This window comes from Amaranthus tricolor, chromosome 6 (genome assembly GCF_026212465.1).
Source record: "Amaranthus tricolor cultivar Red isolate AtriRed21 chromosome 6, ASM2621246v1, whole genome shotgun sequence".
Lineage (NCBI taxonomy): Eukaryota > Viridiplantae > Streptophyta > Magnoliopsida > Caryophyllales > Amaranthaceae > Amaranthus > Amaranthus tricolor.
Genome location: NC_080052.1, coordinates 26,951,905 through 27,023,993, shown reverse-complemented (window position 1 = coordinate 27,023,993; position 72,089 = coordinate 26,951,905). Strand labels below are relative to the sequence as shown.

Sequence of the window (72,089 nt, the reverse complement as noted above, 5' to 3'; positions counted from 1 at the left end):
AGACAATAGCGTACTACATGGCTATCGTCGGCTCTACCTTGCTGGCGGATAAGACCAGAATTGGCATGCGACCTCACCCGATACTTGCCATGAACGACGATCAGCAAGAGGTGGCCTGGGGTGCGGTGACCTTGGCGTTCTTGTACAGGCAACTCAGAATGGCATCTAGGGCTGGTTGCAAGACCATTGCGGGATGCCTCACATTGCTGCAGACGTGGATCTATGAGTACTATCCCGCTTTCCGCCCTCATCCTCGCCGAGAAGATGTGCCAAACATGACTAGGGCGGAGATGTGGACAACGAAGAAACCATATCGTGAGGTGGACAGGCTGAGGGACTGCCGCAGGGTTCTTGACTCAATGACGGAGACTCAGGTATTGTATATTACATTTTTTCATGCATGTGTTTTTAAATTTACAGTATTTTTTGTTGTTAACTTGGCCTGCATGTAGGTGGAATGGACTCCCTACAATTCCGCTCCTAGTGCGTTGCTGAATGAGGCCATGCTTCCTCGCCTCCCAGCTCTGTGACGGCAATTGCTCTAAATCCACAGTTACCATCACCTAACATATCAATCCAGTCGAACAAGTAAGGAGGAAGGATGAATGGGATTTTATTAGGCCATTAAAACTGTGAGAAATCACGATCTCCTGGATCATCTGCAATAATTGTAAATAAGGTTAATATGCTTAAACTGTAACAAATTAAAGCAAAAAAATGAAAACTAAAGTCAAGTACCGGATAAGTTGAAACTGAACTTAATTCCTACTGAAGAATGCGTTTCTCGACCACTAGATCTGCCACTAGATCTCCCGCGGGAAGAAGATGTAGACCCTCGACCACGAGAAGATGATATGCTATATTCAAATGAACTTTTTCTCCTTCTCATGGTTTTACTTGTGCTTGGTCTTCCCTTTTCTCAGTGGACTTGCGTAAGGCTCAGGTATTTCGGCTCCATCTGGGTGTAGTTCATATTCAAGTACCTGAGACATTCGGCGTACAACAGCGGGATCAGATTTAAGGACTTCATTGACCAGAGATTGAAAGTACTCTTTGTCATTGGCATTCGCGTATCGTACTCCTTCGTTGGTCTCGTCTCCTAACTCTGTGTACCTCAAAGTACTCTAGAATTGATGAATGTCATCCAAATACAAAGCACCATGTGAACCGATGGACATATGTAAATAACATGCACACGGCAATCCATAGGTTTGTTGAAGTACACAATCGCATTTGTTAAATACAAAATCACCCAGTTCTAAAATGCGGTTATACTCAAGCTGGAGCTGCTCCAAGTCATAGATAGATACGTGGCGATATAAAGGGCTAAAGAAATGCAGTCGCATCGACCTTGCTACAGAAGTCATGGATTCGTGTAGCGCTTGTCGGATCCTGGCTTACTGATTATAATCTGTGCGTGTGCCCTTTTAAACAGGGTATCGAATGAGCTATTACCGCTACCAAGGTAATAATTGAAAGACGAGTGTTGGCTTTCAACTCTGCTGGTAGTCTGGTTACCCAAGTGGAAACAAGCATTCGTCCACGCACGCACAAATTTCTTTCTAAGTGGAATCCATGTTCCAGCCAAATACCGAACGACCTTTTTGTTCCTAACCGACCACGTACTGACGATCGCTTGCCATCTCTGTTCAAATTCCCCGATTGTAGAACTTTCAACCAAGGGGTTCCATCTACTTTCCTGAATACCTGCCCTTGTTGATTTTTCTTCCCGCCGCACAACTTGTCCACCATGTTCTCAACATCGTTGCCAATATGCCAGATGGATAACAAATGCCGCACATCTACATTAAACAAAACATTGAACATAATTAAGACATAATCATTAGATATAACGACAATAATGAATCAACAAAGCCTTTTTACCAGGGAAGACGTCACGAATAGCTGCAGATAAACCTTCGTCTCGATCGGTTACAATGACGCTAGGAGTCTGAGCAGTGCCGAAAATATCTCTCAATCCCTGCAACACCCACGAATACGACACAACCGCCTCATCTCGCATCAAACAAAACGCAACCAAGAAGTTATGATTGGTTGGCGTCATTCCGATCACTTCACATAGTGGCCACTTTTGTTTGTTCGTTTTGTACGTTGTATCTATCAACACAACATACGGCCACGTACGTATCATTTGGATAAAGGTAGGATTTGCAATTAAAAGTCTGCTCAATTGCCCTTCGATATCCAAGTCTGTCCAGACCACGTAATTAAGTTCTGTGGCCATATAAAGACAGTATTGAAGGGGAGTCCTACCTTCCATCTCTTCCCTCCTTATTGATTTCCTAATATTATATATCTGATTCATACTAGCATAAAAACCAGAAAAATTATCTCTAATAGAATTCATAATAAAGGCCGGTTGCACTAAGCTGTCGTATGTGCTCCCGAATATCTACATTGATCCTATTCGCCCTTACATGACCATCTCTGTAGACTAAGAACGAGTGGTTATGTTTTCCTTTTTCACCAGGACACACCCTTACCGTCCAAGGTCTTTCTGGTGGTTTACGACTACTTCCTATAATCAAAAATTTATACCCACAACTTCTACTTTTAGAACCAGGTCGGGCATTATTATCTAGATTATGTACATCACCCCTAATATTACCATAGCGGTGACATCTTAAATAGACACTAACTCTAGAATGTCCTTCTTTCTTTTTATAAGAAGCATGTGTAAATTGAAAACCGATTGTTATTGCTATCGCATCGGCGCAACTATGTAACTCATCTACGGAAATAAATTCCTTATCCGTAACAAAGCTACCGGAGTAGTCTACGTTGTATCCAAAGTTTTCAAACTCCTGCAAATTTGAAATATAAATAATATAAATTAATTACATTAATGACTACAATAATAATAATAATAATGACAACAACAACAACAACAACAACAACAACAACAACAACAACAACAACAATAATAATAATAATAATAATAAATAAATAACGAAAAGTAAAATTAATAATGACAACAATAATAATAATAATAATAATGACAACAACAACAACAACAACAATAATAATAATAATAATAATAATAATAATAATAATAATAATAATAATAATAAATAATAAAAATAATAACGATAACTAAAACAACAACAATAATAATAATAATTAAAAAAATACGTAAATTAAAATAAAAAAAAAAAAAATTACAAATCGCACAAAAATGGGCGACTGAACCATGGTTTAGTCGCACACAACTGGGCGACTGGACCATGGTTTAGTCGCTCAGTTTTGTGCGATTGAACCATGGTCCAGTCACCCAGTTTTGTGCAACTGAACCATGGTTCAATCACCCAGTTTTGTGCGATTTATTTATTTATTTATTTTTTTACTTTCCAACGATTCAAATCAAAACATTTACGTACCGCATCCAATTTATAGTCGCTTTCGTTAGCCATATTTAACCAATTACGGGTGACAACTTCTTTAAGAGTTTTTAGAGAGATAGTACCGTGTTTGAATTCGTACTTCATACGCATCTCAGAATTCGATATATATAGACAAATCTTCCGCATTAAATTGTTAATAGTGTTATTAAGTGTGATTTACATTTATTAATTAAGTTTTAAGTGCAGTGGCAATTTTGTAATTTTTTAAACTCCAGAGACAAATACGTAATTTTAAGAGGGATGGAGATAAAATGAAAAGGGGTAGCGATATTTAGTAACACCCGTTATTTATACACCATGGAATTTTATGGATTTTATACAACTCAGTAGTAAGTGTACATGCATGGGTCAAGAACAATGATTTGGCTAGTCAACTTTGCATTATTTTAACTTTGTTCTCCATCTATATCATTCTTTTTAATTCAATTTATTTTTTTAATTAAATTAATGAGTTTTTAAAATATTTTTTGTGCCCTTAAGAGATTGTTGCATTTTTTATTTTATTTTAAGCAGTGTTCGGACACGTTTTTTTATTTTTATCCGCATATTTTCTCTCATATATAGATACTTTTATTCTTACTCACACAATTTAGTAATATTTGTTAATTTCTAAAATAAATCATTAAAGACAATTATTAGTGTTATAGTATGTTAATACGAAGAAAGTAGTTAGTTTTGATCCTATTTCTTTAAATCAATCTAATCTTGCACTTTACTTCAACTAATCATTTGATTCATTTCACGCTGATTTTTTTTTTTCCTTTGAAGGGAAATAATTTCGACTTTCAAGTATAAATGGGCTTTTACAATATCAAAGAATAAGGTGAAAAGTGTGGTTAAGCTTTACTAAACATTTTAATAACGAGATTTTTGTTTTATGAAAATCATTATCAATATTTAGTAGTCCTATTAATCTATTATTATAAACATCAATTATTGTTCAAAGGGATTATCAATAATACTAGAGGCCGATCTATTGTAGAATAGCTTACTATTCCCCATTGCACCTAAAACAATAGAAGTATGACTCAATATTAGATTGGAGGAAAAGACTAAATATTAAGTGGATAATGGAAATTACTCAAATTAGTGTTTAAGAGGAAGAGGGAGAATAAATTTATAGATAAGATTAAAAAAAAGTATTATTATAGTGCAAAATTAGGAAGACAAATTAAAATAAATAGTAACACATCGAGAAGAATGGAGGGTGTACTATCCAACTTGGTTGCGGACTTAGGGTTGGTAACAAATACTAAGGTATCTTTGAATTGTGGGAATTGGGAGAAAATGAGATGAATTTGAAAAGTAGGGACCTTTAAAAGGATTAAGTTTCTTTTTTTTTTTTATTATTATTTTTTTAAAATTTTGTGTGATAAATTTTTTTAAAGAAAAGATCCAGAAGAAAAATAATATTTTTTTTTTCTTTTTCCGTCCATTCTAACAAATAAGACATCTTTATAAATTCTCATCCTTCCTTTTTCCTCTCTTTCCTTTCTCTTCTATCCACCTATGTCTAAGCGTATTTAATTTTCAGGTCGGATGAGTCAAGCTTTCGTTGAGTTTGAATGACATCGCAAAGAAGCCTAATGACATTGCAACAAGCTAGATTGAGTTAGATAAGTTATGTCTCAAAATTTTAGTTGATGAGTTGATTCTTTAATAATTTTAAGTTTCTTTAAGCGTAAAAAATGAAATCCACTTGACGTTGATTAAGAGATGAGTTTAAGTATAGTTTATCCCTATTTTTAAGAGATTTTATTATTGAATTGTTCTTAGATGTTTGTTGTTGTTAAGGATACCTACAATGACCCTCCATGCTTCTCTATATATGCAGGCTAAGATAATCCTACTGCATGTGTGTGCTTGCATAAAGGCTTACATGGGAGAAGTTGTTATAACAGCTCAGTAAGTTGTTATAACAGCTCAGCAGCTTTCTATTTTGAAGGAAGTTTGTTGAGTTTGTTATTTTAGAGCCTCAATTCTGTTATGACTTATTCTCTATTGTAGCCTATATATACTCTCCTTCCATATTGTAACCAATTCATTATTTTTTCAAGTAATACATATTACAATACATATTTCTTTTTACTCAAGATTCTTCTCTTGTATATTCTGATTTGTTTCTTGCATTCTTGAATTCTCATTATTCATTTTATATTAAACAATCAAGATTGATCTCAATTTTATCATGGTATCGGAGCAGAGAATGATCCATCTCAAGTTCTGAGACTTGAAGGTTCAATTATGTTCTGAAAATCAGCATCAATTCCTCCAGTAATCTTCTTCTTTCTTCAAATCTGTTAATACTTTTGCATTTCTTAAGATTGATTCTGCTTACATCTTCTTCAATACGTTCTTGATTTGTTTCACCTACACATTTCAACAAATAACTTGTTTGATTTTTCTGCATTCTTTTTTTTTTTTTTTTTTGCAACACAATCTGCAACACAATAATGTCAACTGAAACTAACAACACCAACACCTCTGATCCAAGTGTTGATCCTGCTTCTCCATACTTCTTGCATCCTAGTGATGCCAGCTTCATCTTGATTTCCACTCCTTTTTCTGGAAATAACTTCAATGATTGGAAAAGAGCTGTGACAATTGCACTTTCTGCTAAAAACAAACTTGGTTTTATTGATGGCACCATCCCTAAACCAGCCCCTAATACTTCTTCTATAAAGGCTTGCACACAGGTGTTTGATTATTTGCAACAACTAGCAGAAATTGAACAAGGAAATGATTCAATTTCCACCTTCTTCACAAAATTGCAGATTCTTTGGGATGAGCAAGATGCTGCCCAACCTCTCCCAACATGCACCTGTAACAACTGTAAATGCAATCTCACTTCAAAATTGCTCAAGCTGCAAGAAGAGCAAAGGCTGATTTCTTTCTTAATGAAACTGAATGCTTCTTTTAAACATGTCAGGGCTAACATCATTATGCAATACCCTCTGCCTTCTATTACTCATGCATATAGGTTGCTCATTCAAGAAGAAAAACATAAGGAACTATCTGATCAAACTCCAAACACAGAATCTCATGCTCTCTTTTCCAACAAGAAACAGTTCTTCAACAATTCCTCTTCATCTGTTTCCTCATACAAACCACCTCATCTTGCTAATAGAGGTGGATATACTAAAAGAACTCCCATGTTCTGTGATTATTGCAAAAGGCAAGGTCATACCAAGGACAGATGCTTTAAAATGCATGGATATCCACAAAATGTTGCTCCAAAACCCTAATGGAAAGGGGCTAAGGTGGCTGCAGTTGCTCACAATGATGATTCTGACAAAGAAGACTCCCAACCTGCTCCTTCTGGCTCTAATTCCTTTACTCCAGAGCAGTACTCAAGACTTCTCAATCTAATCAATCAGCAGCAAACGAATGATATTCCTGTCCTAGCTGATGATCCTCACAATTCATGCCTCTTAGCTGGTAAGTTTTGCTTAATATCCTGTTCTAATACTACTTGGATCATTGATAGTGGAGCAACAAATCATATGACATATGATTTAAATCTTTTTAAATCCTTATATCCTGTTTCCAACAATATGCAAAACACAATAACCATCCCTGATGGATCTAAGGTTTCTATTGCACACCATGGAACCATTGAACTAAATCCTGAAATAACTCTACATAATGTTCTACATGTTCCAAACTTTCATTTTAATCTTATATCTGTCAATAAACTTTGCAAGGATATCTCATGTACTATCTCATTTACAAATGACATGTGCTATCTTCAGGGCCCTTCTCTGAGAAGGCCACTTCAGCTTGGTAGAATCAAAAATGGCCTATACTACTGCCAGACTGCACCTACCAACATCAAGCCTCAAGCACAAGTTCCAAATACTTTTTCCTGTCTTTCAGCTTTAAATAAAATAGATGCATCCAAGTTATGGCATCTTAGACTTGGCCATGCCCCCTTTTCTGTAATAAAATTAGCTCTACCAAATCTTAATATTTCTAGTTGTTTGAATTCCAGTCTATGCAAAATCTATCCAGCAACAAGACAGTCTAGGTTATCTTTTAATCATAGTTCAATAAAGTCTGTATCACCTTTTGAATTGCTGCACTTAGACACTTGGGGTCCATATAAAAGTGCAACCCATTCTACTTGTCATCTATTTCTTACTATTGTAGATGATTTCACAAGATGTACCTGGATATACCTTATGAAATACAAAAGTGATGCAAGTTCTGTTTTTCAATCTTTCTATTCCTATGTTTTTAATCAGTTTAATGCCTCAATCAAAAGCATTAGATCAGATAATGCCCCTGACTTATGTGAAGGACCTATGAAAATATTTCTCACTTCCAAAGGTATATCTCATTATAAAACTTGTAGAGACACTCCACAACAGAATGGAGTTGTGGAAAGAAAACACAAACACCTACTTGAAACAGCAAGGGCATTATATTTTCAATCAAATCTACCAATACATTTTTGGGGAGATTGTGTTTTAACAGCAGCTTATTTAATAAACAGAATGCCACTTCAAACTTTAAACAATATTTCACCCTATGAAAAATTATTTCATACAAAACCCAATTTGTCTCATTTAAGATCCTTTGGGTGTCTTTGCTATGTTTCCACTACTACTGTTCACAGACACAAATTTGCCCCTAGAGCAAATCCATGTATTTTCATTGGATATCCTAACTTACAAAAGGCATACAAAGTCTATGATTTAGTCCTCAAGAAAACAATTGTGTCTAGGGATGTTATTTTCTTTGAAAAACAATTTCCTTTTCATCTACAATTTGATAAACAATCCACATCTTCTCAATTTTATCCTTTTTTCTTACCCCTCTCCACCAAAAATTTTTCCTCTGTTAGTGATGACTCCTTTCCTGGTATTTTTAATTTAAATAACAATCATCCTGCACAAAACACCCCAGGATCAGAATTTAGCCCTCCAACTTCACCTTATTCCTCAACACCCTCTTCAACATCACAGGCAATTGTCCCCTACACTAAACAACAACATCTACCTCTAAGACATTCAACAAGAGTCAAAAATACTCCCAGCTACTTGGCAGATTATGTTTGTAATCATGCTTCTCTACAAAATTCTGACAGCTTTCTATCTCATTTGATTAACTTCAATGAACTTTCAAATGCACATAAATGTTTCATTGCTCACAATTCTCCACACATTGAGCCTCATACCTATTTAGAAGCATTACAAAGTGCACAATGGGTTTCTGCCATGGACAAGGAATTGTCTGCATTACAAGAAAATAATACATGGGAACTTGTTGATCTTCCTAAAGGAAAGAAGGCTGTTGGCTGCAAATGGGTATATAAAATCAAACAACATGCAGATGGCAGCATAGAGAGGTATAAAGCTAGGCTGGTAGCAAAGGGATACACTCAGAAAGAAGGTATTGACTATGAGGAAACCTTCTCTCCTGTCATAAAGATGACAACAGTGAGGTGTATCATCTCCTTAGCAGCTTCCAACCATTGGGACTTGTTTCAACTAGATGTAAACAATGCCTTTCTTCATGGAAACTTACATGAAGAGGTGTATATGAAGATTCCTGATGGCTTAAAGAATACTCAAGGAAAAGTATGCTTACTCAAAAAATCCATATATGGGTTAAAGCAAGCATCAAGGCAATGGTTTGCCAAGTTAGTCTCTGAACTAATTTCACAAGGTTTCAAACAATCTAAAAATGATTATAGTCTATTCACCAAGGATCAGAATGGCTCATTTACTATAGCTGCTGTCTATGTGGATGACATCATCCTCACAGGAAACAATCTTATAGTCATCACACAACTTAAAGCTCATCTCAACAGGGTATTTAGCATCAAGGATCTAGGCAAGTTACACTACTTTCTTGGTATAGAAGTGGGATATCTACCACGTGGCATTGCTCTTACTCAACATAAATTTACTGCAGAACTTCTTCAATCCTCCAAACTCCAAAATTATAAACCAACAGTCACACCATTACCACAAAATTTAAAATTGCACCAGGATGAAGGTGATCTTTATAATGATGCGCATTACTACAGAACTATAGTAGGGAAGCTGAATTTCTTAACCCACACCAGACCAGATTTAGCATATACAGTCCAACACCTAAGTCAATTCATGCAAAATCCAAGGATACCTCACATTGAAGCCCTCCATCACACATTGAGATACATATCAGGAACCACTGGTCATGGCATCCTTATGACAGGTTCTACCAAAATTAACCTACAAGCTTACAGTGATTCAGATTGGGCTTCTTGTCCCAATACAAGGAGGTCAGTTACAGGGTATGTTATTTTACTAGGGCCCTCTCCTATAAGTTGGAAGTCAAAGAAACAAAGCACAGTTTCAAAGTCATCTAGTGAAGCTGAGTACAGAGCAATTTCATCAGCAGCAAGTGAAGTCACATGGGTAGTTCGTTTATTAAAAGAATTGAAGGTCACAGATTTAGAACCTGTCACATTGTTTTGTGATAATCAGAGTGCCATACATATTGCAAAGAATCCCATCTTCCATGAAAGAACTAAACATATAGAAGTGGACTGCCACTTCACTAGAGACAAAGTATTGGAAGGCCTCTTACAACTAAGTTATCTCCCTACTGCCTCACAAATTGCGGATATTATGACAAAGATTCTACCATCACAGCAGCATAATAATCTCATAAGCAAACTAGGGATGCTGTCCACCCCTAGTTTGAGGGGGGGTGTTAAGGATACCTACAATGACCCTCCATGCTTCTCTATAAATGCAGGCTAAGATAATCCTACTGCATGTGTGTGCTTGCATAAAGGCTTACATGGGAGAAGTTGTTATAACAGCTCAGTAAGTTGTTATAACAGCTCAGCAGCTTTCTATTTTGAAGGAAGTTTGTTGAGTTTGTTATTTTAGAGCCTCAATTCTGTTATGACTTATTCTCTATTGTAGCCTATATATACTCTCCTTCCATATTGTAACCAATTCATTATTTTTTCAAGTAATACATATTACAATACATATTTCTTTTTACTTAAGATTCTTCTCTTATGTATTCTGATTTGTTTCTTGCATTCTTGAATTCTCATTATTCATTTTATATTAAACAATCAAGATTGATCTCAATTTTATCAGTTGTTTTACATAAAAGTTGCCATGAAAATACAAGATATCGACCTCTCCAATCTCCATAGAGTTTGGTATGCTGTTATAAATCATCAATTAAATTAGTTTTGTTTGAACTTCTAAAATTATAATATTTCTTTCTTTATTATTAATTGCGCTATTCCTTTAAAGTACATATTTTCGTAAACAATTGATTGACATGATTTGGCTTATTTTGTGAATTTAATTCATCTTAAAATATTAATATTTTGTAAAAATAAATATCATCATCTTTTTTGTTTGTTACGTACTGACTTTTATACTATTTATTTTAATATATAATTTCATTAATTAACTTTTGTAATATTTTTTCTTATATAATTAAAAATTTTAGCAGTTTAAATCATATAATGACAACATCGTTTTCAAAAATATAACTCAAACAAAACGAAGAATATATATATATATATATATATATATATATATATATATATATATATATATATATATATATATATATTATTTCTTATGCATTTAATTTATGCCATTTAGGTGTTTCAACGAGCTTAAAAAAAAGTCATTGATGTTTTTCGGATAAGAAATTGGTAAAACTCTTATTGCATATATAAAGTATTCGAGAATTGTGTTTAGTTTTACTAAGAGTAAATACTATTTTTTGTGAGTATAATCTTGAGTTCAATTCTAATATAACTTTTCGCTTCCTTCATCTTATTTTATCTTATTTTATATAATTAAGAAACTTAAAAATATATATAATTTCTAAAAGAAATAGAGGAACAACAAAAAAAGGTTCCTATTCATCATCGGAATCAACGATAGATGTCAAATTACTCAAAAAATGACATTATTCATAGGAGTTGGACCAAGTAAAAGTTAATCAGAAAATCCAAGAGTCGTCATCATCATCAATTTTCTCTGATATCTACTTGCTTTTAGGCTGCGCATGAAGCATTATTTTATTTATTAACTCAACTTATATATTATTGTTTCAATTTTAGCTGGTTTTGGCTAATGTTGTTATTTAATTTTGCTCTTAAGCCAACATTGTTACTTAAATTGCTCTTTGTGCAATGCTCTCACTATTTGGAGTAATATTGATTATATTTCTTTAGCTCTTTACCCTAGATGATGTATTAGTATGGACTATTCGTTACTTTTTCATATTTTTCTAGTGGAATATTAGGTTAATGATGATGATGATAAGTAGAACTACGATGTCATTTGATCAAAGGATTGGACTTTTGATTCAATATTTTTTAAAAATTCCTAATTAATGTAATTTGTAAATCACTACAAAAGACAAAAAAATAATAGTAGAATAAACAAAACTTTAAAAAGTAAATAAAATCACAAAACTCTCATCATCATCATCCTCATACCCAGCGTATCCCGCTCATAGAAAACTATGGTCAAGGTCTGGGGAGGGAAGAACGATGACAGCTCATATCCATAGAGAAGAGTGCGGTCAAAGAGTCCCTTGACTCGAGAAAGGTCTTCAAAGAGAGAGAAACTTGCAACTTACAAATAGAATAAATAGAATACGTACAAATGACTAAAAATTAAGATAAAAGTAAAGAAGGAGGTAAAGAGCGATAAAAATCACAAAGCTCTGATCCTATTAAATCCTACCATATAAGCGTAATTTGTTAATTTCACAAATCACCATTATCTACTAAGACCTTTCTCATATTTTTTTGGTAAACTTAGAAATTTTCTATGGGATACTTCCTCTGTTCCATGTTAGTTATGATATTGGCGAAAATGATAATACTTATTTATTTATCACTCTTAATTTATGATTAGTTTTTAATCTATATGTTAAAATATAGTCAGATTTTGTTTGATTCGTCTCATTGCAAAGATTATTAATATCAAATTTTTATAATTTTTTATTATAAATAATTAGAGATATTAAGAATCAAATTAATACATTAAACTGCGTGAAAAACAAATATTACAAGTTAATTGGAAGAAACAAAGTATAATACTATGAACATCGAACTTTTAACCTCGTGAATTGTGATATTACTCATAGAAGTATTAGACATAGCAAGGACGCTGTATTCTATATTTCTATCTTACATGAAAGATCAGCCTATCAGTCATATTGAGAATTTGTTTTGTACTTCTTGTGTCGCTTTTTTACTACACTCAAATTTACTTCGATTTTCCTAATAAAGTAAAATAAAAAAAAAAACCAAAGAGTATTGTCTCCCATTCAAATTGGCTATATTTGCCACAAAAAGCTTTCATATGTTATATATTCTAACACACCGCCTAACACGATAGGTCTTTGGACTATAAGTGTGAATGCAATATAGACCCTAGAGGTGTTCATTCGGATTATTGAGTTGATTTCGAGTTAGATGTTTCTGGCCGGTTTGAAATTTTCTGTCCATATTGTTTTTTCATAAACGTAAATCATTTTTGAAGTCTGATCAAATCGGGTTCATTTATAAGGTCTTGTAAATTTCGGGTCATCGGGTTTGTTTTAAACAACTCTTCACTCACCCTCCTTACGATACTATGTCAAGAAACCAATTCAAGAAAAAACATAAGCAGATGATTGAGACCCTAGATACACAAATTCAAGAATCGGGATATATCCAACATAATAGGCCAGCCTAATCAATGGATTACATATGATGTAGCGGAAATTCTTGAATCTTACGCCAACGCCATTTGGCATGTCTTATCTCCTACTCAAACTCTTAACAATCCTAACAGCAATCAGTTGAACAATTGCTGTCAGAGAACATTAAGACCATGCAGATTCATTAATCAGACTCAATTGTAATTAGAACCACCTTTACAAGCAATATAATAATAAAAGAGATAATTTATAGTCCAAACATGTCATTAGAATGTAGGGTAAGTATTGGAACAGTCTTGCTGGAAATTGAGTTTCTCATCAATAACAACAATTGGGGACCCTTCTTAATGGAAACTTGGCTGTTAGTATAAAAAAAAGGGTGAGTATGTCCTACAATGATATTGGCTTTATTATGTACGTGCCTTTCATTTATTGAAATATATAAAGGTTTTATATATTGGGTTATCCAAAATATGGCAAATTTCATATCAATATTGTTTTATCAATGCAAAAGAATTGTAACTTTCATATGGAGTTTGATTGGTAGCAAGTAGCAAGTGTGCAAAAGTTATGTAAATTTGGACAATTGAATGGCCATAGCTTGTACAAGTTGCCCTCATTTCATTTTCTTGGTAGTTAATTATTGATTTGCTTGTGAGGATAGTGTTGATAATCATCATTATAAGAAAGACTATTTCAAGATGATAACTAATTACTTAATAAGTGATTTTGACCTAACTATAATTTTCTTGAAATTGTTTTGCATGGATAGTGGATGATGATTATCTTTAATTTATTATGCTATGTTTGGATGAAAAAAATGAAAGTAAACAGGTAAAGGATAAAGAAATGAAGTGAAGAGAATTGACAAATATAACTCCTTTACATTTTTGTAGTTAAGACATCCTTCTACCATAGTAATGATTTGGCTATAAAACTCAATAAACTTTTCTTCTCCTCCCTTCCCTCTTATCTTAAAGGAATCCAAACACTCTTAAGGTATCTCAACTAATAAAAGCTAGTTCATTTTAGTAGGTTAAATTCAACAAATATGAATTATAATCAACAAATTTACGCATTCAAAGCAATCATTTCGTAACTCATTAAAAAGCTGCTCTTAAAAGACCGTCTTATACAATAATTTGAGTTCACAAAACAATATTTAGGGAGGTTATTTATGATCTGAGGAAATGGGTTATACAAAAGTTGGTGCTTAATAAGAGAGCCCACATTACAATAATTTAATTTTTTTTTTAATTTCATTGGTTAAGCAAAAAGTCAAAATAGTAGTCTAATATACAAAACCTTACTCAATAGCTTATCTAATCATTAATCATTTATCTTAAAAAAAAATCATTGATCATTTTAGATTTAAAAAAAAAAATCATTGATCATTTTATAGCATAGAAAGTAGAGTGGCAACCATTATTTGGTCGTAGCAACTCCAATCAACCTAGATCAACCCTAAGTATGCTAGCCATAGCAAGTATTCTGGTAGCATATTTAAAAAATCATCTTAATGGTCAATGTCTTGCCAAAAGTAGCAGTGTATGAAGTGACAGTCAAGAGCTCGATTCCATGATCGAGCAGTGATAGATAATAAAGTGGCATCCTTATACAAGAAAGCTCTAACTCTTGTTAATCTGCAATAAAATTAGAAAATACATTAAAAATGATACAATCAGAAACGACAACCTACAAACGTGTTTCAATAAGTTCCTACGATGTTACAAGGGTGCTAAAAGATCTCTAAACAAATAAAAGGCACAGCCATGATCCATCCATATTGATTACAGTAGATATGGAAGCTTCCTAAGGACATTTTCTCTGAATATACGAAGCTCCATGCTCTTCATATCTGCACAAAAATACAAAGTTTAAGTTTAAAATATGATAATGATGCAGCACATAGCATCTAATGAAAATAGAGTTAGTAGTCTTACTCTGACTTGGAGAACCACATCTGTTGGAAAGAACCAAGAGATGCTAGTATACTTCCTCCTATCCAAACACTGTAGAGTTGGCAGATACCCCACAAGTTAAATTCAAATTAATATCACCAAATTTTCCATATGAAATCATGTTAAAGCTTCCACTTCAACTTATCAATACTTCAACTTATCAATACTACATAGTCAGAAGGCTAGGCGGCTAGCCCGTGTTCATTAATTTGACTCCTTAAAATTTCACTAAATGTTGCAGTAATCTAATAATAATAATAATAATAAGCATCAACTTTTAGACTTCCAAGCATGGAACCATAATAGCAGAATATGATAAGGTCATCAGGTGAAACTGTGTAAGAATGATTACAACCAGGCGACAATTGAATGCAAACTTTTCTCCAGTTATACTTAAATATGTTGAGCAATCATTCGAGAGAGGAAAAGGGTAAAAAGACAGCTCCAAGACCATGGATGTATATACCAAAGATAGAACTGGATTTCATTAATGCACTCCACCAGCTTTATAATGTTAAAAGGCTATTAGAACAGTCATATCACATCTTATACATCAAGTAGACACTAGTATAGTAGTAATCCTCCTCTTTATGCCATGAGAACTTCACAAAAGAGACATACTACATGAACATACAAAAGGTGGCTGTGGTAGTGAACGGAGGGAAATAAAAAGAGCAGATAAGCTCAGAATCAACGCACCTAAATCTCCTTTCAGTTGCATTTCCACTAGCCAAGACCTTAACTCTTGCAGCCTGAGGAGATTCCTGCACAAAGATAATTTCACAAGTAAATATATTAAGTTTGATACAGGTTCAAACTTCAAATCCCTTTCCATCATAGTATTAGAAACGGAATTCAAGTGTTCCAGCTAGCTTAGACAAGGTCACTTATAAAACTAGAACAAAATTGCTTCAAAATTTTGGAATTTGGAAGATATTGAACCATTTAGATTTCAAATGATTGTTAAACCAGCCATGTCATTTTCACTGGAAGGAAAGAAGAAACTAAATCCAATGGATGTTTGTATGTTACAAATTTGGGAAGGTGATCATAAGAGCACATCTTTATAGTTTCAAGATCGATACATCAAAAATCTATTGGATTCTAATACTTTCGCTTTTAAGCCACTTTTAGCTTCTTATGGTGGCTTTATTATACAAATTACGAAGTACAAATCCTCTTTCACTACACAAATTATTCAAGGCACTATTGAATATCAAGTTTGAAATTCGAATCCATGCCACATTGGAAATCATTAACGTTCAGTCGCTAGGGTCTCCGCACTAGAGCAGTGGAATAGGTTTACACATGCTAATTTTTTATTTCAGTGTTCATCCTTAATGCTATGAACAATTGGAGAAAGAGAGCAAGCATGAAAACATCATAAGTGGTGCAGAAATCAACTCCCCTAAGCCGATGTTTCCCTTTGTTTCTAAACTCTAAGGATTCTTACATTCGCATATCAGCATTAAATTAATTTGACGGCTAAGATAGGCATGCAGACTACAATTGATCACAAAAGATGTTTTTTATCTTCATTTCATCTTCAAACTTAACACTCACAAATTGAAAAGTCAATCTGTTAGCAGTGTGAATTAGCATCAAAAGGTATATTCCCTTAAAAAAGACCTTTGACCTCGAAAAACTAATTGGTTTCTCTTAGATACCTAAATACCTAGGCAAGGAGGGTATATCATTTCACTATCACACAACTAAACAAATATACATGGATACACATATCTTGCTCAGTGATAACAAATCTATTTCCAATTTTGGGCTGTAATGAGTTTTGGTCAGTACTCAATTACCGCAAGCTAAATTATACACATACAGTCAATACCACAAGAGAGAAGGAAGCCTTATGAATGTGTACCTCTAGAAGGTCTTTCTCAAGACGTTCTTTTAATTGCTGCATTGATGATGTACCTCCAGCAAGCTGCAAATATTAAAATGAGGAAACAATATTGTGAGTGAGTACAATGATTAATTATTTTTGATATGGATGAGTACAATGATTAATTATTAATTCAAGCAAGATAGCATTGAGCATCATATGGTGGTCGTTTTAGTATTTCATTGTTCATAGAGAAACTAAGTGAAGTAATTTTCTAAAAAAAAAAAAAAAAAAAAGAAGCAATCTAGCTCAAATAAACTAAGCACATCATTTGGGCCTGTGGCTATGTACATATAAAAGTGAAAAATCGGCAACTGCAATTAACCCCAGATTCTATACAAGGTTTTTCTTACTTTAAGGGAAGATCTAGCCAGATGCTTTTTATCTAATTTTAGAGAGAAGCCCAACAGATAATTATAGAACTTTTAGGCTAGAGTTGGGCTAAGCATCCCTGCCCCAACAGGTCAAAAAACAATGTGAAGTGACTGCTCAGTCCAAGAATGTGAATATGTGACCCTTCATTATGTTTTGCTACCCATTCTACTCCCTTTTTTCTGTTTAGTGGTACAGAGGCTTTTGTTAAATAATCAAAAAAGATAAGTCAAGCTGGCACAATGCAAAGATCTATCATGTTTTGGGCTTTGTATATATTTCATGACGCCTGGTCACATAATCCCATTTGTTGAAAGTCTGAGTGATCACGGGGTTGATGAGCTAAGGAGCAAGGTAAGCAAGCTTCACAAATAAACATTAAGGACCCCTCAAAAAGTAGCATTTCATGTAAAGTATCTCAAAATGATATGACACAACAATTACAAGATGGTAATTGTTACCAACACTCCCCACCTAATTCAAGCAAACAAAAGCAACAAAATATGAGATCCTACTATCAACAAGAAAATCCGACTAAAATAAGCTTCAATAGTGAAAAATAAATAGACCTACTATATCACTTCATAAATCATTAGGGATTTGAAGTGTGATAAATGTATGCCATATCCAATGCAAAGCTGAATCTTGAACTATTGAATTAGTTTCATGGTTCAATATGCTTCCTCTCATTCTTGCAATGTAAACTGAACAATAATAGACTATGGTAAAATGACTTATTAAATCATATGCACTTCTTATTTATGGTGAAGTTGCTAATAATGTTTACTACAAGGGTCAATCGAAAACAACCTCTTTATCATCATTAATAAGTGTATAATATGAGTAAGGTTGCGTATATCCAACCCCGTACTCCACTCTAAGTGGGAGCCACTTAATGGTATTGGGGCAACGAAATGTTGTATTATTGCAATGTAAACCAACAATATTGAAATGTCGAAATAAATCTGAAAACAAAGGAGACAGCGCATAACAGAGTCGCCTATTCAGAACTGCAAAGAATAAGATCAACATTCAAACAAGTCAACATTCTTTTGATAGTCCATTTCTGATTTCACTGCAAGTATAGCATTTAATAATTACCAGTATGCTACTGAAAAGCTCTCTTCGGATGTCAACGTCACACTTGTTGATGCTCTCAATGACCTGCATTTGTCAAGACCGTGATTAGATTTACAATAAAGAACAATGCTAAATTTCACTATTCGTCAAGTGTTGCAACTTAGTATCACCTTGCTACAAAAAAAAAATGAATAAAATTAAATAACTATTAACTTGGCATAAAATCTGAAACCCATCAACCGTCCATAGACAGCAGAGCAGAAGACTTCAAATTTAGCAACATATTGCCCAGCCATTTACAATTAAGCGCAAACATATGAATCTGTCATTACCCATGAAAACAGCCTCACATGTCAAAACACAAAAGTTACATTTCTTGTCCATTACTTAAACTGATTTTCAAATAACATAACCAAGCATAAATAAAGACGTCCTAAATACAGATTAAATTTTCACTAAATGTGTACAATAATTAAAATAAGTATAAAATTCCCCAAAATACCCTTGTTTTTTTTCTTCTTACATCTCCGAGAAGAGAGACTAAGATTTCCTTCCTACAACAAAAGTACACCGACTTCTCACCCTTGTAATCAAAATTAGGAAATTCCACCACAAACCCAACAAAGCTAACAAAATTATATCCCACCAGAAATACCTATTGTTTGTTCTTAAGAAAAGAGAAGCGTAACAGTAAAATGCAAAATTACAAAGATCCACCATGGACTCAACAAAGCAAACGAACTAAGACAGCTGTGTGAAACTGGAGAGAAATAAGAACCCAACAAAGCTAACAAAGGATAAGCATTCAAATTCTCATGAACCAAAAAAAGAAAAGTGGGCAATATTGGAACACAGCTGTGTGAGACTGGATAGAAATAGAGAAACTGACAATAGACTTTAAGGTGAAATGAAGATATTTTGTCCATTAGTTAAAATATTTCATTAAAATCATATATACAGGAAAGTGTAGTTGCTTTAAGGTTTCAATTAAATAAAAACAATATATGGACTATTTAACTTGAAAGCAGAAAGAAACAACTAAGATATGAAGACAAGAAAAACAATTGAAAAAGAAAGTAAAAGAACTTCACCATCTGAGGTAAGGCACGAGCAGAAGCAGCAGTGTCAACATAACTCTCCATGCCAGGAATAGTCTGTTGAACATACATTATTTAGCCATGTTGAACATGACACAAAATCACAAATACATATTTAGCCATGTTGAACACACATTATATACATATATAAGGAAATAATAAAAGCTAGTTCTTAGCCATGTTGAACAAAATCACAAAAAAAATTTATTTAGCCTTGTTGAAAAAATTAATTTAGCCATGACAGACTAATAAAAGCTACTTCTTTGTCTAATAAAAAGAAAATAGGCTACTCAAAACATATTTTGCAAGACCTCAAACTAACATGAACATGCATAGACATAGAACAAGGGATACACTAAACAAAACATTATTTTTCTAACATCAAGAGGAAATAATTACTATGCTACTCAAAAACCACAGAAATCTGTCAAAAGCATATAACCAGTTCTAATTAGGCTCAGAATAAAAGCAAAATGAAGGTAAATTCAGAGAACAATCTTTCTCAAATGACTATGTCCATAAGGCTCAGTGTTGGATCAAGGAAAGGGAATGCACATCAATATTAAATGATTCACACATCATAAAAGTAGCAAAGATCATGAATAACAAAACTAAAAAGTATTATTACAAGGACAAACACCCGAAATAGATCACTAAACAAGAAACACATATGTCATGATATATGAGGTGGATGATCACTTGAAAAAACATAATCATATACAGAGTTAAAGTCCAAAAAAAGCAACAAGACTGCTAAAAAATTTACCTTAACCAATGACGGGTTGAATAAAACATCAGGAATCTTGAACCTATCTGCTCCAATTTCAATCATCCTGCAATATTTTCATCAACTTATAAGCGTAACTGATTGTCATTGATATATTACTAAACCGATCCCAAGAATGGCAAAATGAACTACTTCACATGAATGCTAATACTATTACTGCCTCCTCCAAATATCAATCACACTTCACTTCTTCATTGTTAGTGTTTTTTACATTGATAGCTTTTACAATACTCCGGTCTTCCAAAATTACCAATTATATGATGGCTGTATTGGGAATTCTATCATAATCTATCCATCACACTACTAAAAAAACATATTACCATTCAGTTCCAAGAGAATATCCACTCCCTTTGTCCGGATAAAAGAATTATCGTACTCCTACTACAGCTATATTTAATGTGGAACATTTGGTTAGAGAGGAATGCTTGAATGTCATAATCGCTTTCATCACAAATTTCATGAGTTTATTCAAGGAGGGTGGCCTGGACAGATTGAGAAAGTCGGTACATTCCAATTACAAAAATATCCTCCCCACAATATTATGCATTTTCCTGAACAAAACCAAACTTGTGAAAGACTCCAAAGCCAAAAATAAGTTGTAAGTAATTTTTTAGTTGGCAAAATTTTTTCATCAAAAAGTTGCGTTGGAAACAGACTCCAACAGCCAATGAGGTTATACATAACAATAAATCATCATGTCATATCAGTGGAGGACCAACTACAAAGCCCTGCTTCAGTTACCCAACCACGCTGAAAGGTTATTTGTATTCCAAATAGAATCAACATTATGCCATTTCAGAAAACCCACAACACTGCCCTATTTCTATGACCAAAACATGCCACAACTTAATAGGTACTTACGGTCATCACTCATCGATCACCTATACTAACCCATTACTTACTCAAAAGTGAGACCTAATAAGAAAAACAGCAATTCAAAGCTTTAGAAGTGGCCAGTTTGAGTGGCTAGTAAGTCTTTTAAACACATAATACGAAACATTATGGGTCTAAAATTCAGTAATTTTATACTAGCAATCTTTTTAAAGTTGTAGTTATAGCCCATCACAAAAAACATTGTCGATTCTTAGATGTTTTGATTAAAAAACTCATAGCATAGTGAGCGGATGAAAACACTCACTAGTCAAAATATATTTTGATAATTATACAATTATATGATGAATAGAAAAATAGAGTTCATATCGAAGGTAATATTCAAGATGAGAGAAATGACATACTAAACACTTTTGTAAGAGTTTGTTAACAACTTACTGTCCATCAGGAAGCTCATATGGCGTCATGGGAATATTTGAGTATGCACTTTCTGTAAAGAGATAAGAAAATTCATATTTTCTTGAATTCCAGTATTAATTAAAGTAAATATAAAGATAGCACTATAAGTATTGCAGCACATCGAATCAAACCATTACATCAGAATCTTAAGAAACAAGAGAATTAAACAGAAAAAAAGCAAAAAACAGGACAGGAAGGTGATCATGTTGCTAAGGACGGACACTTAATAAGTACAAAATCACAATTGCGAAATTGTCGAGGAATTATCTTCGTTAATCCTGTATTAAAGGCCATCTCCAGAATGACCTTTCAAAACAAGGAGGTCGACGCAGAATTACTGAAGACATCTACCCAGAGTATTAAATTGAAGAGTTATTTCAATAACTACCGAAAAAATAAGTGACATTTTGGAACATGGCATATAGTAAAAAGCCAACAAGACCACAGATAGCGTCAAACAATACATTAATAAAAGAGACAGACGGAGTGCCATTTAACCCAAGCCGGCAAGCACTGGAAACCCTATATAATAACAGTAGACTACTATGTTACACAATTGAGACATATACTTGTACAAAACCATAGATTGCAATAGAATTCAAGAAAAAAAAATAGTAATTTTACATGAAAATACAATGATACAAGATCATACTGCTTGTGTGCATGTATAGAGTAAGAAACATAGATGTGATAAAAGCAACAAGTTACACAATCGAGACAAATATTTGTACAACAGGTCAAAAAAAGATCAATAAAAGCACTAGCCGAAAAATTAGAGATTTCAGTTCCTACTGAGAACCCAAAAAGATCACCATTTGTAAAACATAATTGCAGATCAAAACTACCTGAAATATCTCAAGCAGATAAGTGTTTGCCTCATGTATAAGACATGAAAATTGCAACTATCACCATATTTAACCTACAATGAACAATTAACTTAAATCCAAAGCCCAAACAGATGGAAACCAACCCTTGTATTATTATATGAAAAAATAAAACAAGGAGAGGAATTGTAGTTTGGATCATTGGGAAAGTTCTCAACATTTTGCAGGTGTAAAGTGCAAGTCATGAGATAAAGAATTAAATCTCCCTTTATTATATGTAGTATATTTCGAGCTAAGGAAAACCTGCTCTTTGGCTTGTTAATGCCCCTAGTTGAAACCCTCTAGAGTTTAAAAGAAGAAAAGAGAGAACTTAAATAATTAGATGACGGGGTGAAAAGGGAAATATGAATTTGCAACTGCACAAGCATATGGTAATCAATAGAAATGAATACAAAGGGGAATATGTGCGATCAGTCACAACTCACAAGAATTTTGAATCTTGGTTGATGTAGGTTGTAGTTGAACCCATCTGTTTGAGGTCTAACATTATTGGTGTTCCCCTGTTGGGCTTCTTCTAGTGTGTGCGATGAGGTGTGGTTGGGGGAAGAATGACATTGTACTTTCTGACATTTCTCCTTAATCTATTCTATCCCACCTTTCATAGCAAAAACAAATAAATAAATGAATAAATAAATAAAAATAAATAAATAAAATCACACACTAATGCCAAAAACATGAATGTTATACTGTTGATTTGAGACAATTGAACAATTAACCGAGTTCAAGTAACAGATATAATGGCAGCAAGTAAGACAGCAAAATCATTAAAAGAAAAAAAAAAGATTTTACAAGAATCTTGATTCCCCATTAAAAGACTCAAATGTCTACATTAGTCAAAAACAACTGACCAAAGAAAGCACAGCCTTTGTAACATGTAAGGGAAGGTAAAGGGATTCCAATTCAAAAGGAAACATAAACCATATAGACTAGAAACCAGGAAGTTCATCCAAGAGCAAAAACCACATTCTTCAACATATTGTGGAGTTAATGGACACAGATCTTCAAGAAAAATACTCGATGAAACACAGATAATGAATTCAAAAAGAAGCACAAACCATCATATGGTGTATCAGGTGCTCGACACACGCATTCTTTGATGTCACTCGCTATAACCCTCTGCAAAACACCAGATTACAAGCATTCAACCCAAATAAAATCAACATTTAAAAAATAGATCAGCTATATCATACCTGACAGTAAAGTCTATAGCTTTCTGTTGTGTTTGGAAAATCAAGATCAACCGTCTGCAAGGTTTCGAACAAAGAAAAATAATTAAATAATACAGAGATGAAAAGAAATAAAAACTAAAGACAAGCCATGAGCATCCGGTCACAGGCACATAAAGTTACATACAAATGAAGTCCAACAAAGTACATCTCCTCGATTAATTGTAAACAAAGTTCAAAAAGAAAAGGAGTAAAAAGATACACCTCCACATTCATCTTCTTTCAGAATGCAAACTCGTTATAAATACAAGGTAACTACCAAAGTTCTCAATTTTTTCTCATTAAAAAAATCTTAACTAGAAATCTTGTAGTTAGAGTAAATTATAGCAAACGCTTAATTTAAAGAATACAAATTCCAACTGCACAAGTGAGAACCAAAACAGTAACAATACAGGTCTAAAAAACTCCGGTAGCTAGAAGAGGGGAGCGTCATCAGTGCTTACTTAAAAACCCAGCAGCGTTCATAAGGAAATTCAAAATCCTCAAGAAATCAATATGCCAATAAGTCATACAATTTCTAACTATCAACCACCTTATGACCTTAGCATTTGAACTTTTGTAACTAACAAAGTTTTTTCTTTCAAAACTACCAAAGAAGCCACACTTTCTTTTGAAGCACTGCCAAATGGTTGGATTCCTCCTTTAGACCAACACTCACTACCATCAAACCACTTTCCATCTCCTCTACTTTCCTTTCCTATCTTACAATCAAATCACTGTCACCTTCAATTACCTTCATCTTCATTTTCAATCCACCTTCATTTAAATTCTTTCACCTACTTTTCAAATAAGCCAATGAATTATGCAAGATATTTGCGAAGACACTCATATCCCTAGAACTACGTCCCTACTTCAATACAGCTTTCAATGCAATATCATCATGACAACATGCAGTGAGCTTTGATACCGCCTTATTATACAAGAGCTCAGGTTGTTTCAACAAAACCCATACTGGAACATCAAGATAGCATCTATAATTGCATCCATAAAGTACAAAAGCCAACTCTAGATAGAGCTCTCGCCTCTGACGGTCCAATTACATGGCAGCCTCACAAAAGAGCCTAAACTCTAAACATTATCAAGCCCAATATTAAGCATAAAAACAACAAAACTTTCCTTCAGCTTATCATCAAAAAATGCATCAGTGATCAGACACACCATGTCAGCATAACATACAAAGGATAAATAATGACAAAGTACATCAAATCAAAATGCAGTGGCCCATACAATCAGGAACTACACAACATAGATCCCACAGTACAGTAGGCTGCGAGGAGGAGATCAAGCAAGTTACAGTTACCTGAAATTCACCAGGTCGTATTTCCTTTCTTTTAAAAGAATATCTAGGTTTGATCTGTAAAATTAGTACAAAGTCAGATGAGACTTGCTTAAGTCAAGAAAGCAACGAAAAATAAACTCAATGAACCTTACAGAAATGCCTTTGCTCTCCAAACTTTTTGTCAAGCAATCAGTGAGAAATTCCCCTCCAATTGATGAAGACAAAACAGCCTACAATGAGATAGAGATCTGATATTATGGCAACAGAAAAAAATACAACGGGCAAGTTCTAAATCACACAAATCAACTCATACTGCAGACGTTTGCGCTGGTAGTAAATGCATCAATGCATCAGAATGTACACAAAAGATATGAAACTCATAAATAGCTGTCAATGCAACACGCATGTATGAAAGTGGATCTCCTTCCAGTGCATGTTTGCGTTGATAGAATGCACAAACACTGGAACCTATATGGTTTATTTGGTAGCCAAAGGTTTAACAGGGAAGCATTGACATGTATTTTTCAAAAAGAAAGTGAGCATGTATATGTCCATTGTAAAATTTCTACCTACAAATATCTGTCTTCAGAAATTTTCATCACAATATATAACTTTATGAAGAGAAACACATGTTTGCAAAAGGGACTTCAATTCCAAAGTTACGCAAGAATTGAAGCTCATTACCATCATATATTACCCACTACCAAATAAGCCCTCAATTGAAATTATAATGAATTCATACAAGTCAGAGGCCAAAACAGCTAAGCTTAATTGGGCAACGAGGTTTACCTTCTGAAGCACATAACCATCATGTACTGGGGCAACAGTGGTTGAACCTCCGCCACTGAAAAAGAAATTCAGTTGTTTAAAGATGTATAATAATTTAAAATGAAGCAAAACGTCACGGAACAACTTCCTAAATAACTACTTGCTATATCTTACCCGTCAACTACAAGAGATGTTGCCCGTCCTGATGCAAATGAGGTAAGAACCTGACAATGCCGATGTCTCAAACTTTAGTACACCAATTTTTAGAACCCACAACATTGGCAATTCTATCAAATTCTTTAGTATTCAGGTGAACAGAAAAAGGAAACATACTGCATTCTTGGCCAAGAATAAAGCTGGAACTTTGTATTTTTCAAACATCAGTTCAGCTGCCCTGTCAAAGGAATGCCTTGACAAAGTTAGGCACAAAAAAGACAACATATTTAAGAAATAATGCACACAATTTGGAAATCCGAAAGGAACCAGTCAAATGCACCAGGTAAAGAAAGATTAAATCCTGCCTGTCGTGACCAAACTCTAGATTCTCAACTCTCAATACAAGCCCTATAGCACCCATGTAAAGAACTCCCTTAATGTAAGTAACTTTTTATAAAACTTCTCCATTAATTCTAATAGACACTATCCACAATTTCCCTATAAACTAACACATTAGATTAAACAGGGAAGATATAACTTTATGAACAATCTTCATGATGCTAATTTGACTTGAAGCCATGATAGTGAAGCACCAAAATTGAGATTGAAATGCTGATCATCCATGAATGAACTTTATAACACGAAAAAAAAGGAAAAAAAAAAAAGGAAATTGAGAGGCAACATTGTGCAGAGCAGTGCACCCATAATATTAACAATCAATTCATGAATCTGGTCCTTCAATGTCTCACTCAACTCTGACCCAAAATCCACATAATAATTTCAAAATAACTCGTAAACTAATTACGCCTACTCTCCAAAGCTTATAAGCCACTTCCATAATGCCTATAACTCCTATTTGAATACTCCAAGACAATGTCAATATTGTAATAAAGATATTATAAATTTTGATGAATTTAAAAGTGAAACTGGCTGATTTGCTCATAAATTTGACATGGAAAATATCATAACTTCATTGAGATTTTCTTCAAAATCATCATCTCCTGAAAGAGATTGAGTATCACTCAGATTATGAATCGGATCACATTAGTTTGATTTTCCCTTCAGATCAACAAGGATACAATTGGTATATTTTGCCCTTCTCATTACATCCACAATGACGCCAACTGTAATTATTATGATTTCTGTGGCCTTTGGTCAGCATATGTAATCTTGCACCACACCTTATTGTTTGCTTCCTAGGCCCCTAATGAAATGGCCTTCTCCCCACACAACAAAGTTTGGCTTCACCAAACTCTATTTAAAGGGACCTTGGACTATCTACTCATAAAATTAGATATTTGCCCATTTGGTGAGCTTAAATATGCCAGATTACATATCAGAATTCAAAACTCAGTCACATATACGCAAGTCCTTAAGATTCTCTACATCATTGAGAGGAAAGTACCCTAATTTTCTCATGTAAGTTTACCGAAAAAAGCAAAACGGATGGAGATAATAAACGGTTAAAGCGGATCATTCACACTATCAACAATGTTTTATAGAAGATAAATGGAAGAGTCTTCCAAAGCAATATCCTAAAGACGCTATTAAGAGGAATACCAAAACAAGATTCCAAGTTTGAAGACATTTTTATAACCAAATAGAATTTTTTTGTGGTCTCAAAATAAAGAATTAATATGCAGCTCAAGATCACCTTTCTCTTTGTTGTTGACTATTTGAGGATGGCTCTGCAAGTAGCATAGGATGCTCCTTTGGATCAATCAATAAGCATTCCCTAAAAGTAAAATATTAATCATTAATGCCTCAAGAAGTGGCATCGGCCAATTCAAAAATTATTAAAAAAAACTAAAGCATTAAACTTACAACATACAATTAATATTGATTATTGAATGATACAAACAACTAAATCATTAAACTTACAACATACAATTAATATTGAATGATACAAAACTAAAGCATGTAAAATATTCCTTCACTTGCAGTAAAAAACTTCAGACACCTTTTCTTAAAATCTAATTCAAGCCTTAGCCTAGTTCAAGCCTACAAACATAATTTTTCTCATAAGAAAAGACATTCTCATAACTAACACTGCTAATTCTCCTTTTCCCCCTATTTCTTATGTCACGCATATGTGAGCTTTATGGGTAGTTTTGGCAGGGGTGAAAAAGAGATTGAATTTACTTTCAAAATTGTTTGGTATACACAAGTAAAATGGAAATATGTAAAGCAAGGCGATACGTATTGTGTATTCTTGCATGGCATATGAGAATAAAATGGGCAGTTATTAACTTCCCCAATTTTAGACACATAAAATACTAGTAACTTTATGTGTTTTTGCTATTTTATACCCCAAAAAAATAACAATGCCATATACCTTAAAACCAAAAATTGTGTCCAATGGCCAATGTAGAAAACAATAACAAACCAATCAAAATCCTCCCCCTGAAAATGCACTTCTCCCCACCCACCCCCCTCCCCAGACTAGCCCCTTCCTTGTCATCATTCTTCAAACTACATTTTATTGAACTGCGTACTTAATCTTTGTCTTTCTTCCCCTATTTTCCTGCAAGTTTTTCTCTCATAAGTTGGCTCTCCTCAACCTTATTTTAGTACCAAACTACTGAATTGTGGAAGTGGATTAAAAATATTGAATTTAAGCTGAAAACTTGCATGCACAACCAAATTTTGTTGCTTTTGAACTTTTTGTGTTCATTTTTCATCACTATCAACACCAGTATAAGTTTCCATCTAATCACGAAAGAAACATATAAAAGATGCAATCACCTGAAAGCATGATCCCATATGCTTTCAACAATATCCCAGTCAGCAACCACTCCATCTTTAAAAGGTGATAAAACCTACTTCAAAGATCGAATTCAGTTAAATATATTACAATGAACAGATTAGCTTACAAGATAACAATTTTATTGGCCACAAAACTAGAAGACCTAACAAGGGAGGAGTAACATTAGTAACTTACCTCCATATTATCACGACGAAATCCTAACGATTGTGATCCAACATATAGCTTGCGCTTGCTCTTGTCTTTTTCTGATTCAAAGGTTTTCACTGTATTATTCGAATCTAGAGCTGTTGTGTTCTTTTCAGGATTATCAGTACCATCAATGTCCATTTGGTCAATTGCTCCAACTACCTTAATATTTTGAAGACAGAAGAAATATAAATAGTTTGGTCACTAAACTGGTACACAAACAGAGAGAGAGATATAAAAGCATGTAAACCGACTGTATTTGATGTGTGAACAAAAATATTCAAAGTTCTAACAAATTCCTCATTAAAGTTAAGGGCTCTACATTGGAAAATAATAGCTACAAAAATTCACACGAATGCATATGGGGAAATCATACTCATAATTTATCATGAGGGTTAGGAAAAAGTGAAGGAAAAAAAAAAGAATTCTTATAAAAACAATATTTTTATCCAAATGTGGGAGAAAACCAATAAAAAAGAGAGTTCCAAGGACATGATAAACCATGTATAATGAACTAGAGTTCTATAGGATGTACAGGATGTGCTAGACCATGTATAATATAAGGTCATGATAGATAATTCACTTGTTGCTAAACATAGTAACGAGGTTTTATCCGTAAAAATTAAGCTGAAAATGTGCTACCAGAAAGCAAAATCTAACAATATTGAACTTGTAGAAGCCAACTTCACAACAAAACTTCTCAGTACAAGCACTCTAATTACCAATAGGCAGCACCAAGAGAAAAAAGGTCAAATTGCGTCAAAAAAGATGATGAATCACTTACAGAAGGAAAGACAGCCTTGGGAGCATCTTCACCAGCATAACCTGCCTTGCAAGTGTGAGACCCCAAGTCTATCACGATTGCCGAAACTTCATCTGTTTTGTAATCAACAATTTCATAAATTACATTAAAATTCAAACAAATTTGCATCCCACATTCAAGTTAGGCTCTCAAAAATCTAAAACAAAGTACCTTTCCCATCCCTCATCTTAAAAATTCAGAAAAAAAAAAATTACAACCATTAACAAATTTACTTAATTAACACTAAGGTCTAATCTTTTCAAATTATCAAAAATCAACTTGTATCAAACAATAACCAAAAAAATTCAAATGTGGGGCACGCGGTAACATTAGGTATCAGATTCTAATTAAAATGCCACAAATATGATAAACCCTAACAGATGAAAAATCATAATGAAAATAAATCAAATGTGCATCCCACGTTTAAGTTATCTTGACAATGGAGAAAAAAACAACTATCACGAAATAACTTAATTAACTAACATTAAAGGTTTAATCTCTTCAATTTATCAAAAATTAACAACCTACATTTAACAGTATAACAAAAGAATTTCAAATGTAGGCCACGCGGTAACATTACGCATGATATCCTAAATGGATTGCCAGAAATACGATAAACCCTAACAGACGAGAAAATTTCATGAAAGAAAAATCAAATGACTAATTGAGGGAAGAAAATAATTGGAAGGTCGAAACGAAGCACTTACCGCCACCATACATTGTTGTGATTGCAAGTTCCTTGTCGCCGCCTGTATATACTCCTCGGCGGGCTGTCGGGAGGACGGACGAGGACTGACCAGTTGACTGAAGACGAATTGCGGACTAAGGCGGGTATTTGGGTTTTACGGGGTTTTGATTTTTGTTTTTTTTATATAGGTTATATTTTTTTCTTTTTCTAAAATTGTCTAAAACTACTCGCAAAAAATAGTATTTATTTTAAATTTCTTCAGTTCTGTTTTTGTTCTTATAAACAATCTTTCTATTTATATTATGAATTTTGAATAAAAATAATCTTATTTGTACTTATTTTAATATTTTAATAATGTTTATGGTCTTGATATATCTTCCGCTAATTTCATTTAACATTTTTTTAATTTTTTTGTCCCTACATATAACTTTATAAAAATATTTTTATTAGTTGTGGTTCTCATATTTTTTTCCATTAACTTTTTTAAATATTTTTTAATATTTATGGTGCATAATTTTCCTCTATTAAATTTATCATTCAATAAAATAATACATCTACTATCTAGAAGATCCACTGTATAACTGATTATATTTTTCTTAAATCTCGTAAATATTTGTTGTGAGGAATAAACAGATGGAGTATTAAAACCAAAGAGTTCATGACCATACTCACTTATCATGTGATTGAAGGATAAAAATTTAAAACCAAATTTATAAATAATTTATCTTGTATGAGATATGAGACCATAAGAAAAGTTTATATAATCAACTTGTAATTAATTTTTAAATGATCAATTGTTTTACAATTAAATAGTAAACCAAAGAGTTCATCACCATAATCACTTATTATGTGATTGAAGGATTAAAATTTAAAACCAAATTTATAAATTAATTATCTTGTATGAGATATGTGACCATAAGATAAGTTTATATGATCAACTTGTAAATGATTTTTGGTGATCACTTTAAAACTTTAGTTGAGGTTTTAGTTTAGAATATAATTGGTCATTTTAATTGTTTTAAGATTATAAATTATTTTTCATTAGAGATTGTCTTCACCGTAAAACCATTTAAAATTTTTCAATTTACAAAATCACTAATCTAATTTTTTATTTTTCCCTTACGATCCTGCAAAAATTGAACAAAAGTCCTTTTCAAAAATTAATTTACCCAACTAAATTATTTATTTTTTCCTACTTCTTTAAAGCTTGGAATCGAATCTTGATTCGAGCAAGTAGTCCCTCAAATTTACCCTAATAGTCTTATTTGATTTTTGACATAGTTCATCTCTTAACTTATATTTTATTTTTAATCTATAAGTTATAATATGCATATTAATAATTAATGATAGAATTATTACATTAATAAATATACCTTATAAAATAAAATATTATAATAAATAAAAGAAAATATATTTTTTCATATTCTTAATCTTGTTTAATTCATGCTGATAAGGTGACTTCCTCTGTTTCACAAAGGATAAGTAAGAGAGAGAAGTTCAATACTCATTAACTTGTACCCTTCAAGAGAGAACTCTAATGGCGACATTTTCAATGGTCTCTAATGGAGTTGGAGGAGCCATTATTAATCGAACTCCTCTCGCTTCCCTTACTTTTCTCACTGGTTCTAAAAAACCCACCACAACTGTTTCCTTTAATGCCCCTTTAACTCGTTCTGGGTTACTGCATTGCTCTTTCTTGGCTCCCTCTTCTTCACTCTCTTCCTCCTTCTCAGGTGACCCTCTACTTCTCTTCTTTGTTTTTCTTAATTTACTTTATTTTGCAAGAATTTGTGATATGGGTGTAAATTTTTATCCTGTTAATTTCTGATTAATGTTTTTACCTTTGAATTGAAGAAGTTTGTTTCCTTTTGTTTAAAGGATTTGTAATTGTGTTAAATTGTGTTTGGGAATAAGTCTTTTATTTCAAATTATAGATTTTTTATGAAATTATAAATGAAAATTTGAGAGTGACAAAGGTTTGTAAAGTCATTATCAATTTCCAAACAATTCTTTGATTCACTGCAAAAAATGTTGGGTAAGGCCTGAAATGATTCAGTAGAGGGATTTGTCTGGTGCTACAATACTAGTCCCTTTTTGTTTTCAGTTTGTGAACCTAATTGGAGCTTTCAATTATGAGCTTACCAAGCCACAGAAGTCATATTCTTGTATTAGCTGCTCTGAGAGACAGTCTGTGGGTGGGACGGCCTAAAAAAAGAACCCATATTGGTTTTTTCTCTTTCATTTGTATTAGTTGGTTTATTTAGGGTGTTAGTTGCGTCTCACCGTTGGAAATACATCACATGTGAGAAAGATCCCACAGAAAGATCCCACGTCACTAATAATGCTTGTGTGTAACCCTCCTAATATTGTGAAATTCATCATGTGTTGTATGCAAGTCAAACGCTTACTACCCATGGGTTTGTGGCCCGAGCCCATAAATGCCCTGTGGGCGTGTCCACACAAGTGGGCTCATGGAGTGATCGTCACGGCCTAACACTCACAACCTGTTTGTATAACTGAAATTGGTCATCACAATTGATATCAAATGAGAGGTTCAATCCTCTGTGAGCACCTGAATGTTAAAAGTCTGCAGTGATTTTTATGCCTCTAAGAACAGGTGAATCGGGCGTATTGGGGGACGGTTTTTCCTCTTCCCTCCTAGGAGTCAGACCTATCCTTTCATGGTTCACCCCTCTTCCAATTTTATGGGTATTACACCTTTAGTTTTGTTGCTGGAATATGCACCTTAGAAACAACGCAAAGTGTACTCAGGTTAAAAGGTTCCTCTTTAAAGCAAGTTATTCATAGAAACAGGAAATGTATGATTGCTTTACATTTCCATTAGAAGGATTGGCTGCTAAAAGGATCTTTCGGTTCTCATGGCTGCACGTGCCCTACTATCAATCTTAGAGGTTGCAATTCAGTGTTTTTCCTTCGAATTTAAGAGTTTATTTGAATAACACTTGCCTCTGTGGATGACAAACTTTTCCTATTGACTTCATCATCTTGGTGCTGTTTGGGCTAGATAAATCGGTCTCACATAAGATTAGAGCTCATGGCCTATTTCTACAAACAAAAGCATTTTCATGTTGCTAATAGGTGTAAATGGTAATAAGTATTCTGATGCTTGAGTTGCTACTTGTTAGAGTTCTTATGGGATCTTGAGAGAGGAAAAGCCGCAACAAAAATCTAAATATCTCGATTCTTATCGAGTTTTAGAACTTTCTACATGATAGAGCGCATTGAAACGCTTCTTCGATTGTATATAACTTGTCAATAGATTTCTTTCATGTAAAATGAGATGATTCAATGTGAACGTCCTTTATTGATTGCAGGATTGTCATTGGGATTGGACTTGGCATCAAACAACGGAGTGAGTGTTGATAGATGCCGTAGGCTAGTGGTTAGGGCTGGCAAGGCAGCTCTATGCCAAACTAAGAGGAACCGATCAAGGAAGTCACTGGCTCGAACACATGGTTTTCGGATGCGAATGAGCACCACTAGTGGAAGGGCTGTGCTAAAGCGTAGACGTGCCAAGGGACGCAAAGTTCTCTGCACCAAGACTAACCCAAGCAGCGGGAAACGAGTCAGTACTTAAAGTATGATTGTTGGAGGATGTATATTTTTGTGTTGTAAGCTTAATTTGATGTTAAATTATTCCCTGTAAACTTTCCGAATATGAAGTCTTTTTTGTCTGAGATCATCGTCAGAAAAGAGTCTTTTGGTTCAAAAACTTATATGTCTAAAGAATGTCTCATGACTAGAGCAACACAGGATTCTGCGGAGGAACGTGGTACTAGCTTGTTCTCTTCAACTTATCGAAACTTTGACCAATTTAGTTTGACTTGATAGAACTGAACATATCGAGTGGTGAAATGTGACTAAACAAATCCGATTGAAGTGAAGTCGAAATGAATATAAATAGTGAAGAACATGCCTTAAACGTGTTGGATTTAACATGGTGCTTATTGATCGATCCTAAATGTAATAGATTCATAAGAACAGGGAGAATATAGTAAGCCGTTGGCATGTTATTCGTCATACATGATTAGCTGAAAACCTGAAAATATTATCAGTGTAGAGAAGTGAAGAGAAAGACATGGCTATTACCAAGCTCAACTGACAGACATCACCAAAAACGATATCAATAATAGCTCATAAATACGATTTCTACAATCTATATAATTGAGCAAGGCCTGATATCTTGCATAAAGAATATGAAAAAATGCTGAGACATGACTCATAAGAATGAACTTACTCCTGATTACATCATGAAGTACAATCTATGCATAATTTCCATGGGAAAACCTTTAGAAATTGCAGATTTGCTACCCAATTCTATCCTACTAGTTGTTTTGATGATCTCAAGTGGGCTGGCCGCTGTCAGTCGAAAAGCAGGGCTAACATAGTTTATCCTTCTCCAAAAGCTTCACTTGTAACACATACTAAAAGCAACATAACAATTGAGTAAAGCCCAAGAACAAGGTAGACTGTTTTTATCATCAAGCGTTCTGCAATTGTATGTCAAAATAAGCAACTTGCAGATAAAACAATGCAATATCCATGGTAATTTATAGACAAATGCTCCTTCCGTGCAATGAAATTTGCTAAATATTTCCATCCCATGGAATTTTGCTATATTCAGAATTTTGGCTATGACCCACGATCTCTTTAATTCATAACTATACACTTAACTTATCTTTTTATCTCGTCTATACATTGTCCATTTTATTTTGATTATCATCAACCGGAGGAAGAGGTTAGATTATTATGTTTTGATTTATTTGATTAAATTGTCCATTTTACCATGTACTATAATATCTTCCTCAAAGTACATGCCTAAATGGTGAGTTGCAAGTAAAAAATGACCGGGGAAGAAAGTATCAACATTGTTCCTAAATAGACATCAAACTAATGTTTGGGATTAGAAAGGCTATAACGTCAACCTGGATGATGCTTACTTCTGTGAACTCCTCAACTAAAAGAGCTGAATGTTAATTCCCATTCGATTCGAGCTCCTTCCTCAGTATATCTTCCAACGCTTGTATCAACGAGTTGGGGTCAAAGGTTATGCCAACTTTAGGATCCTGTAATGATTCAACAAAGACCTGCCAACTAAAATAGTAAGAATCTGGAAAAGATTGAAAGAGAGATCTCAATATAGCAGAATTTCCAGCAATAGCAAATCGGAAACACCATGATTTCCTTGAGCCAACAAAGTTCCCATACCATCCCACACATCCAAATAAGTCATATAGCAACATTTCTCAGGAAGATATTTCTCGCATAATATTAATGACTTTACTGTAACCTTTTGTATTAGGCAGACCAGTTTCATAATTTCCATCATTTTTTGCCTTATAAATGACTTCACAAGGCTTCTCAAATAAGTAGCTTCTAGCATAATAATGCTTTATCCACAATACTCTTCTAAGAAGGCCGATCCATAGAAATTCGCAAGTTACAGGAATTTACTAGTTTATAGAATGACTATGCCCAAGATTTGGACAAAGCCAAGGTAGATTGAAAGCTTCTAAAGAACCTTTTCTTTTAAGAATGCAGGGGTTTTAGGGAAAAAAGGTGAGGATGGGGGTGGTGGTAGAAGTTCTAGTCAAAACCTAGTAAAATGCATGCGTATTGTTTTTAATAATGTACAAGTATATGGCTGCTTACCACATTATATATCCCTTGGTTCCTCAAGGCACTTAAATCCACTGGAATTTCACCATTTTTGGGCACCAAAATTGTATTAACGTACTTGCTTGGCTGCAAAAAAGAAGCAATGAACCAACTTCAATTTCTAGTTATTGCAAGAATGAAGATACAAATTAAGTAGTCTTTCAAGAATAAAAAAATATGCATGTTTTATAATCATCAAATAGAGACAATGATTGGATGACGCAGGACCGAAATTGCACTTCACAGTCGCAAAAATATCTAAAACTTCCTTACGTAGACAAAATCTTGTATATTGCTGAACGCAGAACTACAATATCGTATTGTGACTTATGAGACCATGACTACCTTTTCAATTCAGGAGTTTTGTTTACTTGTTCCTAAGGGGGAAACTATGAAACCTTAGGTCTGGTTGGATCATAGTGTAATATGCGGGTCCAATCATGGTTGCGAAAAGGCTTTTTTGGCATTCAGCACAGGTTCATGGCTTACTTTGATGCATAGACAAACAATGTCTCTGATAGTACTACAAAATTAAAAAGCTGATATGACATCTTCTGTTTCTAGATGGCTATTAAACTTCCTACTCAATACAGAAACAAAAGACGTAGTATAGTTCGACAAGGATAAAAATCTATTGCATCTTCAGCACTTCTACTTCTGAAAAAATTATGATAGCAATCACTTCACTAATAGGAATTACGAGTTCTGACAGTAATTGATCAGGTCTCAACTCTTTTCAATTAAACCAGTCTAGCCCAGATACACATTACATGTGATGTTTTATTTGAAGTATGAGCCTAGGTTCTTGACTAGGGTATTTGACGGGCCGGATAAGCGCCAAGTCGGGCTTAAGTAAACATGGATCGGTTAGGAAAGGGCCCTTTAAACTTAATATGGGCTTTGAAAGCCCGGTCCGGCCCAACCTGACCCATTTTTATTACTAAAAATTATTTTAATCCCCATATCAATTTAAAACAATTTAATTATCATTTATTTATAATAATTAAATTGTAAAAATATTAATAATCCCTATTGACATTGTCATTTAGAATATTCAAATTATCCATTAATTATGCTAATGGCCCATTTCTAACCCTTATTGAGCCCTTTTAAAAATGGGTCAGATAAGGGCTTTAATTGGAGGCCCGGCCCATTGAACGCCCCTGTTCTTGACACTAGAATGAGGTCTGGGTGGGAGGAAATATATGAACTCTGAAAGCAGAAAATTAGCCATATTCACACAATAAAAAATAAGTGATACTCATGTAGATCCTAATCTATTGAGTTTCATCCAGAACCGACTAAACAAATGAATTAGAATATGCCACAATGACGCACCATATACTTACAGGATTATTGAGAGAGTTTGTGGTGTTCCCATGAGTTCTATTAAGAGCATCAGTAATCGCAGTCACAAAGCATGAAGTTGAAAATCCACTTGTTTCACGGTCATGTACACCATTCAACATAAGAATCTGCACCAAAACAGCAAAATTCAACAGTGCTCATACCTAAAGCAAAAGTTACAGCCCGTATCAGCAGTCAACTATATGTCACAACAAAAAAATTCAATATCCCTTGTGTGTTTAGGGAAGTGTTCATTTTAAAGCCTAGGTTGTAAAAGTTTTTTTTTGGAGTTAATATATTCCTCTTAATTGCCCCAAAAAAAAAAATCAATATAATTACAGAAAGCACAAGAGTTTTGTTTTTGTACATGAACTAAAGCTGGAAACAAATAGTACATAGTATCGATTTCATACCTTTGGACAAGATCTTGAAGATATGATTTCCCCAATCCCATTTAGTACCTACATAAAAAAAGGCCCTAATATAAGAATATTAATCAGAAAGCTACAAACCACAATAATATTGCAGAATATATTGTTTCTGCACTTATTGGTAAACCCACAGAAACAGGAACTTGTTGCGAGTATGTGACACATCCCTTTTTGTCAAGCAAAAGACGTCATTAAAAAATGCCTCCATCCCCCCCCCCCCCCCCCCCCCCCCCCCCAAAAAAAAAAAAAAAAAACATACAGGAAAAGAAACTACTGTGGCAAAAAATGATAAACACTATGTCTCTCCTATACCCTCCAATTAGAACAGGGTAGAAACACCGTAACTTTCAAAAGATCCTGTAAATTAAAAAAAATCAAACATTCTGTTTGTTCAAAAGTCAAGATGGTATCACATCATACGAGCTCAGAAATGGCGCCCAATAAAAAAGATAAAAGCTAAAAACTTTGTTTTTACAGGGTTTTTTTTTTCATTTCAGAACACAGATGGCATTGTGAACCATCTGCAGCAGACGCTCTGGTTTCCAGTTTACTTCGTGGTATGCATGAAATTTGTACCCTTGGAAGTATGGAACAAAGAGTACCAAAAGTGGAGCATGGGTTCAATTACATCATAGGATAATCAGCATGGAGAATGAATATCACATCATAATTATCAGTGAAACGGCAAATGGATGTAAACAGAATCAATTGACATGCATGAAAGATATACAGAATGAGAAATGTTTAAAATTGCTAGATAGTAACAACTGATCAGCAGTACGAATAAAATTATATACAAATATTAATTAGGACACTGAATATCACATCATTCCAAACTGATTCTAGAATTTGGATAGTTACCAACGAAGGGCATATAGACGTAAAAAGGGATCCCATAGCATAGACAATGCAATCGACACTTCTCAACTGGTCCAAAACAGCTGGATTTGGTGGAGGGAAGACCTGCCCTACAACAAGTAAATATCACTTCAAGAATAAAATCCTTGCATTTCGTGGCACAAAACAAAAGAACCAACAAAACATGAAAACTCTTTTTTGTTTCTGCCAAACTACTACTAGCAAAAATGAGCAGCAAGTGATTTCAAACTACAACTTATAGAAGACTGAAAGGGGGAAAAAGAAAAAAAATATATGGGTGGGTAGTGTGTAGTGATTGCTGACCCAATTAAAATCATAAACGGGAAAGTGCATTTATTTATTTTAATTCGGGTAGGCCAAACAATGAAGGACAACTTAAAATAGGAGTACATAATATTGTAAGGATATGGGAAAACCAAGCACTTCAACAAACATAAATTATTATATAATAAAGGGGCCAGAATTACCTCATGTAACAGATTCTTCCCCTCACTCGACATATAAAATACCCGCTTTATTCTTGAAGGAAGTGCTTGAACCGAGCAGCGTTTCTATCACAAATATCCATAGTAGACAAAATAAGCTTGAGCAGTAATGAATCATGTCCAGCACTTCCAGGAATCAAGATAAACAATTAGCATTGTGTATCAGAGATTATATGTCTGTAGTATATCTTATAAGATAATCTGTGTATGGATTCAGCCATTCAAGTCAATCAACTAAGAAATGTTTTAAGAGGGAAATCTATTTATAGGGAGGCATACATAAAAGGATGAAAGATAAAGGAGCTGCTGAAAAACAAATTTATTTTTTTCAAGATGAGTTTGTATTTGACAAGAACCACTTAAGAGCACCAGTATCTTTTTCTTTTTCAAAACAAATATTCAAAAAAATTTCAACAAAACACAACGCCATTACGTATTAACAGGAAAATATAAGTCAGAAATTTTAAATATTGGTAAATAAAAAAATTATATCCATTCATATTTCCATAAACATGTTTCCTAGCTCAACACTTCTTTTTGCCCTTCTCTGCAGGAGGGCCAAAGTGAATAAAAAAATAAAAAAATTTTTTATTTAAGTTCAAGAAAATCTTTTTTTTTTAATTATGAAGGGCCCCAATTTCAGAAACATTTGAAAAGTAAATAGGGCTTCGGAATTGTTTGCTCCACCCCTGTCTGGCCTAGAAAGCTCACCCAGGGCCAGAATTAAGCACTTGACAGCAATAAAAAACATATCCACATCAAAACAAGATGTTAAAATTTTCCAAAAAGAAACTGACCTTATTTACAGGTTCGAACAGTCCATCAGATGGATGAGATATTTCATTCTGACCACGTATGGTTCTTCCATCCTAGTTAAACAAAACAGAAACGGGAGAGACATAGAATACATCAAATGTCAAGAAGCACACAGGCTAATACATACACGAATAGCAACGTAAGACATCATTCAAGGTATAAAATCAAAAAACCATAGTCGTAATTATTAGGTATTATAGATTCATGTGTTGCTGCACCAGATAATTACTTCCATAATGGATTTTTATTTATCGGAATGGGTTAGCAGCTTCTTAATCGGTATTCTATCACCCTTCCCATTGCTTCATGGTGCTCATAAGCTTATTTCCTCGATAGTTAGAACAAACATGCACATCGCCTTTGTTCTTGTAAATAGGTGCTATAGATTCAAATTGTTTCTGTGAAGCAACACTTGTTAAAATTCAAATCACAATCTCTGATTCCTACTAAGAAGAAATCGAAGCTTTACACTTTGATTCATACAACAAGCCATCCAAACAAAGGAGGGGTTGGTTGGGCTAGGAGTTAGGGGTGTAAAATTCTGAGAACTTGAAATCTACATACTGAGCCCTGCTTATTTAGGCGTCACCAACTAATATATCATTCATCAAACGTTGTAAAATACCTCTTTTTTCCTCGCCCTACAATACAACGCTAATAAGGAAAACAAAAGGCGTATTAGATAATCATACCCACAATTCACAGCCCAGTGTCAGCCTGTCATTAGTGGATATAACTGGGAGAACAAGACTTTCTTTAGGAATCTCTGAAACACGTGAAAATAAAAATATTGCAGATTCTAGTGACTGAAAGAATATTCGGGCACCAGCAAAGAAAAAGTTCCCTATGCTGCAGAAAAATAATTCAGGTTAGTACAATAAAGCATTCACCGACAACCATTGCCAGAAAATCATATAGAAATTCAATGCAGCTTTGAAAATGGCAACTGCAAAACCCTTGATTCTTCAAGGGAATTAGCATTTAGCATAGATATTTATATTTCAACACAAGAGTTTCTCGGTAAAACTTCGCAAGCATAGCTTTGCTCACAGTACCAAAAAATAAAAATGATGTGATGGAAATAGTTATGGCACTCATCGAAAGTTCAGCATTCCAACAAAAGGGCATATAAAGAGATTGCACTTTCGATGACAGTTACATCTATTCCTTCTCGAGCAATAAATGCCCATGGTAAAACAGAAGAGAGCTTACATATAAAAGTCAGTATCTAAAGGAAAACTTATACCTGCCATTGCTGAAACAAAATTTCTCGTCAGATCTCATAAGGATCTGCAATGAGGAAAAAATATCAGGAAATTATCATGCTTTTTAGTAATTAATATAATTGATGAAGATTTACATAAATACGACACACTATCATTATGATATTTTAAGAAGCGAGTACAGGTGTTGAAATGAAAAAGAAATAGTCAAATGGTATAAACAAACACATATTATATCCATACAATTACACAAACGCCAAAGCCTTAATTCCAACTATACGGGGTCAGCTATATGAACCAAAGCAAATCAACGTGAGAGACTCAGTAATATAGAGTATACTTTATTCAGCCCTTATCTCCAATACTAATCTACTACTAAAAATAGGATGCTAAGTTCTATCCAGCTGGATTATGAAAGTAGTTGTAGATGTTTGTTATTAAGTTTACCTGATGCTGAAAGTAAACTAAAAATGCTCGGATTGTTTCCCTGTATGGCACCGATACTCCTTCCCAGAGTGGATGGTCTCCTTCCACAATGTCATACCTGTCAAAATATCAACTCAGGATATTTGATACTCCCATTGTGTAAGCACCAAGAAAATATTTCAAAATAATACTAAAATGAAAACCTGTGAGAGCTAGCCAATCACTCAATCCAAATATGAGAGCACAACAAACGCGGGATTCAAAAGATATTTCACAGGGAACACAACTACTCCGTATTTAAAGAAGAGGAATCCTTAAGAGAAACTAAATGAATTAAGGTCATTTAGTATCAACTATGAAGAAAACACATTGATTTAGTGGAGAGACAAATAGCATACACATGTTGAAGAATGAGGTGGAGCTCATATCGTTCAACAACAGAATATGTACATAAAAAATGATGGAAAGAAAAAAATCAAGAGAATCAACTAAATCAGAGTTGACTCTAGTGAAACACAAATGGTTTTACCATTCTGATTTGGCTTCTTTAGCATGTAGAGGTAAACGGTGACCTAATAATTGTCGAACAGCAAGAGCCTCGGCAGTACTTTGGTCAGAGAGCCTTAAACATCTTGATCTTATGTCTCCAACAGCCGGACCACCTTCACATTTCAGAAACTTCATCTTAACTTAATATTGGGGACATACAAGATAAGAGAAATGTTTCACTATTTTACAAATAAACATTACCCCACATTGACTTATTGCATTCATGTATGTCGAGTATATTGCTGAACACATTATGGAAGATGTCAAACATATGAACATGCTGAGAGTAGTCAGTCTCTCTTTAGCGCCAACTATATATAATTGCACCCAATCACACCCGTTTACTCATTCTCATGTTGAAAATACACCCATTTCATAACTTAGTGAACAAACAAATCACAACTAAATCTTTTTGAACTAAGATAAAATCAAGATCGTGTATTCACTTTGCCAGTTAAATCTCACTTTTTTGGAATGCAGTTAAATCTCACTTTTTTGGATTGCAGTTAAATCTCACTTGAAATAGGAGAATATGTAGAATATGGGGAAGTGCAATTGTCACTAGAAATACCATACCAAGCACACGAACAATCTCAGCTGTACTTCCTCCATCATCAGAAACAGGAAGAACATGTGCAACACGAGTTGTCAGCTTTTTCAGCTCCTCCACAACCCCATTAAAAGCAGTACCCCCTATAACAATTCAAACGACGATAATATTTAATGATTTTAAATAAAACGAAAAGAAATAGTTCTTCAAAGATACATATATGCACATCTGATAAGGTATTTGTTACCTTACAATACCCCAATTCTCCAACAGGCCTCCCAACTACGGAGCGGTAGGAGTTATGTTACATTGACTTGGATACAAGTATCCGAATCAAAGTGACTGACACGGAAACTTGTGGGTTCTTTCCTTGATTTTAGCCTTAAATGAAGTGTCAAAGTGTTGCACACATGTCTAAGAGGATCCAACACGGACACTCAAGGTAAGATGTAGGAGTTTTGAGACATTCAAAGGCTAATTCATACATTAGCCAAAATAAAGTCCCTAACCTCCCCCTATAAATAATAAGAAGCAAATTCCTTCAATTGTTGATCTTTAAGGGAACCAAAATCCTACTACCTTACACAAAATAAAAGTAAGGGGTTGAATCAGATGGCAATTTGATATTTAAGTGACTTGTTTTACCAGTATAACAAAAATTCTCACTGTTGTAAGAGATTGAAATTTAAATAATACGATCATATAAGGCCTTTAACATGGCAACCTTTCTTGCCTGCAAAGTATGCAGATTGATCAAATCTCTTGATAGCTCTGAGAAATTGGTTTGACAAATTAAGTGATGCATTGAGTCATTGATATCAACAATCAAGCGATGACTACTACTCTTCAATTACTCCCAAAGGTAGACAGATCGACCTACTTTTACTACACTTAGACGATATTTTAGTCACTTCTAGAACAATTCTATTTATCCTAGACCCACGCCTTAAAAACTTCAGCATGCTTCCTTACTTGCTCAATCTAGAGTTAATTACACTTCCTAAAAAGATTGTTCTTAGCTAGAGATACTCACAAATACTCCATTTCCAAATAAGTATTTCGCAGATATAAACAAATTGGTAGCTTTTACCATTGGTATCAAATATAACATTAGTATTGAATTTGAATTCCAAACATAAGAGTAATGGCGCATTGATATCTAAGGTGACAATAATACATAATTGGATATGCTAAATGGAACAGTTAAACATGATCCCTAACAGCCCAATACCGATTCACACAATCACCCAAGTAAAAGGAGGTGGGAACTTTTCTATCTGTATCCTGTTCTTAGATCCAAGAATCAACGAGAATTGATTTTTGATTCATGATCATGGGACATGACAAACTTTTATGAGCAAGTTATCACATACCTAACACTCACCCTCTTCTATCCGGGCATGGAACCGATAATGAACGACGAGCACTCACAGTAGAATCTCATAATTCTGAATAACCAAATTATATTACATTAGTAACTCTCCCAACTTCACCCAATTCCACTATGCCTCTCAGCCTCTAGATAACTAGATTTCTCATTCCTGCCTTCCTACTCGTACGATAATGATAGAAAATACTAACATCAATGTGTAAAACAATCCTCATAAACCCATAACTACCAATCTGCCAATTACCCAATTACATTACGGCAAACAATCAGTTATTCAAAAAAATCCCAAACATAAGTGCAATTTGCAGTACTAAATTAAGCAAAATATATCAAGTTTAACCCATGAATTTATTACAGAGAGATTTTTTTTAAAAAAAAAAAAAGACGAAAAGAACACAACAGTGAGAAGATACCTGAGAAAACGACGAGTGAAAGAGGAGAAGTTAAAGATTGAGAAGGAGAAGAAGTTTGGGAGGAAGCCATTGATGAGAACGACGGAAAGCTAGAAGAAGAGATGGTGCATTTAAATCTAGTGGTAGATTTGAAGTAGTAATAGGAATAGTAATGACTTGTGTATTTAGAAGAAGGTAGGAAAGCCAATGGCTTACCAAGGAGAGAAATTGAACAAGGGTAATGTCCTAAATTAGTGTCCACCATTTTTTAGGAGTGAGTAGGTTCTCTATGATGACTATGGAAGCTTTGCAGTGTCCCAAAACAGGTGTGCTATGCTTTTGTAACTCCATCATCAACTTTGTGGCTATCAATTACATGTGATTTACAACATGAAAAACAAAGGCATCACTCAATCACTTAGGTCCGGGTCGGGTCGGGTCGGGTCGGGTTGGATTGGGTTGATTTTAGCTATGAAAATTTTTAGAACGGGTTGATTTTAATGTCGTTTATTGTTTAATAGATTCAGATTTACCCAACAATTACAAAAAAACTTTGAAGACAATTACCATATATTTTATTATAAAATTTTAACGAAGAAAAATTGATTCAAAACACAAAATTAATTAAAACTTCAATGGGTTTTGATTCAAAAGTGACAAAATTTTAAAATGGTTTATTGTTGTAATATGATTGTCATTATTAAAAAATTTTAAGTTTAATTGATTTTGAATTAGGAGTCAAAAATTTAGTGGATTATGATCAATCAATTAATTTTTGATGGGCTTTGAGTTGAATCAAACATTTAAAAGTATACTCATCAAAGTTGCTCCTTTAATTTGTTACCAAGTAACAAAGGTTAGTAAAGTTTGGGAGACTCCACCTTCTTGACTAGGAGGCTTAGAATTTCTTATTCAACTTCTTGTGGATGTCATCGCTCATTTGGCAAAGTATGACAAATTGTGCATTAATCTAAACAATTAGCCCCTAAAACAATTGTCTTAGGCATTTCAAAAAGACACTAACAAATTATTACAATGTGAATAATTGAGACTAATTTGTATATTAATCTAAATATTTAGAGTAATTTATCGCAACTACACAATCATATTAATTTTACATTAAAAAATTTCAAAATTATCTTGATACCACAAAGTACAAATTCAAACAAGGTATTTCACTTACATTAAAAAAAACAACATTGAAAACATTAATGTATCTAATCATATCAACATATGAAACCTACAAGTTTACAACCAAAAAATACAAATTTTGAATTCTTCTTCAAAAATTAAATATAACCCCCTTTATTTGATTTGAATTTTCTCTAAGCAAGAGAAATATGCTAAATTTTCATCTATGTGCAAATTAAACGTGTTTTGAATTTCAAAATTTCATTGTAAAAAGTTTGTTTAAAATGATATCTTATCTCTGTCGCTTTGAATTCACTGAATTACACAAATCAAAATAAAAGCTTTTAACAGAAATGTGAAATAGCAAATTCAAAAGGCAGACGGAGTATTCAGTATGGCAAACTCTTAGAACTTGAGCTAACCACCAATGACTTAAACTTAGAACATTCCCCTGCAGTATTAGCTCTTCTAGTAATCACCTCCATATTCTTATACAAGCTTTGTTGCACCATCTTCTTCATCAACCTCTTCCCTTCATTACTTTCTCCATCACTCATACCCGATCCCATCGAAATCGACCTTGTTTGTGGCCCGGAATGTGGCCCGACCTTAACATGTCTTTCATCTTTGAACCATTGCAACAATTTTAAGGCCCTTTTTTGAGCCAAAGGACTCCCTAACAAGGAAACCTCAAGTAAAGTATGTACAATTCCTAATTTTGCCATCTTATCCCTTTGTTTTGAACTTTGATGACCCAAAATCATCAATACATATATTGATAATTCTTGACATTTAGGCCTATTTTCCCATACTAGTATGTCTATTAAACACTCGGGTATCGCCTCGTTTTCTTCTAATGCCTTTTTACCCATCAAAGTTACTACTAAGTTACCCAATATTGCTAGAGATTGTTCTAAAATTTTGTCCCTAGATGAAGATAGTAAGCTTAAAAGAATGTCAACCACATGATTGGAGATCAATGGTTCTGAATTTTCTAAGACATTTGAGAGGTTGTATAGGGTGCCAAGACATGCTTCTTTGGATTTATTAGTTGTTTTATTTGATTGGAGAATGTTAAGTAAGAAGGAGATTAAGGTGGAATGTTTGAAAGGGAAATAAGTGTTGAATAGTGATGATACTGATAAGAGTAGTTGTGAAAGATCATAACACAATGTATCTTCTAGTTCTTCAATGTTTGTAGGTAGTTTTGCTAAAATTCCTGCCTCTAAAATTAGAGCCTTGTTCCTGCAAAAAGACTCAAATTTATTAGTATCGTGCTTGCAAAGGAATGCTTACTACGTAGTAACGAAGTTAGAAAATAAAAGTTAAAGGATCAAAAAAAATCTGAAATAATATTAACAATATATAATTAGAATATGGAAAAATTACCTAGAATAACCCAACCTTTTAATAATTTTTCTAGAATAATCCTACCTATTGATTAACCATGAATACTTTCAACTTTGGGAATATTTTCCTAAAGTAAACCTAGTAATTGAATGACTTGCTATAATAAGTTTTATTTTTTTTAAAAGAAAGATAAATTAAAATAAAGTATCGAAAAAAAAGTATGAAAAATGTTAAAAAGAAAAAATCATATTAATTTTATTATTTGGAATTTTTATATGTAAATTTTCAAAATTTTTCTCTAATTTTACATCAATTTTCAGTTTACTTTTTTGGTAAATTATCTACTATAGCAGGTCATCGGATTACTTACTTTAAGCAAATATCCCCTGAAGTTGAGATTATTCATGATTAATAATTAGATGAAATTATTATAGAAAAATCATGAAAAAGTTGGATTATAATGAAGCTAAAAAAAATAGTGTGAGAATAGACCGTGAAATAGGGCGTAGGGGCGACCCCTACCAGCCCATGCTGCTTTGCCGCCCTTATAATGTGTTCAATCAAAAACCCAATATCATGATTAGCTTATTGTAATCTTCCTCTTTTTATCGAGATTCAAATAGGAAACGAATGTTAATATTAACTTAAATAGTCTTATGTTATGTTTGAAAACGATGATTTTATTTGAAAATTTAAAATTAGTTCAAATTTATTGTTTGGCGAATCATAAATTTTCAAATTTGGATTTAGATTAAATTCCACCATTATATTTAAAGTAGTTAAAGTTGAGAATTTGAGAATGACTACCAAAATCTTGTCATTTTCAAATTCTTCATTTATGATTTCATAATTGAAATCCATAATTTAAAATAAAATATTTGTTCCCAAACACTACATTAAATTATATTTATTTATAAATTGCAGAAAATTTGAAAAAAATAAGCAAATTAATATAAAAACTTCAAAAATAAGCAACTTTTAAATTTAAATTCCAAAGCACTTTTTTCCCATAGCACAGGTTTTGGTTTGTTCGCTGTTAGTAACAGCGAACAAAGAAGCTTGGTCAAAAAGTCAAGGTCTTTTTTCGTTGTTAGTAACAGAAACAAAAATTTTGACCAAGCTTCTTTATTCGCTGTTATTAACAGCGAACAATTACAATGCTAAAATTTTAATTGCTATTTTTTTGGGTCATGTTATTTTTACAAGGCTAATTTATAGACTTTTAATTATTAACTTCCCTATTTTATTTTCTAAAAATTTGGGAAAATTGATAATCATAAGATTAAGGGTGATTTAGAGAGTCGAAAGTTGATAATAAAGGATTAAGGGCGATTTTTTTCAATTATGGAAAGTTGATAACCGTAGCTTTTTAATAATTAGAAGCATAAAATTTTAAATTTTTAATTGCTAAGTTTTTTTAATTAAAATCTAAAAATAATTTTCTATTTTATTTCCTCAAAAAATTGAGAAATTTGATAATAATGGTATTAAAGGTGATTTTATTGAATTATAGAAAGTTGATAACCGTATCTTTTTAATAATTAAAAGCCTAAAATTAAAATTTTTAATTGCTACGGTTATTTTAATTGAAAACCTAAAATTAACTTTCCTATTTTATTTCCTTAAAAATTTGGGAAAGTTTATAACTATAGAATTAAGGGTGATTTATTTAATTATACTCCATAAAGTGACCTAATGTTATTTTAATTAAAAATCTAAACTTAACTTTTCTATTTTATTTCCTAAAAATTTGGAAAAATTGATAATCATTGGATTAAGGGTAATTTTATTAAAATTTAAAAAGTTGATAATCATAACTTTTTAACAATTAAAAGCCTACAAATTAGCTTTGTAAAATTGACCTCACTCAAAAAAGTAGCAATTAAAATTGAGACAAGCAAGTGAAAGCGTTGTAATTGTTCGCTGTTAATAACAACGAACAAAAAAGCTTGGTCAAAAATTTTGTTCGTTGTTACAAACAGCGAACAAAGGCCTTGACTTTTTTTACCAAACTTATTTGTTCGTTATTGGTAACAGCGAATAACCCCGAATCTGTGCTATGGAAAAAAAGTGCTTATTTTGGAATTAAGTTTAAAAGTTGCTTATTTTTAAAAAAATTTTATATTAATTAGTTTATTCATTTCAAATTTTCTAAATTGGACACTATGCAATATATATATATATATATATATATATATATATATATATATATATATATATATATATATATATATATATATATATATATATATATATATATATATATATATATATATATATATATGATCAAATAAGAAGGATTTTAAAATGAAAAGGGTGAGAAGGATTTTTGTTTGATTTTGTTTGATTACTATATATACAAAAAAGGATACTATGTTATAAATTAAGAATATTTTAAAAATTATTTCATAGTTACCTTTCTGTGTAACATAGTTACTTTTACAATTATAAGTTTTTGGCTCAATCATGACTATAGATTTTTTTTTAATTTTAGTGAAATCAAGGGTGTAGAGTCCTTCTTACCCTTCTCATTTTCAACTCCTTCTCAATGGATCCCTCTTTTATATATATATATATATATATATATATATATATATAATACGAATCTAATAAAATTTTATATGAATATATTTTATTTTTTATATATCTCTTGAAACTTTCTTTAAATTTCTTTTTTTAAAGTAAAATATTTTAAACGAAAAAATATAAAATAAATGAAAAAATATAAAATAAACGAAAAAATAATATAAATATCTTAACTTTCTTAGTGTAGATAATAAGAATCTCACCTTATGATTACCATAATGAAATCGATAACATCTAAGATTCTAAAGGTATTATCTTTATTAATTTTTTTCTTTCATTTCCTAGAACTTGTGAAGTTGATTAGTATAACATGTGCGGGGTTTCATTCTAATAGGATCAACAACATTAATTAATAAAATAAAATAAAAGTATAATTGAATAGGACCAAAAAGTCCACAACTAGAAACCATATGTGTAGAATAAGATCATGTGTAGACAATTGAATAACAAGATCTTCCTTGGAATTATATAATTTCAAGTCAACTTTCATGAGATCATCATCAAATTATTCACAAATCTTAAACTATTTTCAAATATTGATATATAGGAATCATATCTTGCCAAGTGCTTTCGAGTCATTTTGTTCTATTTGCTTATAGAATGGGGACTATAAAATTGAGTATAATAAGTTAAAATTGTGAAGTATTTAAAAATAAAAGAGGGTATAAAGAGTAAAAGTGATGGCTAGAGTTGTATCTCAAAATAAAAATATAACAAATTTATTAAAACAAACTAAAATAAAAAATAAACAAATAAAGTATGACATGACACCTACCCAACTTTGAAAATGGGAGTAAAATGACAAGATAATGTTAATAATGAGAAGTGCCCAAACTCTTAACTAATAGAGTATGAATTATGTGATGAAGTTCGCAAATGTCAGCCTGGTGGGTGTTATTCCAAACCAGTCCACCACCCTTCCTAATGGACATTAAGCGCACCTTATGGCCACCAATCTACTAGTATTTTTTATTTTTTTCAATCCATAATTAAATTGTGAGTTGCTTTGACAATTGATTGTTGACCGAAATTGTTGCGATAATTGTTAGTTGATTTAATCAGTTGAAAGTAGTAGTTTGTTTGGAAACTATTATTTAAGATAATTACTATAAAAATAATTTGTAAAAATTAGTTACTAATTGTTAATTATTTATTAGAGAAAAACGAGTTTACAAGTCAAAGAAAAAATTATTTTTGATAACTTTTAAATTTTAGTTTAAAAGTCAGTTTTTCATTTGTCTTAAACAAACCGAGTCCATGCATGTAAGTAAACTCATTCAGAATACAATATTCATTTTTAAATGTGTATTTAAACAACTCGAATTATATTACAAATTAATATTATTAAGGTTTTTTGCCTATCGAATATAACTGCCACATTGGATTTAAGATGGTAAGTTGGGTACTGTTTGGGTGGATTTCCACTATATTCAAGCGTGAGGGATAATGAGGAGGAAGTGTTCACAATGACATTGGCTTTTTTGTTTGTCAATTCCCATTGGTGATAAATCTACTTTTATAGCTACATATTATAATCATAAATCTACTTTTTATAATCTACTCCCTCCGTTCCTTTTTGATCTTCCACATTACTGTAACGGGTAGTTTTAAAAGTTCTTCCACTTTAGAATACTTTCTATTTTTAGAAAGTTTTTATCTCACTTTTACCCCTTAAAATCCCCCTTTTCTTTTAATGTACCCATTTTCTTTTATTTATAATTATTTTCTCTCTCATACTTCCAATACAATCATTACTTCACACTACTATTTAATTAAAATAATACCCACTACAACCTCATACTTCCAATACAATCATTACTTCCCACTATTATATAATTAAAATAATACTCACTACCACCAAAGATTCTCTTTTTCTTAATCTTTGTGAAATACCCAAATAGGAAGAACAAATAGGAACGGAGGGAGTACTTTTTATTGGGTACTGTTAATTCTCTTTTATAGCTAGATATTATAATCATAAATCTACTTTTTATTAAATTGTTTTAAACTTTTACAATGGGCCTTATTTTTTTAAAAAAATAGTATTTTATTTTATTTTTTAATGAAAAAATAACTAGTTAATTAAAATTCTATTTAATTAACTTTTCATTTTGTTTTTCTATAATAAACAACTAACAAATAAGTTAATACTTTCAAGTGGTTTACCTATATTAAAAGAAATTCTTCTTTTTAGAAAAATAATTATTAATATGAAAATAATTTATTTTGATTGGGTTCATTTCAACATTTGATTCTATTTTCTTGTGGTTAAGATGAGGTTCTCATCTTAATCATCAATCCAACGGGAGAATTAGTGACATGGCAACAATTTGTTAGAACAACCCACATCATGATTACCAAAATAGTTTCAATTTGAACAAATTGGAGAAGGGGATAAAGAAGTTAGAAACAGATTGCAATAGCTGACTTGTTAAGTAACATAACTTGAGTAAGCTGTGCCGACCTTAGGTCATTTTCCGTTGTTAGTACAATTAGACTATATTTTTTATGATGAAAGTATGGAATTTTTTATGATGAATTATGGAATTTAGTTTGGGTGGTACAAATGAAAAGCGGCTACTAAAATATTATATAATTGAGGTGTGTTTTTAAAATTAAATGACAAATTTTATCAAATGACTATAAATCAACACTACTATATGGATTAGATTGTTAGGCTTTTAGAAAGGATTATAATAAAAATAGGAGTAGCGAAAGTGTGATTGTTTTGATTGATGAATATGCTTCACCTTAAGGGATATAATTCGAAAAGAAAATATAAGAAAATATTCATGAATTGCAAAAATTGGAGAAAAGATAAAAGAGAATCATTTCAGTAGTTTGGTCATGTGCAAAGATGAAATATTGGAAAACTACTAAAAAAGATAGAAAATTAAAGTTCGAGAGACTTTAAAAGATAACGAAGAAGACTGAAAATCTAGATTTACATGTTGAGATAGTAGAAAATCCAAAATAAAAAAGAATAATAATTAATATTAACAACTATTAAAACTGATATATTGATTCATATAGTCGACTTAAGACTTTCACATTGTTCTTGTTGTTATCACGTATATTTCTCACTTAAATCGTTTGATAAAAAAATGTAATCCAAATTCGAATGCAATGTTTTATTAACAAAAGCATTGTTTGCTAAACAAAATAAAATAAAACAAGAAAACATACGTGAAAGTACCGTTGGAAAGTTGGGTTAAGGCTTGAACAGCCAAACATCGTTGAGAAACTGAAACAGCATGTGAATCAATCATGAAAATCAGAGGAGGAATAACACCAAGTTCACCTAAATTCCTTCTTACTTTAACATCTTCATTTGCTAAACGTTTTATCTCCTTCACAGCTTTCTCTTTTTCTTCCCTTTTTCCAAACAATATTTCTTTCACTGCCTTCTGCAACAGTCCACCTTGATCTGACACAAAACAAATATACACAATAAATTTTTAAGCCCTGTTCAAGGGACATAGTCGATTTAGTTCAATACGCATCCTAAATTCACCTTGGCCCGGTTTATAGAATTAAGTATACTTACAACATACATCCTAGAGCCTTTGTAATCAGTTTAAGTTTTTGATTGAGTTAGTTTATTAACATGATATCAAAAGTCCATGACAAATGTTAGTATGAGGAGGGCAATGTTTTAAAGTACATAAAAAATATTTAGCCTCGTCCATCAACTTAAATTTTTATTTAAGTTGATTTTTTTAACACATATAAAACAGAAAAATAATAGTCCTATTAATTCACTGACATGTACTGTAGTTATATCCTAAATTCACATTGTCCTGGTTTATTTTTCAAAATCTTAAGGCTTAAAAACAAATAATTATATAAATTAAAACATAAACTAATATGTGATTGAGTACCCTACACATAAAAAATCGGCCATACCTTGATCAGTATTATGCTGGTTTTCCTGTGTTTTCCCCTTCATGATTTCCTCTGGTTTTGTTTCTAAAGATTCAGTTTTATTGGTGTTGTTATGATTATAAGAAGCATGTCTCCCTTTGATGGGTTTTTTGTGTTGGAGGAAAAAACGAGGAGTTTTGAGGAAAAATAGGAGTTTGGATATATAATTGACAACAATCCACTTAGAATTAGATAATGAAGATGAAGAGGTAGAAGAAGAAGACGGTTGTTGTTGTTGCATTTGTGATGATATAAGTAGAAAAGGTGAACCTTTTTCTATGGTATGAAAGTTTGAATTATGTAAAGGTATGTAAGAGAATATAGTACTTCTATCGTTCTATTACTAATATATATATATATATAATATATATATATATATATATATATATATATATATATATATATATATATATATTGAGCAAAATGTCAAATCATAATCGAATTAAATGGGGGAGAGGAGGGGTTAATTTGAGGGGCACATGTGAGGGAACAACAATGTTTTAGTAATTTCTCTTTTTCAAATTATTCGTAATATTAGTAATATTTGAACTATTTACTTATCATTTTTAATTTGTGATTAATTTTTAATTTATAAGTTAAAATATAGTGAAGTGAGATCTTGCTTAATTTATCTCAATGTAATGATTATTAATATTAAATTTTTATAAATTTTTATTATGTATAATTAGAAATATTAAGAATTAAATTACTACATTGGACTATGTGAAAGAAATAAACGTTGCAAATAATTTGAAATAGAGAAAATATAAATTAAGGCAAGTGTGACATTTTATTTTTTCTAAATTAAATTAATATTAATAAAGACTAGTAAGATTTTATAATAAAATTAAGAATAAATAAGTACGTAACAATTGAGATCTTATAACAATCTAAATAAATAGAATCACCAATTTACTATATAAATTATATCTTATACTTTTACATTTATACACTTTTTTACATTGTCATTATTTATTCAAATTTGCAAGCATAAGAGCCTTGAGAACAACTTGTTTATGGCACAATCCGTATAATAACGTATACGTATATATTCAAATCAGTCAAATGTTCATCAGAAAATGTGATCTCAAACCCAAATGATGCTATTCTTATAATAGTTGAGCAGACACTTACACACATATTTGAATCTATCAAGTGGCGAATTCAGAACGCAAATTCAGTGGAAGTACAATTAATAAAAAAAAATTCAATAGAAAATTTAAATAATCTTAATCGTAATCATAAATACTTAAATATAAGAATAATTGTTTCAATTCAACTCTATATATGATCATCAACTCTAATAAAAGGAAAAAAACATTGAGGCAATTAAAGGAAAAAAACAACAATGATGATGATAATAATGTTAAATTAACATAATAATCAATTAACCAAAAGCATAATTAAAATTAAAATCAATATTTATAGATGTCTTACTTATATTTTAAATTATAAAATATTAAAAAATTAGGAGTACCTTTTTTCTTGAAATATGGAGTTATGGTGGTGGGTTGGCTACTTGATGGGCGGCTGCAGGCGACAGGCACTGTGGTGGGAGTTCGGCAGATGGCGGTTGGTTTGGTGGACGGGGGGTCGGCTATTTGTTGAAGAACCGTGAAACAAGGGAAGAATTGGGATAAAGGTTTTAAATCATCATCATCATCATCATCATCATCCTAACCAGTATATGCCCCTCATAGAAAACTAAGGCCTATAAAAATAAAAGTAGTCCCCCGACTCGAGGATGATAAAGAGACGTGATTTCACGTGAAAGATAACTTAAAGGCCTATAAAAATAAAAGTAGAACCACTACAAAAGAAAACAAAGAACTAATAGAAAGGAAACGATAAAAGTAAGAGGTTAAGGACACTAAAAGGTAAACTAAGAGGACATCAGTAATCTAAGACATGGATATGGCGTCTCCAACTGCTCCTATCCCTAGTTAGGTCCAAAGAGAGGTTTAACTCATGCAAGTCAACTCTTATTTGCTCACCCCAAGTTCTCATGGGTCTTCCTCGACTCCTCTTACCCTCTACTATAATGCTTTCTACCCTACTCACAGGGGCGTCGAAAGCCTTTCTATGCACATGACCAAACCACCTCAACCTATTTTCGCGCATTTTTCCAGATATAGGGGCTACCCCTAGTTTGTCTCTAATCTCTTGGTTCCTAATTCGATCCATCAATGTGTGCCACACATCCACCTCAGCATACGCATTTCTGTAACTTCCATCTTATGTTCGAAAATATTCTTTACAGGCCAACATTCGGTCCCATATAGCAGAGCAGGTCTGATTGCCGCCCGGTAGAATTTTCCTTTTAACTTACTTGAGAATTTCCTATCACATAGCACTGCGGTGGCTGCTCGCCACTTGAGCCAACCCGCTTGTATACGATGATTTACATCCCCGTCAATCTCTCCATCCCTTTGAATGATCGATCTCAAATACTTGTACTTGGTTGTACTCTTACCGACTGTTTCATCTATGGACACCTCTGGTTCACCTACTGGTGATGTCCCACTAAAGTCACAGCGCAAATACTCAGTCTTTCGTACGGCTAATGCGCATTCCTTTACCTTCTAAAGCTTTCCTCCACTCATCCAATTTGTTGCTAACCTCATCTCTAGTTTCTGCTACCAGCACTATGTCGTCTACGAATATCATGCACCATGGTACCGTCTCCCAAATAAATTTAGATAAAGGTTTTAAATATGTATTGAAAATTGTAACTGCATTTAATTAGGATTTGTTGTACAATTAAACATATATTAAATACAATTAAAATCCTCTATCATCAAGGAAAGTGGGATAGCACAGATGACTTTGTCCTTAACCTCACAACCTCTAGGCTGTATGTTCGAAACCCGACTGTAGCAAATTTTTGAATTTTTTTTAAAAATGTAGTGCCTGTACGTGAGGGCACCTAAATCTGCCGCGTCACTATAAACACACATATGATTACTTAATCAGTTGATAACAATAGTACTAGTCTCACATCTTATAGTTTGTGAGGCAGACGACTTTTGAGGATGACTTCAAGTGGTGTAGCTTTAATGTTGCTTAATCCAAAACTCTCGGTCATATCGACAGCTTCATGTGAGGGGACTGAGATATCAAATTCATGGAGTAAATTTGCCAGTATAAATAACATTGTCTGAAGTGAAAAAGTTATACCAGGACAGATTCTTCTACCAGTGCCAAACGGCAGAATTTCAAAATGTTTCCCTTTAACATCATAGTCTTTATGAGTTGTAAGAAATCTTTCCGGATGAAACTCCAAAGGATTTTCCCACACTTTCGGATCTCTTTGTAATTTGTAAAGATTTATGTAGAGTTGCGTGCCTGCTTGTATGTGGTAGCCACCAACGGTGCAGTCTGTGATGGCTTCTCGCGGGACTGAAAGGGGTCCAGGAGGATATAATCTCATAGACTCTTTGAGAATTGCTTGTAAGTAGACTAAACTTTTTAGGTCGGATTCTTCTACGTGTCTTTCATTTCCTACCACAGTATCTAGCTCAGCTTGAGCCTTCTTGAGGATGTCTTTATTATTTAGTAGCAAGGATAGTGCCCATGTTAAAGTTACGCCTATGGTATCTGCTCCTGCTAAAATCAAATTCTATAAACGAAGAATTAATCACATCTTCCAAATTTCCATCAACGCAATATAAACTTGATACAAAGCTAGCTAACAATACAATAGAATCATAGAGGGTGGGCTAGATATTATATATTGCATTTGATGATACTTCTTTCTTGGCTAGTTCAATGTGTATTAGCTTTATTTCTATGCTATATTTATAATACCCCAGATTTATCTTGAAAAAGGATTGGTAGACTACTCATATCAATAAGGTGCATCTTCTTTTTTAGGGAGCCTATTTGCTAAGAATTCCACAATTAAGCGTGCTTGGTGAGGGAGATGGGTGACCTCCTAGGAAGTTTTTCCGGGTGCGCACGAGTGAGGCCAAAGTACGCTGGAAAGACTTGTGTTGGTTTGTGGGGTCAATCTACAGTTTCCATGAGTAGCCACTGACGGTTCGAGGGGCCGGAGTGTTACGATAATTGCGTCCATTGTAAATAGGAAACTAGACTTAAGGTCTGATCGTTGACTGGAGCCATGAGTTGATTAAAGGGAAGTATTGACTGATTTAAGCTAATTATTTAGAAGATATTAGTAAAATTTAGCTATTAGGCGTTTGATGTTTATTGGATCAAATAGCCGAAATTCAATTATCAAACACTTTTTGAGTAATTGCAACTTTAATAAATTTCAAAACCTGCTGCATCCGCCACCCGCCAGCCCAGCCACTGACCTCCTTCACTGACGTCCGGAAGCCCACGCCCCAGGCTCTTCCGCACAGCCGCAGCCGCCAGCCGGCCGCCGCCCACCAAAGTGTATACTTTTTTCCTTTTTCGTTTTTCCCTAAAAGTTTTAAATTTCTTATAGATTTTTCATTTCTTTGAATGTTAATTGCTATACGTTTTTTCATGATAGATGATCATCCAATACCTCAAGGCTCAAACCATATTTGTTAATCAATTTAGGGTTTTAGTTTAATTGGTTAAACTTATAAATTTAGGTTTTATATTTAATTTCTTTGAATTTATTAGAGTTTCAATTGATTAGTAATTTACTTTTACAATTGATTTAGGTAATTTGTTTGAATTTCTTAAAATATTAGATAATTAATTTAGGGTTTTTGGCTATGCATATTCAAATGGTAGATTTGTAGTGAGTGGTTTTGGCCTATCTGGGATGAAGGTAATAGCAAAGTGGTCATGGGAAGGCTGTAAATACTTGGGCATCACAGGATAGGATGTGCCTTGGCTTCTTCAATTTTTTTAAAAAAATGCTTTTGCATAGTTTGATTCTGGCTAGTAGCTTACACAATCAAAGAATATAATTAAAGAGCAACATTTTTTTCCAATAACCTTCCTTGAATCCTTCTCTTCTAGCCAAACCTTAAGAGTCTGTTGCTTTATGTACGAAACTTTTTTTGGGATGATTGGTTACCTGATGATATGGATGTTTCCGGAATCCACTGATTCTCAAGAACTAATGCCAATTTATGGACTACCACTGGTTTCAGTCAACACTTTTATTTATATGGCCATATGGGTAGTGTTAATCATTAAATACGTGAATTCCTTGTCTAGTTGTTTGAAGGATATGTTTAGTAATGTTCAGTTGGTTGATTGAATATGACATCACTTTGTGCTTACTCATTTGTATGTTGGCATGTAGAATGCTAACAAGGGACTTGTACTAAAAATGTTTATCGAGTCAGGGACTTAATTGCATGAATATTGATATGGACATGGTGGCTCATTGTCTAATGTTTGTGTTGGATCGAGTATGGAAGGAGGGGTTAATCGGCATGCTTTAGAAACACAAGATGCTGATTTGGTTGAACATCATATCAATGATGAGGTTTTGGAAACGCTCAGTATGTGAAGAACAAGAAGAGAAAAAAGAAATACAAGGATGGTTCGCATGAGCAATAACAGTGAGAAAAGCAGGGATAGGAGCAGTTCAAAGAAGAAGAAGCACTCTATTGGGTTTAATACTGTAGAAGATTTACATGCTGCTGTATTAGAGAATAATGAGAACAGTAAAACTGCTGAGCCTTCTGAAAATTCCAATAGCAGTAAGAAATCAAGAAAAGTAACGTTTTCTGATAATGTAGAAGTTTTCACCCTTCCAGACAATTCTAGCAAAGGGAAGAAGAGGAATCGTGAAGGTGACATTGAGGAGAAGAAAGTTCCTGATGATGGCTTGATACGTGGCGAGCGATTCTCGAAAGAAGAGGAGATTGTCCAAGATGCTGTAACCATCTGGGTGAACAAGGTTTAGAAATGGTCGTGAATTGCAAGTCCTACCCAAAATTGAAAGACTGTTGGAAAGAAATTGGGGAAGCTTTGCCTTATAGACCTTATGTGGCTGTCTATTCTGGGCTCATATATTGTTTGAACGAAGTGGGACCCGCGAGTGGACCCCAGAAGAGATTGAGTATGTCATGAAATCTTATGAAAAGCATGGTTCAGATTGGAAAAAAATGAGTATTGAACTTGGTAAGAGTCGAATTTATCTAAAAGATTTATCTAAAATTCTTTCTCAAAGATATTGTCCCAATCTCTTAGAAGCTAGAGAGGCTTATGAAAACAAAGTTCCTGTTTAATACATTTTTGGATTGCCAAAGATGATAAATTTTGTTGAATGTTGTAATTTTCTGCTCTGTTGTAGGGTGTTTTCCCGGAGAACCCAGAGATTCATATTTATGGTAAGTCATGCATCTTTGTAATTTCATAGCTTCATGATGATGATCCATCATTGTTTTCTGGATTGCTTGTTTTTTTTTGTTTTGGGTGTGATTTGGATTTAAAATTCCTCGGTAAACCCTAGAGATTCCTATTCATGATAAGTCATCCATCTTTGTTATCTGTGATTGTTATTAACATTGTACTGAGTTGCAGATTTTGTTATCTGCTCCTGCTAAAATCAATTTCTATGGAGGAAGAATTAATCACATCTTTCTTGGTTAGTTTTATGTGTATTAGCTCTAGATAGGAAACTAGACTTAGGTTTTGGTTGTTGGCGGGAGCTATTCCATGGTTTGATTAACCGAAAGTATTGACTGATTTTGCTAGCTGATGTTTAAGACTTTAAGCTAGTTATTTAGAAGATGGTAAAAATTTAGCTATTGGTTGTTTGGTGTTTATTGGGTCAAATACCCAACAGTCAACGTAAAAGCCAACTTTTAAGTAAACTTAAAAGTCATGTACAGACTTTTTTAGTATTCAACCAACCAAAAAGTCATTTATTAGTTCATTTTCAGCCAGAGAAACTCAAGGTTAACAAACATGTAAAACTACTTACCATACAATTTGCGTTGATGATTGTATCTACCTGATGTATGAAAGATTTTTTCCCTCCTGCCTCAAAAATCCCTAGCATTACATCCATAAAATCCTGCTTTTGTTCAACCTCATTAGAACCTCTTCCTTTTTTGTGCTCTTCCAACCACTTTTGAGTTACACAATCCATCTGAATTGCAACTTTCTTCATCTTTTTCTCATACCCACCTATATCAAACCACCTCAAAAAGGGTAATGCATCAGCAAGAACAAATGCACCCGCCAATTCTAAGAACTCCCTGATTGCTCTTGCATACCGATCATATTCCTCGCCTTGATAACACTCCTTCAATGACTGACCCGAAACCAATCGCACTATAGTATTCATAGTTATGTCACTAAACCATTGTTTCATGTCAAATATATCAGAACAAGTTGTAAATGTTCTGTTCTTATTACAGTGTTCATGTATAACTTTCATGGCTGATTTCACCTCAGTAATTCTAATGTGTTTAAACATCTCAATTCTATGATTAGACAAGAACTCAACGGTGATGATCTTACGCATCTCAAGCCAATATTTACCGTATGGACTAAAGGCTAGCATAGCAAAGTTATAACCCAAATGTTCTGCACAAATTTTGTGTGGTCTGTTGACAAATACTTTGTCATTGGCTCCTAAACATTCTTTAGCGATCTCTGCATTGCTGACAACCAAGGCTCGTTTGAAACCGAGCTTGATCATGAAGATTGGACCGTACTGATCAGCTAAGTGTCCTAATGTTATGTGTGGTAGTTTTCCTAGAAGAAGGAAATGCCCAATAACAGGCCATGAACCAGATGGATAGGGTGGTTCCTGTTTCATATTGTGTGTATTGTTTTTCCATCTTAAAAGACAGTAAAGGAAGAATAACAAGGCAAGCACGCTAGTAGCTGCAGCAGCCAGCTGATTGGGTTGAGGGAATTGAAGATCCATTTTTTTGTGATTCGTGGTAGGCTAGATGAGAATCCTTACCGACAGAAGACCTGTAAGTACTGCGAATCCAACCTCTCTCAAGGGCGAAACAAAAAGCCCTTAACCATTAGACTAACCTTGAATCCAACCTCCCTCAAGCGCGAAACAGAAAGCTCTTAACCACTAGACTAACCGTGAATTCAACCTCTATCTCAAAGGTGAAACAGAAAGCCCTCAACCACTAGACTAAATCATGATTCTCGTAAGATCCATTTTTGGGGATGAACTTTTATATGATTCTGATTTTGTGACTGATTCTTTCTTTCTGAATTGTGATAAGGTTTAGTATACAAATGTGTGTGTTATTTGACTAAAGCTAAAACTTATTTTTGTACATGAGGAGTTGATGTGTTGGCACTATAGTAGTCACTTAAATAATTATTTCATTATGGTTGTAAATTATTGAGTACTGATTTTGCATCTGATGGGAAATTTCTTTCCCTCCTTTTTCTTGCAATAGCAACTTGTTTTCTAACCTAACTAATAAACTTGATAATCCCTAATAATTGTATTTTACCCTGCACATTTTCAATATAAATAGGTCGGAAATATTGGGCTTTTAGCTATATTTGGGCTGAATAGGCCGGAAATCAGAGGAAAATTTGAAAAAAATAATACGATTTAATAACTTTATTCAAAAAACCAGCTTCGTTTCAACTTTTTTCCCAAAATAAGCGTCCTTGGCTCTAAAGTTAGGTTTGGTGTATACTCGCTCTTACTAACAGCGAATTAAAACAAATAGTCAAAAATTAGTCAAGGGTGAAGTCGATTTTACTAACAGCGACTTAATGGTTGACTAGTCAAATACTCGCTCTTACTAACCGCGAATTAAAAAAAATAGTCAAAAATTAGTCAAGGGTGAATTCGATGTTACTAACAACGACTTAATGGTTGACTAGTCAAACCATAATGTCGCTGTTAGTAACAACGACTTGATCTTTGACCTGGTTTGACTTTTCTTGACTTTTTTGTATGATTTAAACTAGCCGTCGTAAAATTGAAAAATAGCCGTTATGAAGTTGAAAATAGCCGTTGTTATTATGTTTTATAAATACTCCATCATTTCCTACTTTATTGTATCCAAACTCCATCATTCTTGTTCTAGTTAATCGATTTTGAAGGTAACATAAAGTATTATGTTAGTATTATTCTCAATTTATAAATGTTAATATTATTTTTGAATGTTTACTTATGTTACCATATCATATGTGTTCCATAGATGTCACAGGAACATTCTATTGAAGAGCTTTGTGATTGTGGTTATGAAGTTGAGATTAATACAGATTGGAGCGATATCGATCCTGGCGTGATTTTGTTGCTTGTCCATTCTACTTGGATGAAGGATTCGGTTGCACATACTTTAGATGGATTGCTCCGGAGGGTACCAAATGGCTTGAAAAAAAAAATAAGAGCTTAAAGATGAGGTATTTAATCTCAAGAGACAAATAGATGAAATGACACATAGGAAAGAAGAGACTGAAAGGATTATGAGAAAGTTTAATAAGCAATCTTAGTTAGCGGCGGTGGTTTAACTTAACGAATGAACTATGTAATTTGATATGGATTCGTTGAACATGAATAAAATTGTGTTGAATTTTCGAGAGTATTTTCCCTCTTTGAATACGATTGTTTGTTTAATTTTGATTAAATTCATACTTAATTTTTGGCAGAATGATTCATCGCCAAAAACTCTGAGTAATTAACATCATTTCATTCATAATAAACGTGTGATAATACGATAAACATATATACACATCTACATATATATATTACAAAATATACACAACAGTCCACATGTTACAAATATTCAATATATACAAAACGTTGTTAATGTTTAATATATAAAATCAGTATACTAATGCTAATCCTCCTCCTGTACCCTGTCTAACTGTGACGGTTTATGACGCCTCCTACGATAGTAAGAGACAGTCGCATGACGCTCGACTAGGGGAGGCGATTGATACTGGGATGATCCAGCAACATGTGAGGACCCGGCACCATACTCGGAGCACGTTAAGTCTACCTCCTCAAGATGAACGTCGGCATGATGAGGAGATGACCCCTGAGCGTCCATAGTGGTGTCAGGCACAGTGACTTCTGGAATGAAGTGCTGAAACTGTGTCCCTAGGTGCACCAAGATTAGATCCTTCGGACTCTCAATCTTGCACACAATCAGTCCTCTCAATTATGTGGAGGATGATTGACTCCAATTCACACAAAACAACCACCAATCAACCCAAGAAACCAATTCTTGGTTTTCAGGCCAGCCCAGTCACCCTGTGATTTGGCTTCACTCACCAACGAGGAATGACTCCACACACCCTCCCTTGAGTTCCACTCAAATAAGGGAAAGATGACACTCTAAATTGTTCCACAATTAGAGTGTAGAAGATGTTCCACACGTTCTTGTTAGGCTGAGATTTTAAGGACAAATGCACACACAAAGGAGAGGAATACAACTTTGAGGAAATGAAGAAGAATTCTTATTAATCACAAAACTGAATGAATATACATGAGAGGCAACCTATATTTATAGGTTTTTAGCTAGCTAACGGCTAATAACATCATGTGCATTACATCCTGTGTTTTTAAAACACAAAACAGAAATTAAAACTAAGTCAAAATGTTAAGCTGCTCCTCAGTACACTATCTGCTGACTGGGGTACCTTGTGCACGGATTTCCGAGAGTTGTGTGGACTATTAGCATGGCTCTTGGACCTTTCTGGCAAGGTCCGTGTATAGATGTGACGTCCCCACGATTGGCTAGGTCCAGATCTCCATGGTCAAGGCTGGGGTCATGCTGTAAGGTGGACTGGTCAGCGAATGTTTTGTTGTCCTGCACTGTTGCTGCTGCTATGTTCTGTTCTTCTGTTGCTGCTAAGTTGATGTTGAATTGAACAATTCATTGATTAATAATTCATTCAAATCTGAACCAAGCATATTTGATTCTTTTTAAAACCTGCACCATATCAAACATGGTGCACTAGGAGTATGCCTTGGGTAATCTCCCGTACAGGCTCCTCCTGGCTGGAGCTGATGCTAGCTGCAATGTCCTGTGCCTGCATTCAATTTTTAGTTAATGAGATCTATAATATGTAAGCTCTATGGATAATAATCAACATGGAATAATACTTACAAATTGTGTCATCGTCGGTGCTGCGGGAGCGTACTGGGCAGCTGCGATGATACCTCGTGGTGTCATCCATCGACGAGTGATGGAGAGGAACCACGACATGTAATCCGCCGAAGTAGGTGCGCCTACAACATCGATCGGCGACCTTGGGCCAGCAGCTCTAGCCTGTGCTCCCAACGAGCGATATGACGCAAGTTGATCTCGAGCCAGTTCTTGGGTTCTCGACCCTTGCGTGAGCTGTGATGGAGCTCCGCCTCTGTGTCACATGGCGGCGGGATGCCCTGTACGCGCTCAGGGAGATGCACTTCGACTATGTCGAAGCAAATCAGAGGTACAGATGCTCTCCACGCCCCTAACAATATGCCTGAGTGCTGAGGAAATGCAGCGTATGCCTCAGCAGGGTAAGGGTCCAATCGAAACTACACGTGAAAATGTAACTAATAAAATACGCAATGTAATAGTTACAAGACCAGTAAGTGAAGCCTTTACCTGGTCAGCTCGAAGCAGATCCAATTGACCGCGGTAGAAGCCCACACCACATTTGGGTCCTTGTATGTTTATCCAAGGACCACCGCGATCCATACGACACATTTGGGGGTGGAAGAATTAGGGGCGCAAATGCACCACGTCTCACAGTCTACATCGGTTGCCCAATGAGAATGTGCTCCCACGCCCAAAGCTATGAATAACAAATATAAGTAAGTAAACAAAACATAAGAACAAAGTAAGAAACAAAGCAATAACATGTAAAGTTAGTATTACCTGGAGAATAATTAGGGGCCCGATTATCTCCTTCACGTTCTTCCGTGAAGCGTCACAAAGTCTCCTGTACAGATAACTTAGGGCTGCGGAACCCCAGCTGTAACCGGAGATGACCTCCCATGACGCATCAAGCAACGTTAAGTACCAAAGCTGTACCCTATTGCCAGTCTTGTTGGAGAACAAGACAACAACAATTAGATATAAGCTCTCAATAGTAGCCTCATCAGCACCTTCAGGGAGGTGCAAGAAGTTCTGCGCAAGCCATGTTACGCGCAACCCACTCCCTTTGGCTACCTCTGGGGGAGGTCGGACTCCTAAGACCCTATGAACTATATCTTGCCAACTTTCGAGCTGGCGTCCAACGGTACAGACGGCATGTCCCTCGATGGTAAGTCGTTTAAGTACAGCTACGCCAAGTTAAGTGACAGTAGTTTCACCTAGAGGTAGGTGGAAGGTATGTGTTTCTTGGCGCCACCGCTCGACTAAAGTCGTGACTAAAGCCCGATCGACTCTCCCATAAGCGATGAGGTGGAAGTCGTACAACCTTGATCACTGAATGTAGGGGATGATCCGTGCATTAACTACCACACCGTCGACAAGTGTTGCGTCTCCTTGCTCCTTCGTTCATCTCGTTGGTGATCCTCCTTGACTTAGGTCTTCCTAGTCCATCTCGCTGGATCGTATATCACCTCAACATCGGTGTATTGAGGCCATGACCTCTTATCAATCAAAGGCATGAATATGGATTCATATGTATTAACATAGCTCTGGGTAGTGTAGTAGGAGTCCACAAAACGCTCATACAATAAGTGTCTTTTAATACAAACGGCAAGAACATGAGAACAAGGTAAGTGATATATGGAGGGTTTGTTACAAGTGCATTTCCTCTCTCTCATATCCACACTTTGTATTTTACCACCCTTGGTGGATCCTCTATTACCACGTCCAGTCTTAACTTGAAAAAGGCCTCGTCTGTAGTCAAATGCGACGATCTCATGGAAGTTTGCCTTCTCAGTATTACGGGCGATAATTCTTGTGGCGTGTGAAGTGTACTTACTTCCCCCAATTAGCCATGCATTTGCGTTCTCGCGTCTTTTAACAAAATAATCATTAACACGGTAGAAGGTGAATTTCACAAGTGTAGTTATAGGCAAGAATCGTACACCCTTCATTACGTTATTGAATACTTCGGCTAAGTTGGTATTAGTAACACCATACCTATAACCTCCATCATGACATATTGACCATTTACACATATCACCAACTTGATCAATCCAAAAAAGAGCTTCTCGTTTGGCAACACCAATAGCCTTCAATCCCTCGATAACCTTATGTGGTTATCTTTGCTCTGCAGTTCTACCATACATCTTCTTCAGCTTCACATTACCCATTTGACGGTTGAAGTTACTTAACAAATGCCGCAAACAAAACCTATGATGAGCATTTGGTGGTTGCCATTCCAGCTCCTCCATGGTTGCTAGAATGCGCACATGTCTATCAGAAATAATACATAAACCTGGACTATGCATCATATGCTTACGAATACATGCCATAAACCAAGACCACGCAGTTATGCATTCCTTCTCTACCAAAGCAAAGGCAAGCGGGAAGATTCCCTTGTTCCCATCTTGAGCAATCGCAGTCAATAATGTATGGCGATACTTACCGTACAAGTGTGTTCCGTCAATGGCAATAAGGGGTTTGCAATACTTGAACCCCTCAATACTAGGTTTAAAAGCCCAGAACACACGTTGGAAAGTTCTAATACTAGGACGGACGTACACACCAACATCATTATCTTCCTTAAAGAACCACTCAACTTCAGTCCCGGGGTTAGAAACTTGCATTGTTTTCAAGAAGCAAGGAAGGAGAGGATAAGAGTCTTCCGAGGTTAGCACACCATGCCCGCTTATAGGTCACTTCGACACCAAATTGGTCTTTCACCATTTGTCGCACCACAGAGACCTTAATTGGTCTTCAGCAACACAATTTCTAATAACATTGTTAATCACGGAAGATGTCAAATGAATGTGTCCAGCTGACACATTTTCAGTATTTAATACACAACCCTCATGCTTCCCTTTATATGTAACAATCTCCCATGAAGGTGAATAGGAGCTCTTCCTAGCCCTTAGCCTCCAAGCACACCATCTCTTACACTTCAAGGTAAGCACGGTTTGATTTGAAGTCTCAGTTCGGTACTCAACGTTCCTACGAATATGATACGATCTAACAGCGTCTAATAAGGCATCCTTGTTATCAAACATCATATCCTTATGAAACTCTCCTTCATCAATGTAGGTTGTATCACATGCCCAAGACCTCCAAGAGTTGTCCTTAACGTGTTCATCTAAAGGGGGAACTAGTGCATAAGGTGTTGTTGGCCTCTTAAGGTTTTGATGATGACTTTACTGTTAAATAAACAAACATATTTTAGAGATTGTTTTGTAGGTATATATCCGATTTAATGTGAATCGTTGATGAAGCCTATGACTTGATTCGTGAAAGAAGTACATGTCTCAAATATCCAAGAAGTTGGGAAATTGCTCTTGAAGACAGTTTACTGTTCCTAGAGTTAAAGTTCTGACGAATGTTGTAGATGGAGGCAGTACGCTGTTCCTCACGATGCAGGTCTGGAGAATAACATCGACTGGAAAATTGCGAATACTTTATTTTCTGTTTTTAAGTTGATGTAATGGTTTAGAATTAATTTAATTGCTTAAATTAATTAGTAAGTTAATTGGCAAATCTATTTTTAGGTTTTCTAAAAATAGCCCAAGACTTTTTCTTAATTAGATTTAGATCTCCTATTTTTTAGGATCTTATGTTTTAAACTCCTATGCTATTTTTAGCATTAAGGAAACTGATTTTTCCTTGAGCAAATAACAGCCGTACACTTTCATAATTCCACCACCTTTTGTTTTGAGAACGTGGGGGTAGTGGAGGTATGTGTGAGATAGTGGACGTTATGCTTATGGTAACTGCTGGCTGTTCCCTCTATAAATAGAAGGGACTTTGCTCGAATCAAAAATCAATCATTTTAGGATTCAAGAGTGTTCATTAAAGGGAGATCATCTTAAGAAAAATATTTTCAGTTTTCCAATGCCAATTAATTTATTATATTTTTCTTAAGTAATTATTTTAATTCTTATCCTCTTGAGAAATGGCCTTGTAAAGGGTAATTGAGTGTTTTGTTGTAATTAGACTTATGGGAAGTCTAAGGGAATAGAGAATAGAAACGTGAGAAGAGAAGAGAAGAGAAGAGAAGAGAAGAGAAGAGAAGTAGGCCTAAGTAGAGAAGCTTTGAGTAAAGCGTTTAGAGAATTGAGAAGCTTCAAGTGAAGCAAAACATTGTTATGTGTAATTGTAATTGATTGCCTTAACATAGTGAGAATTTTGAAATCCCGGGGGGTCGTGGTTTTTTCCTTCTTATTAGGCCGAGAAGGTTTCCACGTAAAAATCCTTGTCTTCTTTTATTATTCTTTTCGTTTTTAAGTTTAAGTTTTGTCCTTTACTTAATATAATTCCGCAAAAATTAGAGGCAAAAATCTTAAACCTACTACACAACAATTCACCCCCCCCCCCCCCCCCTCTTGTTGCATTCGATCATCCATTAGTATTTCTACAATTGGTATCAGAGCCCTGTTCCTCATTTAATCAGGAAACCCTGAGAGCAGTATCCTGTTCCCTGGAAAGATGTTGAAGATGAACGAGCGCATGGAAGAGGGGTACTCCACACAAAGGCCACCCATGTTCGATGGGAAATTCTATACTTACTGGAAAAATAGAATGGAAATCTTCATAAAGGCCGAAAACTATCAAGTTTGGAGAGTCATTGAAATTGGAGACTTTGAGGTGACGACCATCAACTCCAACAATGAAGCTGTTCCAAAGCCAATCACTGAATATGAAAAAGAAGATTTTCAAAAGATGGAGATGAACGCTCTTGCTATCAAGTTACTTCACTGTGGGCTTGGTCCAAATGAGCACAATCGAATTATGGGCTGCAAAACCGCTAAGCAGATTTGGGACCTGCTCGAAGTTACCCATGAAGGTACTAGTGAAGTAAAGAGATCCAAGATTGATTTGCTAATGTCCAAATATGAAAGATTCGTAATGGAACCTAGGGAAAACATTCAAGAAATGTTCACTAGGTTCACAAATATTACGAATGAGTTAGTCTCTCTTGGTAGAATCATTCCCGTTGATGAACAAGTTAGAAAAGTACTTAGGAGTCTTCCTCAAGACGAACGCTGGAGAGCAAAGGTAACAGTCATCCAGGAGTCCAAAGATTTCACCAAGTTTAATTTGGAAGAGCTGGCTGGTTCTCTCATGACCCATGAATTGCATTTGGGAACAGCTGACAGTTCCCGAAACAAAGGACTGGCTCTAGCAGCAGATGATAGCGATGAATCAGAAACTGGTGAAGAGGAAGCAGCACTGTTGGCTCGAAAATTCAAAAAATTCTTCAGGAACAGAAGATATGGAAATCAAAGAAATAACAAAGAGAAGGGAACACCGAACTTGAAGACAAACTTTGAATGCCATAAGTGTGGGAGCACTGAACACTTCATCAAGAATTGCCCTCAATGGAAAAATGAGAAGGGCAAGGGAAAAGCAAGAGAAGTTGGAAGACAATATAAGAAGGGAAACTTCAAAACAGATTTTAGAAAAGCAATGATAGCAGCTTGGGGAGATACGGAGAGCGAGGCTGAGACAGAAGCTACAATGGAAGAGGAAACAGCAAACCTATGTCTCATGGCATCTCATGAAGAATCCAAAGAAAAAGAGGTAATGTCTTCTGGTCCATCTCCTAAACATCTGTCCAACATAAGTAAGAATAAAATAATCAAATTGCTTTTAGAGACACAAGAAAAGCTAGATGAAAAAACAGCTAAGTATCTCCAAATTGAGAAAGATCTTAACTTAAGTGAAGATCATATCTCATATCTAAACTCCTTTAGAATCGATGTGCAAAGTAAATTTTTTGATTTGCTAGATAAGAATATCATTTTGAAAGAGCAGTTGGAGAAATTAAAACAGGAATTTATCACTCTTAATATTGAATTGAATCAAAGCAAATTGTTAGGATTAAAATCGGTTGAAAATGATAAAACCACTCACGTGGTTAGCACTGAATTTCAAAAGTTAAAATCAAAATTAGAATCCTACGAAATTGAAAATGAAAATTTGAAAAATAAAATAAACTTAAGAGGAAAAGGGAAAATCAATGAAATTCCCAAATGGATTCTAAATGCTAAAACCAAAAGTAAAGAAGGTCTAGGCTATATAAGGAATGATAAAAAGAAAAAGTTCTATGTAGATCTCCCTAGTAGCAAAATATGTTCCTTCTGTGGTAAAAGTGGACACCTAAAACATCAATGTATAAAGAGGGAACAGCATGTCAAAGCAAATAAAAATTATGTCGAACGTACATGGATTAAGAAATGTGATTCAAATATTGTCGACAAGGAACCCAAGGATGAATGGGTTCCTGCACCTAACCATTAGTTTGCTTTGCAGGTTCAAGTGAGGAGGAACAACTCATGGTATCTCGACAGTGGGTGTTCCAAGCATATGACGGGTGATAAATCTAAATTTCTCTCACTTGAAGCCTATGATGGGGGAACAGTAACCTTCGGTGACAACATGAAGGGTGAGATAATCGCCAAAGGAAAGGTTGGAAGGTCTAGTTCCCATGCCATTGATAATGTATTTTTAGTCGAGAATTTAAAACACAATTTGTTAAGTATTTCTCAATTTTGCGACAAAGGTAACTCTGTTAAGTTTACTTCTGAAAAATGCATAATTTCTAGGAACAGTACAGGAGACCCTGTGCTGGAGGGAATCAGAAAAGGGAACACCTATGTGGTGGACCTGGACACTGTTCCCAGAAACAGTCTAACGTGTTTAAGTGTTATTGAAGAAGACCCACTTCTTTGGCACAAGCGTCTAGGTCATGCTAGTTATTCATTGATTAACACTTTAAGATCAAAAGACCTAGTAAGAGGATTACCTGCAATAAAATTTCTTAAAAATGAAGTTTGTGATCCTTGTGCTAAAGGGAAACAAGTGCGGTCATCCTTTAAATCAAAAAACGTTGTGACTACTACTAGACCATTAGAATTAATTCATATGGATTTATGTGGACCAATAAGAACACAAAGCCGTAGTGGCAAAAAGTATGTGTTTGTTGTTGTTGATGATTATAGTAGATTCACGTGGACCTTATTTTTGGCAAGCAAAGATGAAGCTTTTGATGAGTTTGTTTCCTTTGCTAATAAAACACAAAAATCTACCAATAATCAAATTGTTCACATTAGGTCTGATCATGGAAAAGAATTTGAAAATTCAAACTTCATGAATTATTGCAATGAACATGGCATAAATCACAATTTTTCCGCACCTAAAACACCACAACAAAATGGTGTGGTAGAAAGGAAAAATAGGACTTTAGAAGAAATGGCAAGGACCATGTTGATTGCTAGTGGTCTACCTAGGAATTTTTGGGCAGAAGCCGTTAATACTGCATGCTATACATTAAATCGTGTACTAATTAGACCAATCACTTCAAAGACACCCTATGAATTGCTCAAAGGTGTTAAACCAAATATTTCCTATTTTCGTATATTTGGATGCAAATGTTTTGTTCATGTGAATGGAAAACGAAACATAGGTAAATTTGATGAAAGAAGTGATGAGGCAGTATTTCTAGGTTATTCATCACAAAGCAAAGCTTACAGAGTTTATAATAAGAGAACAATGTCCGTAGAGGAGTCAGTTCACATAATCTTTGATGAAACTAACTTTTCAA

At 34.0% G+C, this 72,089-nt stretch overlaps 6 protein-coding genes across 14 annotated transcripts; 2 read left to right on the top strand and 4 right to left on the bottom strand.

Moving 5' to 3' along the window:
* Positions 1-14,668: 14,668 nt before the first annotated feature.
* On the bottom strand, positions 14,669-30,576 carry LOC130814995 (actin-related protein 4). Its single transcript, XM_057681311.1, has 20 exons — positions 30,369-30,576; positions 29,644-29,735; positions 28,848-29,021; positions 28,652-28,725; positions 27,561-27,641; positions 26,084-26,144; positions 25,925-25,974; positions 25,772-25,826; positions 25,135-25,212; positions 25,004-25,057; positions 23,668-23,721; positions 23,533-23,593; positions 21,573-21,624; positions 20,283-20,349; positions 19,511-19,573; positions 18,441-18,503; positions 16,947-17,009; positions 15,773-15,837; positions 15,056-15,124; positions 14,669-14,970 (listed from the first exon to the last, which is right to left on the bottom strand). The coding sequence occupies exons 1-20, from the start codon at positions 30,379-30,381 to the stop codon at positions 14,925-14,927; spliced, it is 1,335 nt and encodes a 444-aa protein (XP_057537294.1). The 5' UTR covers positions 30,382-30,576; the 3' UTR covers positions 14,669-14,924.
* A 1,207-nt stretch (positions 30,577-31,783) lies between these two features.
* Positions 31,784-34,082, top strand: LOC130814901 (50S ribosomal protein L34, chloroplastic). Its single transcript, XM_057681168.1, has 2 exons — positions 31,784-32,082; positions 33,685-34,082. Exons 1-2 carry the CDS (start codon positions 31,887-31,889, stop codon positions 33,945-33,947), a joined length of 459 nt encoding a protein of 152 aa, XP_057537151.1. The 5' UTR covers positions 31,784-31,886; the 3' UTR covers positions 33,948-34,082.
* Positions 34,083-34,469: 387 nt separating this feature from the next.
* LOC130814900 (uncharacterized protein YNL011C) lies at positions 34,470-44,870 on the bottom strand. 3 transcript variants are annotated; one of them, XM_057681166.1, is made up of 14 exons: positions 44,538-44,870; positions 42,761-42,877; positions 42,165-42,297; positions 41,657-41,753; positions 41,233-41,276; positions 40,679-40,835; positions 39,968-40,039; positions 39,153-39,236; positions 38,668-38,769; positions 37,789-37,836; positions 37,378-37,503; positions 36,023-36,115; positions 35,296-35,457; positions 34,470-34,860 (listed from the first exon to the last, which is right to left on the bottom strand). In XM_057681166.1, the coding sequence occupies exons 1-13, from the start codon at positions 44,779-44,781 to the stop codon at positions 35,344-35,346; spliced, it is 1,431 nt and encodes a 476-aa protein (XP_057537149.1). In that variant the 5' UTR covers positions 44,782-44,870; the 3' UTR covers positions 34,470-34,860; positions 35,296-35,343. The 3 variants fall into 3 exon arrangements, with proteins under 3 accessions (XP_057537149.1, XP_057537148.1, XP_057537150.1); XM_057681165.1 differs by having other exon boundaries at positions 35,311-35,457; XM_057681167.1 differs by having other exon boundaries at positions 34,470-34,794; positions 35,311-35,457.
* An 833-nt stretch (positions 44,871-45,703) lies between these two features.
* On the bottom strand, positions 45,704-53,808 carry LOC130814773 (uncharacterized). Its single transcript, XM_057680960.1, has 3 exons — positions 53,490-53,808; positions 52,770-53,010; positions 45,704-46,892 (listed from the first exon to the last, which is right to left on the bottom strand). Exons 1-3 carry the CDS (start codon positions 53,746-53,748, stop codon positions 46,037-46,039), a joined length of 1,356 nt encoding a protein of 451 aa, XP_057536943.1. The 5' UTR covers positions 53,749-53,808; the 3' UTR covers positions 45,704-46,036.
* A 2,393-nt stretch (positions 53,809-56,201) lies between these two features.
* LOC130814772 (cytochrome P450 CYP82D47-like) lies at positions 56,202-61,743 on the bottom strand. Of its 2 annotated transcripts, none has more exons than XM_057680959.1 (2): positions 60,418-61,743; positions 56,202-57,126 (listed from the first exon to the last, which is right to left on the bottom strand). In XM_057680959.1, the coding sequence occupies exons 1-2, from the start codon at positions 61,339-61,341 to the stop codon at positions 56,509-56,511; spliced, it is 1,542 nt and encodes a 513-aa protein (XP_057536942.1). In that variant the 5' UTR covers positions 61,342-61,743; the 3' UTR covers positions 56,202-56,508. The 2 variants fall into 2 exon arrangements, with proteins under 2 accessions (XP_057536942.1, XP_057536941.1); XM_057680958.1 differs by having other exon boundaries at positions 60,388-61,742.
* Positions 57,414-63,042, top strand: LOC130814774 (uncharacterized). 6 transcript variants are annotated; one of them, XM_057680963.1, is made up of 3 exons: positions 57,414-57,905; positions 58,799-59,358; positions 59,755-60,426. In XM_057680963.1, the coding sequence occupies exons 2-3, from the start codon at positions 58,996-58,998 to the stop codon at positions 59,818-59,820; spliced, it is 429 nt and encodes a 142-aa protein (XP_057536946.1). In that variant the 5' UTR covers positions 57,414-57,905; positions 58,799-58,995; the 3' UTR covers positions 59,821-60,426. The 6 variants fall into 6 exon arrangements, 4 of the variants coding, with proteins under 4 accessions (XP_057536946.1, XP_057536945.1, XP_057536947.1 ...); XM_057680962.1 differs by having other exon boundaries at positions 58,756-59,358; XR_009042487.1 differs by adding an exon at positions 62,600-63,042 and having other exon boundaries at positions 57,620-59,582; positions 59,755-59,791.
* Positions 63,043-72,089: the final 9,047 nt, after the last annotated feature.

Coding starts and splice junctions, on each gene's coding strand:
- LOC130814995 (XM_057681311.1), bottom strand. Junction 25,827..25,924: donor ACATCTCTTGTAGTTGACGG/GTAAGATATAGC, acceptor TTTCTTTTTCAG/TGGCGGAGGTTCAACCACTG. Junction 23,722..25,003: donor TACGACCTGGTGAATTTCAG/GTAACTGTAACT, acceptor GAAACCTTGCAG/ACGGTTGATCTTGATTTTCC.
- LOC130814901 (XM_057681168.1), top strand. CDS start 31,887: ATGGCGACATTTTCAATGGTCTCTAATGGAGTTGGAGGAGCCATTATT. Junction 32,083..33,684: donor ACTCTCTTCCTCCTTCTCAG/GTGACCCTCTAC, acceptor TATTGATTGCAG/GATTGTCATTGGGATTGGAC.
- LOC130814900 (XM_057681166.1), bottom strand. CDS start 44,781: ATGGTGGACACTAATTTAGGACATTACCCTTGTTCAATTTCTCTCCTT. Junction 42,878..44,537: donor TTCACTCGTCGTTTTCTCAG/GTATCTTCTCAC, acceptor GAATTGTTATAG/GGGGTACTGCTTTTAATGGG. Junction 42,298..42,760: donor TGAGATTGTTCGTGTGCTTG/GTATGGTATTTC, acceptor TGAAATGTGAAG/GTGGTCCGGCTGTTGGAGAC.
- LOC130814773 (XM_057680960.1), bottom strand. CDS start 53,748: ATGCAACAACAACAACCGTCTTCTTCTTCTACCTCTTCATCTTCATTA. Junction 53,011..53,489: donor CCAGCATAATACTGATCAAG/GTATGGCCGATT, acceptor GTTTTGTGTCAG/ATCAAGGTGGACTGTTGCAG. Junction 46,893..52,769: donor CTTTCCAACGGTACTTTCAC/GTATGTTTTCTT, acceptor GTCTTTTTGCAG/GAACAAGGCTCTAATTTTAG.
- LOC130814774 (XM_057680963.1), top strand. CDS start 58,996: ATGGTTCGCATGAGCAATAACAGTGAGAAAAGCAGGGATAGGAGCAGT. Junction 59,359..59,754: donor TAACCATCTGGGTGAACAAG/GTTTAGAAATGG, acceptor GCTCTGTTGTAG/GGTGTTTTCCCGGAGAACCC.
- LOC130814772 (XM_057680958.1), bottom strand. CDS start 61,341: ATGGATCTTCAATTCCCTCAACCCAATCAGCTGGCTGCTGCAGCTACT. Junction 57,127..60,387: donor TCATCAACGCAAATTGTATG/GTAAGTAGTTTT, acceptor CTTCGTTTATAG/AATTTGATTTTAGCAGGAGC.